This window comes from Benincasa hispida, chromosome 2 (genome assembly GCF_027475165.1).
Source record: "Benincasa hispida cultivar pf3 chromosome 2, pf3_genome.v1.1, whole genome shotgun sequence".
NCBI lineage: Eukaryota > Viridiplantae > Streptophyta > Magnoliopsida > Cucurbitales > Cucurbitaceae > Benincasa > Benincasa hispida.
Genome location: NC_143479.1, coordinates 62417128 through 62489216, shown reverse-complemented (window position 1 = coordinate 62489216; position 72089 = coordinate 62417128). Strand labels below are relative to the sequence as shown.

General features: G+C 33.8%; 2 protein-coding genes and 1 long non-coding RNA gene across 3 annotated transcripts; 1 reads left to right on the top strand and 2 right to left on the bottom strand.

Annotated features, from left to right (window-relative positions):
• Positions 1 to 28930: 28930 nt before the first annotated feature.
• Positions 28931 to 31788, bottom strand: LOC120070804 (uncharacterized). Its single transcript, XR_005480025.2, has 2 exons — positions 31291 to 31788; positions 28931 to 29280 (listed from the first exon to the last, which is right to left on the bottom strand). It is a non-coding gene; the product is annotated as an uncharacterized LOC120070804 (long non-coding RNA).
• On the top strand, positions 29370 to 33039 carry LOC120070803 (transcription factor bHLH96-like). Its single transcript, XM_039022687.2, has 3 exons — positions 29370 to 30374; positions 31788 to 32264; positions 32714 to 33039. Exons 1-3 carry the CDS (start codon positions 29964 to 29966, stop codon positions 32807 to 32809), a joined length of 984 nt encoding a protein of 327 aa, XP_038878615.1. The 5' UTR covers positions 29370 to 29963; the 3' UTR covers positions 32810 to 33039.
• Positions 33040 to 69576: 36537 nt separating this feature from the next.
• On the bottom strand, positions 69577 to 70794 carry LOC120072153 (uncharacterized). The gene is made up of 3 exons (XM_039024566.1): positions 70654 to 70794; positions 70099 to 70542; positions 69577 to 69654 (listed from the first exon to the last, which is right to left on the bottom strand). The coding sequence occupies exons 1-3, from the start codon at positions 70792 to 70794 to the stop codon at positions 69577 to 69579; spliced, it is 663 nt and encodes a 220-aa protein (XP_038880494.1).
• Between the last annotated feature and the right edge of the window lie 1295 nt (positions 70795 to 72089).

Below are 72089 nucleotides of genomic sequence, written 5' to 3'. Positions count from 1 at the left end.
TCCAATATTGATTTTTCTTTTCCAAAATCCAATGGTCCAAATTAATTATGGTTTCTAAAAATTTTTCCATCTCTATATAAACCATCTTCCTCTCCAAATTTTAAACCAACAAATTTTACATTTCATAATCCTCCAAAACTCAAAAGTTCCATTGTTGCTCTCTCTAAGTTCCCAATTTTTTTCTTTTTATCTTATTCTTGAGAGTGTTATTGTATTGTGAGGATAAACTTGTTGAGTACTTAAACTTGTAAATCCACTCTAGTGAGAGTTGTATTGTGTTCTTCAAAAATTCCAACATTTGTAATGGTTTGATCCTAAACCGTGGAAAGGATCGGGTTTGCTCTTGAATCCATAAAATGAGTAGTAGTATAACGGTTGGGCTCTAATCCATGGAAAGAATCGGAAATATTTTATTCAAATTCCCAAGAGGCGCTTGGGGAGTGAAGTAGGTTGAGTTTGACCGAACCACTATATAAATTACGGTGTCTTCTTTTCTGACTCTTTCCTTTTTATTTTTGCAATTAATTTAAGCAATTTATTGTATGTTTTAGTTTATTCTTATTTATTTGCTAAAATTTGATAGAATTAAATTATCACATTTTTTGTCATCTTATTTGTTGCATAATTTGAATTTTTCTTATTATTTATAAAAAGTGTATTAATTAGTTTAATTTGGTTAATTTAGAAAAAAAGTTTAATGAAACCCTATTTACCCCCCTCTAGGGTTGCCGTATCGATCCAACAATTGGTATTAGAATCGGTTGCTCTTCTTGAAATATTTATTTCTTGATAAACTTAATTGTTTTTTAGCTATGACAACTTTAGGTTTTATCCCTTTTACCAATAGTCAATCTATTACAAAGCCTCCTTTCTTTAATGGTACTAATTATAGTTATTAGAAAAATAGAATGAGATTTTTCTTGCTTTCTATTGATCATGATTTATGGGATATTGTTGAGGAAGGTTTTAAAATTCCAACAAAAGATGTTGATGGTGTTAGTACTATAAAACCTAAGGAAGAATGATCAATAAACGAAAAGAAAGCATGCTCTTTAAATGCCAAAGCTATTAATGCTTATTTTGTGCTTTGAATGAAGTTGAGTATAATAGAATGTCTATTTGCAAAACCGCTAAAGAGATATGGGATAAATTAGAAATTACTCATGAAGGAATTAGTCAAGTAAAAGAAACAAAGATTGACATGTTAGTTCATCAATATGAAAATGTTTAAAATTGATGAAAATGAAGTTATTTCCCATATGTTTATTAGATTTACTAACATTGTCAATGCTTTAGAAGGACTTTGGAAAAAGTACTCAAATCTTGAGAAGATAAAAAAGCTATTGTGGCTTTACCTAAACAATGGGAGCCTAAAGTCACCGCCATTCAAGAGGCAAAGGATCTCGAATCTCTCTCCATTGATGAACTCATGGGCTCGTTGTTGACGCATGAGATAAAGATCAAGAAAAATATGGAGGATAAGAAGAAAAAGAAAGAAAAGAGTATAGCTTTAAAGACCATCTCTTTAGAAGTTGACTCCTAAGATGAAGATGACCTTGATGAAGATGATATTGCCTATCTTTCACGTAAGTATAAGAACTTCATCAAGAGAAAGAAGCAATTCAAGAAGCATCTCTCCAACCAAAAAGAGTCAAAAGATGAAAAGAGCAAAAATGATGAGGTAATATGCTATGAATGCAAGAAGCCAGGTCATATTAGAACTGATTGTTCTTTTCTCAAATCATCCAAGAAATCCAAGAAGAAAGCAATGAAAGCTACTTGGGATGATAGCGATGAAAGCGAAAGTGGGAATGATATGAGGAAGTGGCCAATTTTTGCTTCATGGGTCATAGTGACAAAGAGGATGAACAAAATGATGAGGTAACTCTAGAACCTTTTTCTTATAATGAATTGTTCGAAGCTTTTGAAAATATGCAAAATGATTTAGAAAAACTTAGTTCTAAGTATGTTGTGCTTAAAAAGAAATACAATGTTTTATCTTGTAAAAATAAGTCTTTACTTGAAGAAATTGCTTGTTTAAAAGAGAATGAGCATAATGCTATGCATATTGATGAAATGAATATCTCTTGTGGCAAGCATGCTTTTGATTGTAATGAGAAAAATGCCTTGCTTGACAAAGTTAAATTTCTTGAGCATGATAGTTGTGAAAAAGATAATTTGATTAAATTACTCAAAGAAAAGGAATTTAGTACTTTGCAAGAACTTGATAAAGCTAAAGAATCTATTAAAAAGTTGACAATAGGTGCTCAAAGATTAGACAAGATAATTGAAGTAGGCAAGCCTTTTGGTGATAAAAGAGGTTTAGGCTATATTGATGAATGTTCTACTCCTTCAAGTTCTAAAACTATCTTTGTTAAAGCATCTCATAATATGCCCAAGCTTAATATGCCTAATGTTGTGTCTAAGCATGTTAAATCTAACTTTATGCCTATATGTCATTATTGTGGTGTTGAAGGCCATATTAGACCTAAGTGTTTTAAATTGAAATATGCTCATACTACTTCTCCAAGAAGAAATTTTTCTCAAATGGCAAAGTTTCACAATGCTCCAAGGAATAATTTCTCCAAGAAAAGTAGAGTGCATAAATTTGTTGTAAGAGATAAATCTTTGCATAATGTTATTTGTTTCTCATGTAGCAAGTTTGGACATACAACTTATTCTTGTTACTTGTCTAAATCCAATGCCTTAAATGTCTATACAAAAATGAAATGGATTCCCAAGTTTTTCAATGCTAACCATTTAGGACCCAAACAAGTGTGGGTACCAAAGAATCAAACTTGAACATTTGTGTTTGTAGGTTTGTTTGAAAGCCTCTAAGAAAAACAAGTGGTACTTGGATAGTGGTTGCTCGAGGCACATGACGGGAGACCCATTGAAGTTTGTCTCTCTCTCCAAAAAGGATGGAGGTCTTGTAACCTTTGGTGACAACAAGAAAGGTAAAATAATTGGTAAAGGTAGTATAGGTAATGAATCTTTTATTTTAATGGAAAATGTACTTTTGGTTGATGGTTTGAAGCATGATTTACTTAGTATTAGTCAATTGTGTGATAAAGGCTTTAGAGTTGTGTTTGATAAAAAGAATTGCATCATTGAAAATGCTAGTGATAGAAAAGTTATATTTGTTGGAAATAGAGATGAAAATGTTTATACTATTGATTTGAATGATTGTCCTATTAATGATAAATGTTTATCGACTTTGCATAATGATTCTTGGTTATGGCATAGAAGACTAGGGCATGCTAGCATGCACTTAATTTCAAATATTTCCAAGAATTCTTTGGTTAGAGGTCTTCCCAAATTTAAATTTGAAAAAGACAAAGTTTGTGATGCTTGTCAAATGGGTAAGCAAACTAAGTCTTCTTTCAAATCTAAAAATGTAATCTCTACAACTAGACCCCTTCAACTATTACACATGGACTTATTTGGCCCTTCTAGAATTGCTAGTTTTGGAGGGAACTATTATGCCTTTGTGATAGTTGATGATTTTTCAAGATTTACTTGAGTTTTGATGCTAAAACATAATGATGATGCTTTGAAAAGCTTTTCTAGTTTTGCAAAAAGAGTTCAAAATGAAAAAGGTTTTTTGATTTCTAAAATTAGGAGTGATCATGGAGAAGAATTTGATAGCAATGCTTTTGAAACTTTTTGTGAAGAAAATGGTTTTTCTCATAATTTCTCCGCTCCAAGAACTCCTCAACAAAATGGTGTAGTTGAAAGGAAAAATCGTACTTTGCAAGAATTTGCTAGATCAATGTTGCATGAGTATGGTTTACCTACATACTTTTAGGCTAAGCCGTTAACACCGCTTGTTATGTTTTAAATAGAGTTCTAATTAGACCTTCTTTGGATAAAACTCCTTATGAACTTTGGCATAATAAAATTACAAATATTGGGTATTTCAAAGTTTTTGGTTGCAAATGTTTTATTTTGAATAACAAAGAACAACTTAGAAAATTTGATTCTAAGACGGATGTTGGTATTTTCCTTGGCTATTCCTCTATAGTAAAGCTTATAGAGTTTTCAATAAAAAAACTTTAGTAATTGAGGAATCTATGCATGTAGTATTTGATGAGTCTTGCAATGTTATTTCTAATGAGCCTATTTATAGTGATGTTTTAAAAGGAAATTTTGGAGATTTACTTGTTAGTGACAAAGACAAGGAAATTGTTTCAAGTAAGCAAGAGGTGAGCTTAATCGAAAAGAACGAAGTTGGTTCTTCATCCATGCCTAAAGAGTGGAGGTATGCTCCTTCCCATCCCAAAGAATTAATTCTTGGTGATCCCGAACAAGGTGTGAAAACTTGTTCCTCTCTTAATATGTTTAATAATCTTGCTTTTGTTTCTCAAATTGAACCAAAAATTTTAAAGATGCCGAAAATGATGAATTTTGGATTTTAGCTATGCAAGAAGAATTAAATCAATTTGAAAGGAATAAAGTTTGGGAGTTAGTCCCTAGGCCCTCTCATGCTTCTATAATTGGAACTAAATGGGTCTTTAGAAATAAAATGGATGAAAATGGAAATATCATTAGAAATAAAGCTAGACTTGTAGCTCAAGGTTATTGTCAAGAGGAAGAAATAGATTATGAAGAAACTTTTGCACCTGTTGCTAGATTAGAAGCTATTAGAATGTTGCTTGCTTTTGCTTCTTATAAGAATTTCATTTTGTATCAAATGGATGTGAAAAGTGCATTTTTAAATGGTTATATCATGGAGGAAGTTTATGTAGAACAACCTCCGGGGTTTGAAAGTTTTGATTTTCCTAATCATGTCTATAAGTTGAAAAAGGCTCTTTATGGCTTAAAACAAGCTCCAAGAACTTGGTATGATAGACTTAGTAATTTCTTGCTTGAGAATGGATTTAAAATGTGTAAAATTGATACTACTTTTTTTATTAAGACTATAGAAAATGATATGCTTTTAGTACAAATATATGTGGATAATATTATTTTTGGTTCTACTAATCCATCTTTGTGTGAAGAATTTTCTAAGTGTATGCATAGTGAATTTGAGATGAGTATGATGGGAGAACTTAGCTTCTTCCTTGGACTCCAAATCAAACAACTCAAGGATGGTATTTTCATAAGTCAAGAAAAATACACAAGGGATTTGCTCAAAAGGTTCAAATTCAATGAAAGTAAAATTGCAAAAACTCCTATGAGCACATCCACTAAGCTCGACAAGGATGAAAAAGGTAAGTGTGTGGATATAAAAACTTATAGAGGTATGATTGGATCTTTACTTTATTTAACCGTTAGTAGACCCGATATTATGTTTAGTGTATGTCTTTGTGCTAGATTTCAATCTTGTCCTAAGGAATCACATTTACATGTCGTTAAAAGAATTTTTAAATATTTGCTTGGTACTATTGATTTAGGCTTATGGTATCCTAGAAATGTTGAATTTAATTTGGTAGGATATTCCGATGCGGATTGTGCGGGTAGTTTACTTGACTGTAAGAGTACTAGTGAGACTTGTCAATTTCTTGGTAGTTCCATAGTTTCTTGGTTTAGTAAAAAACAAAATTCGGTTGCCTTATCCACTACCGAAGCGGAATATATTGTCGTTACTAGTTGTTGTGCTCAAATTCTTTTGATGAAACAAACACATCATTCTAGGACTAAGCATATTGATATTAGGCATCACTTTATTGGAGAGTATGTGCAAAATGATAATATTACTCTTGAATTTGTAGGCTCTAATAATCAATTAGCGGATATTTTTACCAAGCCTTTAAATGAAGAAAACTTTTGTAAAAATAGGCTAGAACTCTGTATTATTCGTTGTGATGTCTCTTGATTTTATAATTTTACTTGTTAAATCTTTTAGAAGGCATTTTGATAGGGGGAGATATGGAAAACATGTGTTAATATTCTTAGGGGGAGTTGTGCTAAATTTATGTTCATGTTTTTAAGGGAAACATTTATGTAGTTTTAAATTTTTCTTAATTATTCTTTTTTATGATTCCAAAGGGGGAGAAGTTTAAGGAAAATATGTTATAAATTTGTTATGATTTTGATTGTATTAATTAGGGGGAGAATTTATTTTTTTGAGTGAATTTCAAGAATGATATTTATGGTGATATGTTGAATTTTATTATGTGCTACATATGGTTTACATGTATTTCAAGCAATTTTTCTTGAATGGTTTGTCATCATAAAAAAGGGGAGATTGTTGGTTTTTTGGCCCTTAATCTCAAATTAATTAATTATAATTAATTAATTAATCAATGTTTTGATGATAACAAACTCAATTTTTAATTACTGAAAATCTTGGTGTTTTAATATGTCCATAGCATAGAGCTCGATACAACGATTCCAACACCCCTTGAATCACTCAAATCGGAGCTAAAACGAAAACGATATGACCGAAACAAGTCTATAAGAGAAAATACCGTGGATGACGTGGCATAACCAGACCATTTGCATGTAGACATGTGGCAGCATATTGGTTGAATGGTGGATCATTAAGAGATTAACATATGATGGACTTTTTATTTTTGGATTGATTTAAAATTAAAAAAATGAAATTTAAAAGAAATTTAAAAGGAAAATAAATTTAATATTTTTTTATGTTTGTGTCTAACGGCTAGTTTTTTACGCATGATATGTTTTTATTTTTGGATTGACTTTAAAGAGAATGAATTTAAAAAGAAAATGAATTAAAAGGAAAATGAATTTAATATTATTTTATGTTTATGTTTGACACATGGTATGTTTTTTTATTTTTTGGATTAATTTTAAAAAAAAATGAATTTCAGTTTGTTATTATTTATTTGCTAAAATTTGATAGAATTAAATTATCACATTTTTTATCATCTTATTTGTTTCATAATTTGAATTTTTCTTATTATTTCTAAAAAGTGTATAAATTAGTTTAATTGAGTTAATTTAGAAAAATGTTTAATTAAACCCTATTCACCCCTCTAGAGTTGCCATATCGATCTAAAAGTATTGACACACTTTGTTGACAAATTGAGTGATTGATATTTGGTCCAAATAGGGTCAAATATTGTAGTGATTTGTCAATGGTTCTATATGAGAAATCAACGGGATCTTTATCACATGTGAATTCAATTTCTGATATTTTATATTATAAGAGAATAGTGTAGGTTTCTTTAACTCCATGATTTCAAATACATCTCCAAATTGGTTGATCAAGTGTTGTGAAGTCTTGGAGTCATTCCCTAATAAGATAATGTCATCGCTTGAAAATAAAAATCCACAAATATGACTAGAAGAATTGAACATCGCTTGAAAATAAAAATCCACAAATATGATCTACAATAAACTAAACCTTGATGGATGGGATTTTTGAAGAACCTTTCAAACTACACTATTGGGACTTGTTTGAGTCCATTCAAGGAGTACTACTAATTCAGTTTGCACACATGGTGAAGAAAGTTGACCTCTTGGAATTCAAGTGGTTTTCCATCTAAAAAATTTCTTTTGATGTGCCATGAAGAAATGCATCCGTCACATCTAATTGTCTAACAGTCCAATTTGAAGTTATAGTAATGACTTAAGATAATCTGTATTATCGAAACTTTCACTACTAAACTAAAAATTGCTTTCATAGTCTAGCTCATCCACTTTGCGAGTGAATCTTAAGCTACAAGGTGTGCCTTATATCTATATATGGTCCCATCTTATTTTTTTGTCTTGAATATCAGCTTTTATTCTAGGATATATGTTGGTGTTTCTTGGTTTATAGACCAAGTCCTACACATGATTTTGAATAAGGCTTGCATTATTTTCATCTTCCATATTTAACTTCGAATGAGGTTATTATCTTCTTAATAGGTGGATTATAAAATATCTCACGCTGTCTTTGTAGAAGTAGCTGTTGAAATTCTCTCAGAAATAAATTCATCAATAGCTTGATAAATGAAAAATGAAGCTTTTTTGTCTTTCTTACAATTTTCTCTCAACTCAGAAAGTTGTTCATTTGTTAGCCCATTATGATTCTCAACTTCAATATATCATCTTTCAACAATATCCCATAATTCTTGTGTGTCATATAACACTCTCATTTGAATATTTCATTGATTAAAATTTTTCCCACTAAATCTAGGAAGTTAGGGTTGCAACCTGTTACCATTTGAAGTCATCTCTAATCTTAACTCTGACACCACTTCTTGGAAATATAGTAGTCCCTCAGAATAAAAATCAAGAGACAAGAGAAGAATATTATTCTCTTACTCATACAATTTAGGAGAAATAAAAACTTGAATATTTCTTAACTTGCTTTTCTTGCTTATAAATGAGAAATCTTACACATATTTATACTAGTAGAAAAGTACATCGAAAGACGTCAACATTAAATACCAATACATGTTGTAGAAAACAAGATCTAAATGGATGATTTTCTGTATGTCTCTATTGATCAATTGTACAGGTATAAATAGCTTGGTACAATACTAAAATTAGCTAACAAGGATCCCCTAACAAAGCTCAACTATTTAACGAGAGGAGACTTGACTTTGCAACCTGAAAGTTCTAACAAAAGTAGTTTACAATTTAATATCTCCCGTCAAACTCAAGGTGGGAGGGTAGAAACCAACTTGAGTTTGCACAGTAACTGAAGAAAGCGTCGAGAGAGAAAGGCTTTGGTGAAGATGTCGGTCGATTGCTCAGTTGTAGGTATGGATTGAAGGCGCGGAGTATAGTTTTGAAGATGATGGCGGACAAAATGGTAGTCAGTCTCTATGTACTTTGTCCATTCATGAAAAACATCATTATGTGCCATCTGAATGGCACTATGATTGCACAGTGAAGAATAGTGGCAGACTTTTAAGGAGCCCTCATGTCAGCCAAGAGTCAATGCAACCCTAAGACCTTTGAGGTTACATCAGCAAGTGCACGATACTCTAATTCAGTGCTGGATTGAGAAACAACTATTTGTTTCTTACTCCACCAAGAGATGAGAGAATCACCCAAATAAAAATTGTAACTTGTAGTAGACCGTCTATCCGTAGGATCACCCACCCAATAGCATCAGAATATCCATACAGAACCAAATAAGATTTAGAGGAGAATTAAAGTCCATGTCCTAGCGTACCTTTAACATAACGCAGAACATGAAGAGCAGCTGTGAAGTGGATAATGTAAGGATTGGACATGAACTGACTGATAATATGAACTGCATAAGCTATGTTTGGATAAGTTACTGTTAAAAATACAAGGCTACTAACCATTTTTCTATACAGTGTTGGATCCTGGAGGGGAACACCATTAAAATAGGTCAGACGAACATTGGAATCCAACAGTGTCGGTGTTGTGGCAGAATCAATGATACCTGAACGAGCTAACAGATCTGATGCATACTTCACTTGAGATAGGTAGTATCCATCAGAGCATAATGAAACCTGAAGACCAAGGAAATAACTAAGCAATCCCAGATATTTCATCTCAAAATATACTCCTAGATAGCGTTAGAGATCCGAAGTTGTCTGAGGATCATCACCAGTAATGATCGTGTCATCCACATATAATAGAAGAAGAACAAGTCCACAAGAAGTTTTTCGGGTAAACAGAGTAGAGTCATATGCACTGGAGGAAAATCCAAGCTAAGTAACTATAGAGCTGAAGGTTGCAAACCAGGCACGGGGAGCTTGGTTGAGCCCATATAATGCACGGTGAAGAAAATAGACCTTGTTTGGTGGAGAAGGTACACCTGGTGGTGGCTGCATATACACTTCCTCAGACAGTGTTCCATTAAGGAAGGCATTCTTAATATCCATTTGAAGAAAGGGTCATTGCCTAGCAGCTGCTATGGCTAATAGACTCTGGATAGATGTCATTCGTGCAACTGGAATGAATGTTTCCTCATAGTCAATACCATATTCCTGTAAATACCATTTGGCCACCAGACGAGCCTTAGAGCATAACAGATCCATCAGAGTGAGTCTTGATTTTATAGATCCACTTACATCCAATAGGTTTCTTGCTAGGCGGTAAATCAACATACTCCCAAGTGTGAGTCTTGTCTAATGCCTGAAGTTCCTTATCCATAGTTTGCTACCAAAGAGGGTTAGTACAAGCCTCATGATAGGACTGCGGTTCAACTAAGGACATAGTAATGGAAAAACAATGATAGTCTTATAGATACTGTGGAGTTTTTCTTACCTAAGCAGACCGACTAACAGGTGTAAGATCATGATAAGCATTAGAGACAGATGGTAGGTCCGGGAGTGCAGCAGACGGAGAAGACTGATCGAGCTCTAGGACGGGTGGGATGGAAGACGCAAGTTCTATGATGGGTGGAACGGAAGACTCATGCTCTAGAATTGGTGGAGTGGGAGAATCAAAAGAAGATTCACAGGTGGGAAATAGATCTGTGGTAGAACTAGTGAAGAATGATTGGGTACCAAGAAGGGAGGCATGGAAGGAAAAAATACTTAAAAACATACGATGTTCCTAGAAGGTGACATGGTGAGAAATACATAACTGATTGGATATGAGGTCCCAACATCAAAATTCCTTGTGTTCAATTCCATAACAAGAAAGCAACACAAACGAGCCCGAGGTTCAAGTTTAGAATGTTCATGGGGATAAAGTAAAACAAAGCAGGAATAGATAAAAACTTTGAAAAGATAATAAGAGGATGGAGTGTCATATAATCGTTCAAAAGGAGACATATTATGGAGAACAGTAGAGGGAAGGCGGTTGATAATATAGACAGATGAAGAAAATAATCTCAAGTGAAGCCAACTGCTAGTTTCTTTAACAGTTTTATAACAGAGGTGTATTCAAATATAAATAGTAGATACTTTTACATACTATGTTGTTCTTTACATTTTTCTAAAATACAAAACTTGTAAAAGAAACTTATCTCTATAAATCATCAGTAATAAACTTCATCCCTTCCCGTGGATGTAGGCCCTGAGTTAGGTCGAACCACGTACATGATCGCGTTCCTCTTCTCTTCTTCTTTCTGCTCATTAAATTGCATGTTTCATTTTCTTCTTTGATCACTGTAAATCGCAAAAAAAAAAAAAAAAAAAAAAAAAACTGAAGGCAAAGGGTTTCGAGATAGCCTTTTTCTTTTGATCAGAAAGAAAAGAAAGATTGGAAAATTACCAAAGAAGATTTGGGTCAGCTTCCTTCTCTCCCACTGAATCGAGATAGTGGAGGTATCCACGTGTTGCACAGCCAGCTGAGAGGTGTGCTACATTGTATGCCTTTCGTTTCACCTACCAAGTTGAATTGGGCTGATCATCCTCCTCCTCATGGGCCTGAAGTCGTTTTTAACCCAATAACAGATGTGAGTACAACTTCTCTCCAAAACTTTTAAGGACAAGATGCAAAGAGAAGTTGTGCATGGACAAAGTCGAGAATATGGCGATGCTTTCTTTCAGCTCGACAATTTTGTTGAGAGGTATAAGGACATGAGCATTGGGCAAGAGTACCCTATTGAGTTAAGAAGGAAAATAGGTGAAAGTCCTTATGGTCCATGGCATTGTCAGTTCAAAAATTTTGATGGCTTGAGAAAACTGAGTTTGAATCATTTCAGCAAATTCAATGTAAATTTGGGGTAAATATAAACGACGTTTAAAATATATCCAAGTAAAATGGGAGCAGTCATCAATGAATAAAACAAAATACAATAACCATTTTATTGTAGGGGTGGGAACCGGGCTCCAAACGTCGAAGTGAATAAGGCCAAATGGTTTATTACAGTGGCAGACACAAATGGCAGAACATGAGGCTGAAGAGACGTGAGCTCAAATAATCTTCCCACATTGTGACCCGTGCCAACCATCTGACCCGTCCGTAGATCCTGAACCTGACAACCATGAGAGAAAAAGAGAACAGTTAGTCCAAGGTCACACAGTTGTCCAACAGAGACAAGATTGAAAGTCAAGTGCGAGACATGATAAATAGTGGATAGACTAATACTCGGTGTACTGAAAGTCCCAACATGTGAAATACGAATGTGGTTACCATCAGTAGAATATACCGGAGGCAAGGATTGTATAGGGATAGAGAAAGACAGTAAGGCCATATTCGAGGTCATATGATTGCAATAGGCTGAATCGAGAAGCCAAGATGTACCTGGTGTGACGGCAAGGGCAGGAGAGTTTGGAGAGAGCACCTGTTTTAGCAAGTCCTGAATATTGCTAATCTGGATACTTGGAGGATTGGGGGGTACCACATCCGAGGTAGTGGCAGCTGCCACGACAGAGAAAGAACCATGCTTGGAGGAATTCTTGGATTTATTGATGTATCCTAGAGGCCGAGGTGGTTTGGTAGGATAATTGTCCAGGATATGACCCCTACTGTGGTAGTATCTGCATTCAATTGTGGGGCAACTAGAAAACCTGTGACCATTCTATTTGTAGTTCTTGCAAAAAAAATCGACTCATTTGGAAACTGTGAATAGGTTGCGAGAGCAACGTTTATGCTGCCACCCTTAAAGAGAATTTCCTAAATCACTGCATCAAGAGATGGTAGTGGACGGCGGTGTAACAAGGCAGCACGAACAGACTCATACTCAGGACGAAACCCCATAAGAACCTTGATAAGTCGTAGATGAATTGGACTAATCTTAGCTTGGTCTAATTAAGTCCAAATAGGTTGAAGAATAGCGAGATATTCATTCATGGATTGCCCGATCTCCTGACTTGTGCCAACTAGAGTGGTATAAAGTTAATAATAGTAGGCAAGACCCACGGTTTGGAATCGTCCAAACAGAAAATCCCAAAGTTCTTTAGTTGTGCCGAAAGCATCAAACTGAGTGTGAATGGCTATGATAGACGTATTACCCAATCAGGTGATTATCTGATGGTTCTTATTGTCCCAGTCTTCTATTCTGTCCACAAATTTACTGTCTTCGAGGCTCCTTTGACAAGCTTAACGACATCACCTGTTACCACTCGCCACCATTTACGATCAATCAGGAAACTTTTCACTTAATAGGCGCAGGTAATATAGTTAATGCCATCAAAGATTGTGTTGATAGGACGAAAGATGTCATTTTTCTCCATTTAAAATGAGAAAAAAATATAGCATTATGAGGCAAAGAAATAAAACCAAAATCATCTGGCAACAAGTTCGGCTCAATAAAACAAAAGGATCAGCTCCGATTCGACTCAAAACAGAAGGATCAGCTCAAATTCAGCTTAAAATAATAGGATCGGCTTAGATTCATCTTAGCTCCCTCCTCGGCTCGACGACACGGCCTGATCACGGCTCAGCGTGCAATTCTTCACGAGCTCGGGTGTGGGCCAAAACTCGAGACGAGTTCTTCACGCGCTTCGGATGTGAGACATGGAGCCGGAGGGGATCGGGAATTGGGGATTGAGGGTAAAGTTTTTATAGTAGCTTTGAATGTGTCGGACAGAGGATCTGGATCGGGGGGGTGTTGTTTTCACTAACATGGGCCGGTTCTTCTTCACGCCCGACAGGGGATCTCAGTGGTTCTTCTTCACACCAGATAGGGGATCTAGGCGGACGGCACTAGTATGATGGCTAGACGGCAGTGACTGACAGGGATTTGGGTTTCGATTTGGGTTGCTTTCGTTAGTCCGTTCTTTGGCAGTAATGAACGGACGGACAGCGCGAGGAGGAGATCTGGGTTGACAACAACAATGATGGAGAACAAGAGGAAGAAGAAACCAGCTAGCAAGGCTCTAATACCCTGTTAAAAACAAGATCTGAATGGATGAGTTTCTATGTGTCTCTATTAATCAATTGTACAGGTATAAATAGCTTGGTACAACACTAAAATTAGCTAACAAGAAACCCTTAACAAAGTTCAACTATCTAAGAAAATGAGACTTGACTTTGAAACCTAAAATTCCTAACAAAAGTAGTTTACAATTTAACACATGTGACTCTTCACCAATACATGAACATTCATCAATGTATAACTTTTCCTTGTATCTCAACTACTCATCTATGTAATAGTAATTCATAGATTAATTCAAAAAATCATTACATAGTAAAAATATAGAGCAACAGGAAGAAGAAGAAAAATAAGAAGATGATAATGAAATTCATGGAGAAAAATTAGGAATTAAAAGTTTTGATTTCTCTTTGGTTTCTTATTTTATTTAATCATATTTCTACAAGAAATGTAATGGGTTAATTGTTGTTCATTGCCCAATAAAGAAAGAAAAAAAAAAGAAAGAAAGAAAAGTTTTAACAATTAAAAAAAAATTGCAATCCATAATTTATTCAGACAAAGATGGGTAGAATTACTGAATTAAAAAGTTACAAAAGAAAAGTAGGAAAATCATATTATTTAGAGTTCAAAAAACTGCATTAGATATCTCAAACATATGAACTCAACCCTACACTCCAAACACAAACATATGAACTCAGGCCAAATAACACTGCACCCTAAACCCAAACATATGAACTTCATAGATTTATGAACTTCACAGACATATGAACTCCATACATCCTATCTCAACTCAACGCCCCAAACAGCCCCTTAGCTCTTTTTTCTCTCTAATGACGATAGAATGATGTAGAAAGAAATTGAAGAAGATGAAGGTTTGGAAATGGCGATTCAAGCATGCAAAGATGAGATGGAAAGAAGTAGAACACGAGATTTTTACGTAGTTCAGCAACTAGGCTTACATCAATGAGAGGAGCTTTTTAATTTTAGATTCTTGAAGGATTTATTGGGCAAATTGAACAAATAAGTTCATTACTTCTAGTTTCTCTCTTAGATCCATTTTATATTAGATTTTTACAAATTAGTTGAGAAAATAATTGTGAAATAAATGTTTGATTTCACCGAAGTAGTTATTTCTTTACACTATTACATACACTGAATAGTCAATTGTACAAGATTAATGAAAAAAATGTTGTTGAACACTTTTGTTATTTTCATTATTGTTGGAGATGTATGAGACACACTTGATATTTGTCATATTATTTGTTATTGGAGATATATCAAACATACCTAATGGTTTATTAGAATTTGTTTGTTGCGAGATGCTTTTCCAAAACATTTTCAATATAGAGACAAGATAAAGAATCTTTTGAAATAAGATATACACATTATAATTGAATTATTCAAGTAATATATACATGAATTACAAATCTCAATACATCAAAGTATTATTCCATAATTGGAAGGCCAATTGTAAAACCCAAACAAAAAAAAAGGAAAAAAAATTCTCATCCATAATCAAAACATAATTGGAAGTTGTACACATTCTAATCGAATTCTTTAGATAATATATATATATATATATATTACAAATCTCAATGGAATTCTTCGAAGCATAATAAAACTTAATGTTGTTACTTCACATTGTAGATGGGGTTGTTTCTTGGCATCATGGATATTATAAAACTTAAACAAAAAAAAAATATACATACATACATACAATTGAATTAGAAAATAAATAAATATAGAATGTAATATGGACTGGTCAGACATCAAATTATCAATTAAATTTTATTTAATAATTTTGATATAACATTAGTATTTCTCAATTTTATACTTTTTAGAACATTTATGTAGGGGTAATTTTGACATTTTTACTATGATGCATTAGGGATTTATTAAGAGGTTATTTAAAGTTTTGCTATTAGGTTGTTTAATCAGAGTTCTTGGATTTGAATTTGAAATGATAATTTTCTTATGTGGATGGAGATTCATCACCAACTTTTGCAATTCTTGATCTAGGGTTGCATGATTGAGCATTTAGGTAAGTCTGATCTTGTTTGTGGAGTGTTCAAACCTTAAATAGAGGATTAGCTCTCCTTATCTCTTAGTCTTCGATGAAAAGGTAGTTCAATTCTAGTTTTTCCCTTTAAATTGACATCTATTCACTTTGGGGTTTTAGAATTTAATAGAATTCAATATTAGGGGTTCAACAATTGGATTCCTAATTTTCAATTCCTAGGGTTTTCATATCACAATGACAAATGTTACCAAGAAAAAAAAATACATAAAGAATATCTAAAATATGTTCAAATTCATTTTAAATCACAAACACATAAAAAAATAATTTGAAGTTGGGCTTTTCAAGTTGAGAGTTAGAAAGTTGTCACAAAATATTGTAAGATGTGGCGAGATAAATAAGTAACTGAAATAATTGTCTAAAATGTGTCCAACCCCACCCATGGGTGGTTTAATTTACACCGTTTTAGGGAGTTTTTTAGGTAGTTTTTTTTTTTTAATCTCACACTCATTTCGCAACTTCTAAACTTAAAATGTCTAACCAAAATCAATTTTACATTTTGCACCTATCTCGTAACTTCCAAACATGAAATGGCTAACCCCAAATAAATTTTATACTTGTTTTAGGTGATTTTGAAAGGTTCTAGACATGCATGTTTAAGAAGTTTTTAGGTATTGTTTCTTTTTTTAATCTCACACCCATCTCACAACTTTCAAACTTGAAATGTCTAACTCCAAATCAATTTTATTTATATTTTAGGTGATTTTGGTTTTACGCTTGTTTTAAGAAGTTTGTATCTCGCAACCATCTCGCACAAATCGCGCAACTTCTAAACATGAAATAGCAAATCCCAAATTGCCTAAAACAAGTTTAGAAGTTGATTTGGGGTTAGGCATTTAAAGTTTAGAAGTTGCAAGATTTTGTGAGATAAAAAACAGTAGCTTAAAAACTCACATATATAAAATTTCCCTAAATTACCTAAAGCAAGTATAGAATTCGATGGGGTTGGGCATTTAAAGATAGGAAGTCCCGAGATATTTGCGAGATAAAAAAAATAGCTAAAAGAATCCATAAAACATGTGTAAAACCTCCCTAAATCACCTAAAATAAGTATATAACTTATTTGGATTGGGCATTTAAAGATAGGAAGTCGCGAGATGTTTGCGAGATAAAAAAAAAAAAAAAAAAAGCTAAAAAACTCTATAAAACATGTGTAAAACTTCCCTAAATCACCTAAAATAAGTATATAGCTGATTTGGGATTGGGCATTTGAAGTTTGGAAGTTGCAAGATGTTTGTGAGATAAAAAAAAATAAAAAAACATTAGCTAAAAAAATCAATAAAACATGTGTGCCACCATAAATCACCTAGAACAAGTATATAACTCATTTGGAATTCGACATTTAAAGTTTGGGAATTACAAGATGTTGCGAGATATAAAAACAATAGGAAAAAAACTCCATAAAACATGTGTAAAATACCTTAAATCACCTAAAACAAGTATATAATTGATTTGAGATTCGTCATTTGAAGTTTGGGAGTTGCAAGATGTTTGAGAGATATTGCAAGATAAAAATCAGTAGCTAAAAAAACTCCCTAAATCATGTGTAAAACCACCTTAAATCATCTAAGAAAAGGTATATAATTGATTTTGGATTGGCCATTTAAAGTTTGGGAGTTGTGAGATGTTGCAAGATGCTGCGAGATAAAAAAATAGAAACTAAAAAGACTTTCTTAACATGTGTAAAATCATCTTAAATCACCTAACATAAGTATTTAATTTATTTAGGATTGAATATTTGAAGTTTGGGAGTTGCGAGATGTTTGTCAGATGTTGCGTGATAAACAACCGTAGCTAAAAAACTCCCTAATACATGTGTAAAACCACCCTAAATTACCTAAAATAAGTATATAATTGATTAGAGATTGGGCATTTGAAGTTTGGGAGTTGCCAGAAGTTTAAAAATGTTGCGAGATAAAATGCAGTAGCTAAAAAAATCAAAACGTAGTAGCTAAAAAAGTCCCTAAACATGTGTAAAAGTTCACCTAAAACAAGTATGTAATTGATTTGGGATTGGACATTTGAAGTTTAAGAGTTGCAAGATGTTTGTAAGATAAAAAATGGTAGCAAAACAAAACTCCCTAAAATATGTGTAAAACCACCCTAAATAACCTAAAATAAGTATATAGTTGACTTAGGATTGGGCATTTGAAGTTTGAGAGTTTCGAGATGCTTGGGAGATGTTGTGAGATAAAAAACAGTAGTAAAAAAAAGTTCTTAAAACATGTGTAAAACCACCCTAAATCACTTAAAATAAATATATAATTGATTTGAGATTGGGCTTTTGAAGTTGGAAGTTGCCATATGTTTGCGAGTAAATTGTGGGACAAAAAATTGTAGCTAATAGACTCCATAAAATATGTGTAAATCCACCCTAAATCACCTAAAACAAGTATATAATTGATTTGGGATTGGGCATTTGAAGTTTGGGAGTTGTGAGATGTTTGCGAGATGTTGCGAGTTAAAAAAATAATAGCGAAAAAAACTCCATAAAACATGTGTAAAACCACCCTAAATCACCTAAAACAAATATGTAATTGATTTGGGGATTGGGCATTTGAAGTTTGGTAGTTGCGAGATGTTTGTTAGATGTTGCCAAATAAAAAAAAACATAACAAAAATAACTCCAACGGCCCTAAATCACCTAAAACAAGTATATAATTGATCTGGGGATTGAGCATTTAAAGATTGGTAGTTGCGAGATGTTTCTTAGATGTTGCTAGATAAAAAAAACATAACAAAAATAACTCCCTAAAACATGTGTAAAACAACCATAAATCGCCTAAAACAAGTATATAATTGATCTGGGTATTGGGTATTTGAAGTTTGGTAGTTGCCAGATGTTTGCTAGATGTTGCCAAATAAAAAAAAACATAACAAAAATAACTCCCTAAAACATGTGTAAAACAACCCTAAATCACCTAAAACAAGTGTATAATTTATTTTGGATTGAGCATTTGAAGTTTGGGAGTTGCAGGATATTTGTGGGATGTAGCGAGATGTTGCGAGATAAAAAATAGTAACTAAAAAACTCCCTAAAATATGTGCTACTCTAAATTACCCGACAAAAGTATAGAATTGATTTGGGATTGGACATTTAAAGTTTAGGAGTTGCGAGATAAAAAGAAACAGTAACTAAAAAAACTCCCTAAAACATGAGTAAAACCACCCGAAACCACCTAAAACAAGTATATAATTGATTTGGGATTGTGTATTTGAAGTTCGGAAAATGTGAGATGTTGCAAGATGAAAAAAAAAAAGTAACTAAAAAACTTACTAAAGTATACGTAGAACTACCCTAAATCACTTAAAACAAGTATAAAATTAATTTGGGATTATACATTTCAAGATTGGAAGTTGCACCAAGATTAAAAAAATAATAATAATAATAAAAAGAAAAAGAAAAAGAAAAACCAAAACTCAACCCAATATTAACACAAAAATACAAGTAAAGGACCAAAAAATCTATAATATAAAAAAGAAATTATAAAAGCTTATCACAAATATCAATTTGAGAGAATATGCAAGAGTGCCTAAAAGTTCTAGGACATGGCAAGGGAGCTTGGGGAAGAGAAGTTAGAGAAAAATTAGAAAAAAATAAAATGAGAGAAAAAGTAAAAGAAGAAGATTAAAGTAACTTAATTTAGGGGGAACTCAGGATAAAACGAGTTTTTTTTTTTCATTTAAGGATAAGATGGTCAATTCACATCTAATTTGTCTCAAAACTCATCTTTTAAAAAAGTGATACAAAAGTCTTTATTCTCCTAAAAAAAAAAAAGTCCAATTTTTGGCAATTCTCTCTTTGAGGAGTGGAAATGGCACTTTTTAAAATTCAATTAACTTCTCTGATAGTAAAAACCATAAATAATAAGTTAATTTTAAACCTTAACTTTTATTTTATTTTTTTATGGAAAATAATATATTTGCTAAAATTAAAAGTACTTTTGTTAAGTCCCTTCTTGGTAGTACTAAAAAATTATTATCCTCGGGGTGACATTGTGCATTTATCGCATTATTAAAATTACTTCATCTGTACACTTGCGGCAAACAATTTTCATTTCACCACATGGAAAAAATATAGAAAGTTTCTATTATTCGATGTGTCGACTTTTTATGATGGATGGGTTGATATCATGGTGTGATTAGACATAAAATTGATAATGACTTAGGTTAATGTCAAAATTTGGACAGAAAAAATACATATGACCTTCACGTGACATCATCAATGAATTTATTTGAAGAGGAAAATAACATGACATGTAAAAGAGAAAATTTATACAACGGCATGGTACTTGCGAAATACACTCTGATGTTTAAGTCAGAGAGCTAAAGAGTGCAAAAGTTAAAAAGTTTGAGGATAGAATTCAATTTACCTCATATGAAGCTATAATGATGTGTTTATAGAGGTGTTTGACCTAGGTTATTCCATAAGGGTTCTAAAGTCACTTTAGAATATCTAACTTACCGGATAAAGGGACATGTCTGATTTCATGTTTGGTTAAGATCGGCCTCGGCCTTGGCCAAGACTGAGGCCGAGGCTGAGCATCTTCCCTTAGCCCATTTTAGTCCTTAGGGTGATACTTTGCACTAGGGCATGAATGGAACATGCTAAGGTCGGCCGACCAAGTACATAAATTTGGGCTTTGGCACGAATTAACCTTCTTTCCTAGGCTCATTTTAGGCATAGGATGTTGTTTTTTGCTCAAACCTTATTATTTTCTTGACTTTGTTGTTTCTATTCTTGTTTTATGTCGATTATACTTTTATATCTAAAATCAACCATAACAACTTAGATGTTATAACATATACACGTAAAGGGAGAAAAATTGAACATAGAGCTTTACATATGTTGGAGTGCGAACAAAATCCCACGTTGATTAGAGAAGAGAATGATCATAGGTATATAAGTAAGGGTAGTTATCTACATTATGATGAGGACTTTTGGGTGATTCCAAAAGTAAAGCCATGAGAGTTTATACCCAAAGTAGACAATATTATACCATTGATTGTTGAGATATGTAGAGGTCTATTGTTCTTATCAAATAGTATTAGAGTCTTGGTCTAAGCCTAGTTGTGTAGAAGTCCGCAAATTATGAACAAACAAATTTAATGAGTCTTGTTCGTGCTCTATCTGGGTAGTCTTATGGTTTCCCCTATGTTGATAAGAGCGAGTGTGATCCATGCTCGTACTCGTGTGCTTTATTTGGAGTTGACCCAAGATGAACGGGATATGCCTCAGGATAGAAGTGCAAGTTGACTCAAGATGAACTGGTGTGTCTCGAGATGAAGAGTAAGTGACCCAAGATGAATGGGAGGTGCCTTGGGATTTAGAGCAAACTTTCATGGCTAGGAGTGAACAGATTTGTTCGATGGGAGACTCAAAATGGTAATTTGTTCGAAGGAAGGATTGTTAGGAGTGCGAACAAAATCTCACATTGGTTAAAGAAGGGAATGATCATGGGTATATAAATAATGACAATTATCTCCATTAAGATAAAGCCTTTTAGGTCGTTCCAAAAGCAAAGTCATGAGAGTTTATATCCAAAGTGAACAATATCATACCCTTGTAGAGTTCTTTGTCTTTATCATTGACATAAGCTTTTTTTTCTTTTTCTATTTAATATGATTAAAGAGAACTATCTTTAAAAAGCAATTTAATTTAATCATATCCAACAGTTGAGGAATGATGAGTAACCTTTCTTGATAGGCTTCTTTGAGTTCTACCTCACAATTATGATGCATTTAAAAAGGCAAAAATTCACGTCTTTTTAAAAAGGCCTTGATGAATAAGTCAATAAAAAAAGCAAGAATGATTTTTTTTTTCGCCAAAGCGAGCATACAATAATTGGCATACATATGTATTAAAGATCCTGGTTTGAATCTTCCTACTCGATTGTACTTAAAAAATGATTTTTAATCTAAATATTGTATACTGTCATATCTTCATAGTAAACTTGAATATTTTTTACAAATATTTATTCACATGAGTAGATCGTTTAGGTTTCGAGCTCATAAACAAAGCTCTTTTAGAGTTGCAAATGCATCTTAGATCAACCTACAAGAGAACTCATATCGGTGTAGTGTCCAACTGAACATGCTCTAATACCTAAGTTAATATAGAAAACATTTAATTCAACTAAACACTCATAATATTATTCTGCAAGAGAATTAGTATTGATGTAGTACCCAACTGAACATGTTCTAATGCCTAAGTTAATATAGGAAGCATTAATTCAGCTAAGCACTCAGAATATTATTTACCCTTTGAGATGAAGAAATGATACTATTTATAAAGTCTACCATCTGACATCCAATTGGGATACGTGCAATATCGATGGTGTTAGTATATTGTTAATACCCTTTTGTAATATGGATCGAGCTCGAGATGGTTAACCCAATGAGTTTTGATTTTTTGTTTGCGGGCACGCTCACTCGTAGGCATAATCCTAGGATGCCCTTGGGGTTGAGCTTGCCCTTGGGCCTAGGTCTCGCCTTTAACAACCTTTAATAATGTTGTTATTTAACTTAATATATATAAATAATAAATTTCAAACTTATTATTGAAATATTGTAGTTTTTAATAATTAACTTCCATAAACATCAGGAAGAATAAACTATATTAAAAATTTTGAAGTATTCAAGGATGGAAAGACGACGATGCATTAAAATATATTAATATGGAGCCTCCAAATAAAAAAAAGGTCAATTTTTTTAATATGTCCAGTATCCCATTCTCCAAATTTTTATTTTTTTACATACATTTTAATCAGAAGGCAACGATCTTTAAAATGTTATATCTTATCTTTGAAAATATGTAGATATTTCAAACTACAATATTTTAATGAAAAGTTAAGAAATTTTCAAAAATAGAAAATAAGAAAAATTACTTACACAAAATAGTAAAAATTTAATCTTTTTTATAGAGATTGATATAGGTTGATTGAAGTCTATCAATATCTATCAGTGATAAAAACTGATAGAAGTGTATCATTGACACTATGTGTTGGACGTTGATAGAAGTCTATCAATCAAAATTTTCCTAAAAAGTTTGAAATCTATTATAACTTTGTAACAAATTTTAAAGAAAATAGTATTAATAAAAAGAAAACCTAAAACAAGAGTAATAAAGAACTCAAACAAAACTCGTACAAGTAATTTTTATTTATATGTTTTTTTAGTTCAACAACTTGTGAAATTGGGAATTCAAAATATTTGATATTTTAATTAATGATTATATTATAATCAGTTGAATTCTCCTCTAATAGGTACTTTTACTTTATATAAATCCATCCACATTATTTGTAGTTCATTCAAACTTTAATTAAATCTGTAGTTATCTTTAATTTCCTATGAGTTGAACATGAAAAGTTATTTAAACATTATTTTGTTTTACTAACATTTGAATCTGACAATAATGTAACTTATTACACATGATATACAACCATTTCAAGGACATATAGTAAAACATGGATAAAAATACTAAAAGGTGGGATACAAGATTTGGTAACCTAGTTCGGTGCAATACGATCTATGTCTGAGGGGCAGTGTGTGTCCAGAAAAGATAATTTGACTAATGTAAATTCAAACGATTATAACCTTTTACTTATCTATAAATGAATGATCAATTACAGTGAGATATGAATAGCCTAATTTAGTGTACGATCACTTAGCTCCCCCTAAATGTGAAATTTTCTCTAAATAAAACTTAAGTTCTCTGTAAGTGTGAGACTCTCTCTCAACACGAACTTCTATCTTTCCACCTTTAAAGGAAGATCCCAATTTCTTCTCAAATTATAGTAGAATGTTTCAATATGGTCTACAGACCACCTCAAAATCATACACTAATGGAAGCTTCACAATCACAAAGATTGATACACTTGGGGAAACACAGAAAACAATCGACACAATAATTCTTCAAAGAGTAAACCCTAAAACAAGTACAACAATCTCTTAAATATGCATTTATTGGAGAACTATTAGACTCATACCATAATATGCTAGAGTCAAAGAAGGAAAACAAATTCTCAAGAATAAACTGCCAGAATTTTCTCAATAAGGAAAGGATTTCAAAACAGAATCAGCAATGTGCGGAACAAATTGTAAAGCAACTCAAAGGACAAACAATAGAGCATCTCAAAAGATAAGATGAAGAACAAGATTACCAACAACCATACTTAAAAAAAAATATAGCCAACCCTAAAGTTCTAACATTGAATGAAATACTATTTTAAGAAAATGAATGGTCTCAAAGTTATCTTTTTTGAAAAAAAAAAAACAATTTAAATATAAATGATTTCAATTTCCTTAATTAAATTTTGAGTTCAAATTATTCATATTTAAATAATATGCTTGTAGTTTTTTTTCAATTTAATCTCTATTTTAAAACTTTTCAATTAGTCAATGTTTTTTTAAATTTTGGTTCAATTTTGTCTCTTTTGACCTTAATTTTCATTTTCTCTAATTTATTTTATAATTTTTATCAAATTTTGTCAAATGAGGACGAAGATGGTCACTTTCTTAAAAAGTATTGGAATTAAAATGAAAATTTTAAAATTAGAGTGGTCAAAATTGAATCCAATTTAGAAGTACGATAGTTAAATTGAACATTTTGAGAACAGAAGTTTTATTTAAATTATTAGCAAGATTGTTGGAATGTCTTAATATGTTATCTAGCGCTTTGAACAATCTAAGTTGAATTCGTATTTGACATATATAATTATTTATGGTTTATTTACGATCATAACCTTAGGATTTTGAGAAGCGTACTTAATCTTCGAGGCACCATCATTTTGTATTCTGTAATATTCTCTCTAATAAAAGAAAAAAAAATTGTTCTCCCTCTACTTCATGGACATAGCTAACAACACCGTTGAGTGAACCAAGTAAATTATATGTCGATTCTTTACTATTCTACATTCTCTGCATTCTCTGTTTAGTGATTTTGTAACAAAGACTAATGTTGACCTTCAAAGCTCTTGGTTGCTAGTGTATATTTGATTAAATTATAAATTTACTTTCTAAATATTAAAATTTTTGTCGAATTTTTTAGATGATATATAATTAAATTTTTCTTCATCCACTAGCTTAAGTGTTTTGGTCAATTGGAGATTTAAGATGGTATCAGAACATGTTGGTTCAGGATGCCCAGTGTTTAAGTCCTTGCATTGTTATTTTCTCTCTAATTAATACTGATTTCTACTTGTTTGACTCTTCTACATATTTCAAGCCCACAAATGACGGACAATATTAGATGATATATAATTAAATTTGTCTTCACCCACTAGTTTAAACTGTTGGATTAATTGGTGATTTAAGATAATTAGTCCTTAAAACAATACCTAATAAATTCTTAAACTTTTAATTTAGTATCTAATAAGACACTAACACATTTATTTTTTTAAAAAAAAAAATCAATTGCTTCGTATAAATTTAATTTTTATGTATGATAAAAATTTTGTTCTTTTATTTTTTTGTCGAGTAGATATGTGAATCATAAGAAAAAATCAAATGTAAAAAATAAAATTTTAAATTTTAAAAATTAAGGTCTCATTTGGTAATCATTTGATTTTTGGTTTTTTGTTTTTGAACATTAAGCCTATCCACTACTTCCAACTTCAAATTCCATCCTTTTGTTATCTACTTTTTATAAATTTTTTTTAAAAAAACCAAGCCAAAATTTGAAAACTGAAAAAAAAAAAAAAAAAAAAAAAAAAAGTAGCTTTTAAAAACTTGCTTTTGTTTTTAGAATTTGGCTAAAAATTCAACATATTTAATCATTATAAAAAAATAAATAAAATGGAAAAGAAATATGCTTAATTTTCAAAAACAAAAAACAATAAACGAAATTTGTTACCAAACAGGACCTTAGAAATCAAATAGACAAATTCTAAGTTCTAACATGTTTTTAAGAGAAATTTTCACATATAGAAAAAATGTCGAACTATTTATAAAAATAGCAAAAAAAAAAAAAAACATAGATTTCTATCAACCTATATTAATGATAGACTTGTATATGTTTCTATCATTGATTATGTAAATGATAAACTTCAATCAGTTTCTATTACTGATAGATTTTGATCAGCATCTATAAATGATAGACTTCTATCAGTTTCTGTCACTGATAAACACGGATAGACTTCTATTAACATTTATCTGCGATAGACTTGTATCAGTTTTTATCACTGATAGATGCTGATGTACTTCTCTTAACGTCTATCTATCGGCATCTATTTGTTATAGATATTGATAATAATGTCTATTGCAACTGTAATTAAATTTTACTATTTGTGTAAATATTTTTCTTTATTATTTTTTTTTTTTTGAAAATTCTTTATTTTTCATTTAATCTATATGTTTTAACCTAGTGAGTTATGAGGTTGGCAATTTTAAATCATCTTAATAAGCTTTTAATGGCATTAATTTATAATATTTTCATACACCAGATTAGGTTGCCAGTTGGGTCTATGGTATTTCTTTAATAGGTTTTAGATTTTGTATTTCTATCCAGAAAAATGGTTTGGCATACTGCAATTGTTTTTGTTTTTATTGTACATACATATCTTCAAGGGTTTGACCAAAAGATTACCCAATTCTTTTTTATGTACATTCATTTTGCAAAATATTCCAAGATTTTGAATTATTATTGTAATATGTGATTTATTTCAACATATATTTTAATTTTAAGGCTTCCTTAATGACAATTCAAGGTTGTCTTTTTCTTTCTTTCTTGTTCTTTTCTTTTTTCTCTTCTTTCCTCTTTTATATAGTAAATTCAAAGTTATCTTAAAAGTTAGTTTTCAAAAAATCTTCCATTTTTTAAAGTAATGGATTGCGAAAAAAAAAAAAAAAAAAAAAAAAAAAAAAAAAAAGCCCCTTCACAACATGAGGCAAAGGCATTTGAACAGATACGACCACAAGTGTTATCACACAAACAAATACATATGGCATGTTTTTTATTTTGGGTTTCATCCCATAACGTCTCATACAAATAGAGATAGTTGTCATCACTTACATATCCATGATCATCCTTTTATCTAACCAATGTGGGACTTCGATCTCATTCCTAACAAAACGGACACACGACGAAGGATGAGACTTAAGCACAACAGTGATGGTCCTCGTTCTTCACTTAGTGATGATTGCGACAATGAGAAAGACACCGCAATAACGATTGGAGGTTTCTCAGAGGAGGGTTAAAGATGTTAGACAACAAGGAAAGATGAGAACATTATTAAAGAAATAATATTAAACTTTTTTTAAAAAAAATGCCAAATCGGTTAGCTAACTCATCATTTGACAACCCACATCATTTACCATTAGTAACTAATGAGTAGTCTTGGAGACCATTATTTAGAATTATTTCTCAAATTTTAGAGATTATAGTATTCGTTTGAAAACTTCAAGGGGACCAAATAAACATTAGTTTTAAACTTTAGGGATTAAAACTACATTATTTATCCCAAACTGAGGTTAAAAGTACATAGTGATAAATGCAAATTGGTATTCTTTTTCTTCTTTACTTTTCCTTTGATGTATATAAGGACCAATTATATATCATTATTGGGTTCCACACACAATTTTAATTAGTTTATAAATGGAAGTAATGATAAGTATCTTTTTACATATATATGTTGAACATAATCTTTAAACATAATTTGCATATTTAATGCATTATAAAATTCACATGAGATGTATCAAGAAAAAGTGCAATGCCCTTGTCTCTTTCTTTTCATATACATTAAAAAGAATAGAAAGTTAAAGTAAAATAATAATAATAAACTCTCTCAACCTATGGTTTGTGAGAGAATATTATCATCTAAATAAATAAATTTATTTAGAAAATTAATAGAAAAATCCAACAAAAAATTAATAGAAAAATCGGACACAACATTATTTTCATAAATTTTACTTTTTTTCTTTCTTTTTTTTTTTTTCCTTGCTAAGAGTGTGTTTCAAAATCTAATGTTCAAATATATATATATTAGTCAAAAAAAAATGTTTGGATTATTTTTCAATCGACCAACCAATTTTGTAGAGTTTCATTGAAAGAAAAATGATCGAGTCGAGCTCACCACTAACACTCTACAACATTGAGAGCCACAAATGTATTCTAATATTGTCGGCATTGCACATGCCATAAACGAGAATCAAATGATGAACCTTATAATTAGTCCCACATACTAAAGCCTCAAAGGGTAAGTAATTCTATATGTGCTTTGTCGAGCTAGATACTCCCTCTACTAAATTAGACATCAAAATATACTCAGCTCGACACCTCACTGGTGCGAGTACTTTTGCAAGTCAACTCCAACTTCAGTGACGGGTCTAGACCAAAGGAGTGGGTCGAAGGAGTAAGGAGGACTCAGAATGAGATACTCGTGTTTGACAACTAATTTATTTTTTAAAACAATATTTGAATTGGGACTTCGAAAGGGAAAAAATCAAAATTTGGAAAAATGAAAATGTAGTATGAAATTTTTTTTTCCTAAAACTTTTTCACAGATCAATTTAAAGAGATGATTTTCAAATCCTATGATTTCAAAATTCTATTTGTATTTAGAACCATATTCATTTGAAATCAAATAAACTAAAATTACTGTTCAGATGTTCACAAGGAATGATAAGAAAACATAAGATTAAGGATATATTTAGATGCCAAAAATAAATGTATTGTAAATGCATGTTTTTAGACATTTTGTTTTTTTTATAACAAAATGGTTTATAATTAAAACACTCCAATATTTGGTTGTATTTTCTCAATAATTGTTTGGTTTGCTCTATACTAAAAAAAACTTCTACTAATTTTAAATTATTATAAAGATGATCATTAAACATTATGAAATAATAACTTCAAATTTGAGTGGTTGTTAAAATTCTTTGTCGAACGTAGTCGTGGTCACAAATTATTGGTTATGGTCGTCTACATCGGTCATTGATCACCAATCCTGGTAGTTGATTGTCAGAGATCTAGACTCATGACCATTCACAAGCCACTAATTATTGTTGACATTGACCATTGTCAAGGTGGTCGTTGGTCGTTGGTCCCAATCACCAACGATTGGTGGTAGCCAACAGTTGTCGTCGATTGGTGGTGGCCATAGATCAACATTCTTCAATCCCCAGTCTCAATCCTAACCTTCATGTATATCTCTAACTTTAAATTGTAGATTTAGGGGGAAGATGATATCATTTGCAAAAGAAGAAGATATGCACACTAGTGTGTTGTTTATAACAATTTTTAAATCAGAGAGTAGAATAAACAGGCTACTAGTTTGGAGAGTGAAAATGAACTTACTCCACATAGCTAGAGTCATAAGGATGTATTTATATGACAAGTTAACATAAGACATCTAAACCAAAGTTTATGAGTCGAATCCAACTAACCCTCTATCCATTAGGTCGGACATGAATTTGGCAAGATTTGACCTCGACGTAGTCGAGTCTGAACGTGTGGGGTGGACTTCCCTCCCTTCCCAATCCCATTTAGGTCATGGGAGAATATATACAACTTTTGATTGCTTTCGAACTTATCCAATCTCTATTATATTTTTTTAGTCTATAAAAAAAAAAAAGAAGAAAACGATGAAATTGAGCAAAAAATAATTCAACAAACTTCAAATCACACATGATTATAAATCACTTGCATTTTTTCTTTTTCTTTTTTTTTCATCCAACACAAATGATTTCAAGTCATGATGAATTTGAAATTCCAAATCCAAGAGTTCCAACATATATCTAACTCCAATCTTTTCATCACTAAGCTAATGATATACCCTAATATTTTCATTATAATTATTATTATGATGATGATTTTAAAAATAAATATAATTATTCAAACAAAAGAAGAGAAAATCTAAATGTGAGATCTCAATGTTTCCCTCCTACCATTAAAAAAAAAAATAATAAAAATAAAAATGCCTTGATGAATAATGTTGTAGCTTCACGTGCAGTCTAATCTGTAGATTTGGAAATTCCCTATTTTTCCATGTACAAAACCAACTTTAAAAGGCCCATTTTTTCCATCTCTCAAAGAGAAAACTCAAAGAAAGAACCAACCATTTTAGTTTCCCCCTATTTTTTTGGGTCCTCCTCTTTCCCATTTCTCTCTTTTTTTACCTAATTACATTTTCATTTCAATCCCTCAACTTTTCTTTCTTTTTATTTCCCACTCCCTTATAGAGCCAAAAAAAAAAGGCAAAAATCAACAAAAGAAAACACAGAATTTTTACCATTATAGTTATGGCTCTAGAGGCAGTTGTTTTCCCTCAAGACCCATTTGTGTATAAAGATTTGTTCAATTTGGTGAATTCTTCTTCAAGACTCAACTTCATCCATGATCAAGATGAAGACTTTTATAATCTTGCCAACCAATCACAAAATTCTCCACCATTATTGGACCAATATGATTATAATTTTAACGACGAATCACGACGGGTTGAATTATCAGCGGTGGAGACGGTGGTGGTGGCGGGTGAGATGCAGGGTGGTGGAGGGAGCGGGCGGCGGCGGAGGGGAAGAACACAAAAGAACAAGGAGGAAATTGAGAATCAAAGGATGACACACATTACAGTTGAGAGAAATAGAAGAAAGCAAATGAATGAGTATCTCTCTGTTCTTAGATCATTAATGCCTCACTCCTATGTCCAAAGGGTACCCTCTCTTACTTTCTCTCTCCTCTTTTGCATTCTCTCTCTCTCTTATTTCAAACACATAAAAGAAAAGAAAGCTCACTTTTTTTTTCCTTTTTTTCTCTGTGTTACCTTACCTACAACTACAATGTAAAAAGAAAATGGCCCATTTCTCTCTTTATATGTTTGAAATAGAGAGGGGAAAAAAGCTCTATACTCTTATTGGTGGAGCTATAATTGTTTTTTCATAGGGTAAAATAAAAAAGAAAGTGGGAGAAATTAGAGAACATAATTATATTAAAAAAAAATGAACTTTTTTTATAATAGGTTTTGCTATTTTAAGATCTAAAGTTTTTGGAATGACAGAATTATTTTATAATGGAAGATAAATGTAAAGGGCATTACAATGTAAAGGGTATTACTCTTTGGACAATGATAAGGTGTAATTTAGATTTTTTTTACCACATGGTAATTTTTAATTGAGCAATTGGTAGGCTGCATACATATAGGTACGATGTAGTCTAGTCAGCATCTAAGTATTTTTCGTGTATAAAAAATAGATGCATCTTAGATTACACCGATCTTTGTGCAATCTTCTTAGTTGTCAAAAAAAAAATTACATGGCAAACAAATTTTTTTAAAAAAAAAAATTGAACTTCTATTTTTCTATCATGTAAAAATGAAAGTTACGTGTGTTGTACCTAATCATTGTCCAAATGAAAGCATATCTCAACTAACGTAAAATTTGAAGTGAAAGGTTCAACTTTTCCACTCATTAATTGGCGAAAAAGAAGCTCTTACTTTCAGATGTGGTGGACTTTGATTAGTTGATGAATCTTAGGAAGGGGCCCACTTATTCAACAAATATAATAGAGAGATACCTATAAAAATACATTAAAAAAAAAGTAACTAAAGGAAAATTAGGAAGTTCTACTCACTGATGATGGGAGGTAAATACCAATCTTTCTTTTTGATTCTGTCAATCATCTCTTATTCTTCTTTCTTTCTTCGCTTTGTCTCTGAATCTTTCGGTAGTTGAATAAAGAAAGAGAAAGCTCCCCGATGAAAGAGAGAAAACTTCTCTTTCTCATTACAACACGGAGAGTGGAGGAACGAGAGAAAAGAGAAGAAAAGAAAAGCGATAACATTTTGAAAAAAAAGTTATCCCTTTCTTTCTGTTTTGAGCCTCTCTTCTCCCACCCCACAGCCACCCTTCAATTATAGCAAAAAGAAAAAGAAAAAAAAAAAAAAAAAAACAGTGGGCTAAAAATGATACCAACCAAGACCACGCGCAACAACCCATGGTTTTTGAATTGTAATCATATAATTGACAGAAAAAGAAAGAAGAAAAAAAAAACATTGATCTGATGAGTAAAAAAGAAAGTTGAAAATAATGAAATGTAATGAAATTTTTTCTTCTTTTTGATTACCGCAGGGTGACCAAGCCTCAATCATAGGTGGTGCTATCAACTTTGTTAAGGAGCTTGAGCAACAAGTACATTTGCTTAGTGCTCAAACAAATGTAATAAACCACCCTTTTCCTTCTCATGTTCCACCAAATAATAACATTATTTCTTCCTCTCCTTTCTCTCAATCTCATTTCTTTACCTTCCCGTCTTCATCTTCGCCCTCGTCCTCCTCTTCGTTTTCTCTCGACGACTCCTCCTCCACCGACATTATGGCGTTCAACAACTCAAACAATCTGAACAACCTGAACGGCCTAATTCAGCCTTCCATTGGCGATATCGAAGTCTCTTTGGTTGACTCCCATGCAAACCTTAAGATAAGATGTAAAAAGCTCCCTAAGCAACTTCTTAAGATTGTTTCTGGCTTGCATTCTTTGCATCTCACTGTTCTTCATCTCAATGTCTCCACTTCCCATCAATTTGTCCTCTATTCTTTTAGTCTCAAGGTAATTTTTTTATATTATATTTCCTTTCTTTTTGGTTTATAAATGTGAATGCGAGAAATCGAACCTAGATTAAATTTTTATTTTATAACGTGCGTGAGTGTTATCATTAATTTTTTTTAAATATAATTCCAACATCTAAAGAGAAAAGTCATGTTAATTACTGTTGAGCTCAACTCGCTTTAACTAATAAGTTATTTTATTACTCCCACTCTTTCCATTTTTTAATCTCATTTATAGTTAGTTTTGACTCGTTAATTAATTAAATAAAAGTAGGTTTTGGAAAGTTATTTTTCGATTTTGGAAATTAGGTTTATTAATGTTCGCAAAGGAAATTTTAGATTCAAATGGGTTTGTTAGATAACTAAAAACGAAATTCTTATCGAGTGGAAGAATGGAATGGAGTCATTTATTTATGTATTTTTGTGTTGAGATGATTTTTTTTTCTCTAGGTTGAGGAAGATTGTGGGCTTTCTTCAGGGGATGAAATTGCAAATGGTGTGTATCAATTGCTATGCAGAATTCAAGAAGAGGCATTCTCCATCTGATTTTGAGGAAAATAAAAGAAAAGGAAAAAAAAATTAGCATTTTAATTAATCATCTTTTTTTTTTAATTTTCTTTTTTTTTTTGAGATTGTACTTGTTCTGTTCTTCTTCTTATTCTCTCTAAATTTTTGGTCTATTCAACAAGTTCTTTGTCTTTAAATGATTACTATTAATTAGGCTTTATGTTAACTTCTCATTTGTTGCAATTAATCTCAGTTTCAAGTTAATTGCCTCTTTCTCTCTTTTTTGTCTAAAGAAAAACATTTAAAATTACTATGACATTGTGGCAAACAAACATCTTTAGTGGGTAGAGGAAAAGTTGGTTTTTAATGACCTAAGTCAGGATTACAAGTTACATAAGAATGATAGAAAGTTTGTAATGATTCTTTCAACTATTATATTTGTTTAGTCTAAGTTAAAAAGGAGAAGAGAACAAATACTTCACTGCTCAAGGTGTTGATGTAATCAAGTGTGTATATATATAGATATAGATATATATTAATTTATCTTTTTTAGATATTTGGGGCAAGGAGTGGAATTAGCGGAAGCTTAAGAGCTGTGAAGTTGTGAAGCCCATAGTGTAATGAAGTTAATAAAGCATAAAATATTTTTAGTGGTAGGATTCATGAACTTCTTGGACCAAATAAGGTGTGAAGTTCACGCATCTCCACTCCTCCAAACTCCAACTCTTTGGCCAAACACCCATTCCTATTAGGTGGACTAACCACAGTAATGAAGTTGCTCTAGTGGAGTATAGCAGTGGTTCCAATAGAGATTCTAAGAATCAAATCACAGGGTGCAGAAAATGTGGACAAAGTGGGTACATAAAAAAAAAGTCCTGATAGAGTAGGTTCGTCAAAGGGCTCTTAGTCAGATGCTGACATTGTCTCTTTCATTAGGGGAGATGATGACTTCCTCTGAAGAAGATGAAATTCATCCTTATGGTATGTCCGCTTTACAATGATAGAAGATGTGATGTTAGCGGTTCCACAAGTTTTCTCATGGATATTGACTTGATAGTTATGCACAATATGCGTGGTTGAGCCAAGTAGGTGAAAGCTTTACCTTAGGAACTCCCGACGGTCCATTATATCATCGGGAGAGACCCTATTTCCCAACGACCGATTTAGGCATCAGGGGAGCTCCTTTTTCTTGTAGTGATTGACATGCGAGACGAAAAAGAAAAATCTTTAAAGGTGATATTTCAAGTGGTTTACTTTTAATGGTAGTTATAATTCTCTGAGTTGAGAATTATGATGGTTGGTGAAGACAATGGATGCATCAAAAGTTTTGGATTCTTCAAATATTTTGTCAATGTAGAATTTTTGCATTTTGATAAAATATTAAAAGAGCAATAGTCGCACATCAAACAGGTTCAAGAAAGTGATAGGCCTCAAAGCACTATAAAAGAAGTCTATATCTTTGATTTCAAATCATCCCGATTAGAAACACATTTTAAGTTTAAGTGTGTTAATTCTAATTAAATATTATTTTTATATTCTTTAGTTTGAGAGTGAGGAAAAATGGTGTAAATGGTACAAAAATTTTGAAAGAGTGCTCTTGTAACTGAGATCGGAGAGAAAATTCTATGTGACTGTAACAATTTTTCACATAGTAGATTTTTTTTCTGTGGGTCGTAATTTTTCTTCAATTTTGAAGTTCTTTACGTAAATACTTGTATTTCCTTTTTTTTTTTTTTTTTTTTTTTTGGTAAAAGTAGGAGGTTTTTTTTAACACTTGTACCATTGGTGTTGAAACTCGACATCACCATAATAAGTCATTATATCTTATATTAATTATAATCCATGAAGAAAAATAAAACCATTTAATTAAATAGCTAATTATCGTAATTATATGTTATATTTAATATTGTAATTAATTATGTTATGGTAAACATAAATTACTTTTGTAATTAGATCACAAGAGAAATAGAATATCGTACGATTGAGCAAAGGTGGAATCCCAATGCAATCGGTAAAAGCTGATTTTGGTTGTGGGGTTTTGAATCCCTTTAACAGAACATAATAAAAAAGTTGACAAATAATGGAAAAAAGTTATGGCCATAAAAGAATGGACAGACATTTTATAATAATGTAATGAATAATATGTCACATTTATAGTAACTCGTTTTTAATTAATAAAAAATGCATATGAATATCACTTTCAAAACACAATAGTGGTTTAATTTGAACAATTGTCACAAACCAATCATATTACTTAGAGGCAAATCTTTTATAAAAAAATCATGTGTGTTTTCTTATTTAGAAACCTTACCTAAAAATTGTTATAAAAATAATATATGCATCTTTTCCCAAAAAATAAATAAATATAAGCACCATTTGTTTTTTGTATAACATTCTTATAGGTTTTTTTATAGTGCAACAAATGTGGAGGAGAGAACTTTGCAATCAATGTGAAGTAGAGAATTTGAACTTCTATAAAAGGTAGGTGGATTGCAAAGTAGTTATAATGTTATTGACAATTGTAAAGATAAGAGTAAACACAATAAGTAAGAGAAAGAGATAGACATATTGGATTTTGGTAAAATATTAGAAGTGCAGTTTGTCCTACATCGGTTAATTGAAAAATGAGAATGGGCTCGAAGCCTATTAAAGAAATACATGCTCTTGGTTTTTAGTGGTCCAAGTTAGAAACACTTTAAACTTGAGTGTGCTAACTCTAATTAAATTCCCTTTATATATTATCTAGTTTGAGAGTGTGAAAATGGTGCGAGTAGTATAAAAGATTTGAAGGAGTGCTTTTGTAATTCGGATCGGAGAGAGAATGTTCTCTATGATTGTCACATTTTTCACATGGTGGATTTCTTTCTAGTGGTCGTGGTTTTTTCTCCAAGTTAGGAGTTTTTCACGTAAATTCTTGTGTTTCTAGTTTTATTGCTTTCTTTTAATCTTTTTGTTATTTTTCTGTTTATTCCTGTGATAGAAGTGGAAGGTTTTTTTATTTTTTCCAACAAGTGGTATCAGAGCTCAAGTTCGTTGTTTCTTGAATATCTACATATATATGTCAAGCTTTATGAGTCTAATAAGGTAGAGAAATTTGATGGAAGGATCAATTTTGGCTTGTGACAAGTGCAAGTCAAGGATATGTTGATCAAATATGGGTTACCAAGTGCAAGGTAAGCGATGATGGTGGTTCAATGCAGTTCAAGAGTGATTCCAACAAAGGTTTCAAGAAAAGAATCTTCGAGCATAAGATAGGTTATTGAGAATGCAGACAATTTGGACACATGAAAAACAGAGCAGGTTCGCCAAATGGTTCTAGATCGGATGTTGATGGTATCTTTCACGTCAGAAGAGACGGTGACTTCCTCTGAAGAAGACGAAAATTGTCCTTGTGGTATGTTCGCTCGGATGCTGACGGTATCTTTCACGTTAGAGGAGATGGTGACTTCCTCTGAAGAAGACGAAAATTGTCCTTGTGGTATGTTCGCTTTACTATGATAGAGAATGTGATGTTAACGGTTCCACAAATTTGTACACAGGCATTGACTTGGCAGTTATACAAGGTGCATGGTGGAAGTTATGTCGATGACTGAAAGACTTCCAGGTGAGCTAAGTAGGTAGAAGTTGCACTATAAATATATGCAAGGTTTATTGACATGTGAGGAAAAAGGAAAATCTTGGAAGGTGGTATTCCAAATGGTCTACTTTTCAGGTGGAGTAGGTTATAGTTCTCTAACTTGAGAATTATGATTGTCTATGAAGACAAGGGATGTTGCAAAAGCTGTGAATTCTTCATATATCTTGCCAAGGTGGAATTTGTTGGGTTTTGCAAAATATTAGAAGTACAGTTTGTCCCACATCGATTAAATTGAAGAATGGCGATGTGCTCTAAGCCTATAAAATGAGTTCTTGCCCTTGGTTTTCAATTGTCCTAGTTAGAAACACTTTAAGCTTCAGTATGCTAGCTCTAGTTAAATTCTCTAGTTTGAGAGTGGGAAAAGGGTGTGAGTAGTATAATAAAAGTTTTGAGAGAGTGCTTTTGTAATTGGAATCGAAGAGAGAATATTCTATACGATTGTAACAATTTTTCACATAGTAGATTTTTTTCTGGTAGGTCATGGTTTTTCTTCGAGTTAAGTTGCTTTTTCTTAATTTCTCTGTTATTTTTCTACTTATTCCTATAGTAGAAGTGGAGGTTTTTTCTCAATAAGACACACAAAGTTGATAACCCAATTTGGTGTGGATGCTTTATGCCCAAGTGAAAAAAGATTCACTATAATGAAAATTGTTCACAAAGTACAAATCAATTATGTTTCAACACTATCAATTTTACACATAATTGAATATTAGTGAGCAAGTTAGCTAGGCTCCCCTAACTTTGATGTTGCAATAGATGAGTCCACAGATTTACGCTTCCCTTTAATCTAATACTTCTAGCAATGACTTCACCTCCCTTTTCACCAACTAATTGAAAGCTCACTCATCCAGTTTCTTCATCATCACAGAATGAATCAATGGCTTGTACAAACCAAGCTTCACCCGTTCAAATCTTCCTTTTTATTTTCCTTGATCACCACGACAATAACACAATATGTTCTCTTTCACAGTCAGTTCAACAATTCAAACCAACAACATAGCATAATTCATGAGCAAATATACAACTAAAAAGGAACCAAAAAAGATAGAAATTACAGCATGTTATACAAAAGATCAAGGACAAGAATCAACACACTTTTGTAGACTCATCTTTGAGTTCCTTGATCACGAATTCTTGATCATAGCAACACAGCAACACACGAATGCTCGTCCAACATGATCGTTCCACTGCACGAACACCGCGCACTCAAACTAAGTTATCGCCAAGGTCACGAACACCCCGGACACCACAAACAACCTCCACAGAACCTCGACGGTGTCGAGTTGAATAAGACACCACCAAGAAGGTTACCTTGGTATTAACGGTGTGAGAATCCAGAGGGTGGGCTCTATGTGGACTTGGTTTGAGGCAGAAAAACGGAGAAATCACAATCACGTAAACGATTGAGCAAGCGGGAGATGGAAGAACCTATCGTATAAGTCGATGTCCAATCATTTAGAAAAAGCTATGCGATCGTCTAGCAAAAGCTATGCGATCATTTAGCTCATCGTTTAGCTGAGTGTCTATTGCCTAAGAACAATCCACGACCATTTAGCTAACTCCAAGCTGTCACTTAGTAAATCTAATTTACTTGACAACTATCCGTGAGTATTTTCCAAGATTGGTCAAAACAACTTCTTGGCAAATCTTTTTCTTTATAAAATTAGGAAAACGTTTTTTCTTTTTATCTCATGGTTACTATGAAACCACCAATAACCTCCTACTTAATTGGTTTTAGAGAAAAAGAGATAATTATCCAATAATTAATATTATTATAAATATAAATGACAACAAACTTATCATAATATATTTATAATCTAAAGTTTTAATATTTCGTCTCATGAAACATATAAACCATAGCTCTTTTTTCCTATTCCATGGCACTTAATGTAAATCTCATTTACATTAATCCTCCACTAGATGTATCTCATACATCATACCGATATATAATCGAATTACCTCTTGTCAATTCGAACATTTCAAATCAACACCAAGAACTGATTCTCAACTTGAATCCATTGAGCGACCAAGGGGACCTTATGGACCTATAGCTCGAAGCTCCAATGGTACGTGAATAACTGACTAAACTCTTTAGTCACGGGATCCACCATCCGTTAACTGTCAGGCATTCCACTAAAGACCGACAGCTGAACTCTTCTTACCACAGATATATTATGTGTTCATCTTAACCAATCAACAGTGCGACAACCCTTCACATATCACTCGTAAGTACAACTCGGCCAATAACTGTTATGCCCCTGTAGTTACATCTAACTCCTTAAGTACCACTGATTCCTCTAATGAACATAAGTCATAGTCCTACTATGACTGAATCCTTTCTTCTAAAGAGAAGCTGTGGCCACTATGTTCAAGCTTCGGAATCAGCCTTTAAGGGAGCAATCTATCTATTTACCCCTACTTCAGGGAAGGAGTGAATTTCATCTTGTGTAAGTGAGTTCCCAGCTCCCAGATCAGACTCAGACAAGTCCCCAAAAAGGTAGGCATGTTGAGTTGGCAATCTGGCCATTCTCATCCATACTAATCAAAGGATCGCCCTCAAAGGTAGGAGTTCCCAAAACACTCAAGATTGAGGTCATCTCACCTATGGTCGTTTAAGTGAGATGTAAGTCTCCAGTATCAACGGCATTATATACAGAACCTAGTCATCTCGTGGTCCGGTCTTATACAAACTCTTTGTATAGGATACCCCCGCTCGTATGTCTCCACATGAATTTTCAGGATCTACCATCTGTAGTAGTTTACAACACTTGCAAACTTCTACAAAGCAGGTCGTATCCATAGTGTCACAAGGATCAGGTATCCCACCTTAATCCTTATACTACAGACCTATTTAGGTTATCACTTAAGGCATGATCTACTTGTACATGCTTAAGCTTACATAAGATAACCATGGAGCTTTGTTTATTGGACATCAGTAAATGCTAAGATGAAATAATAGCTATTTTATTCATAAAACAATGTGTATAATTACAAACAACAAGACTCCAGGAGAATTAAGACACCAATCCCAATAATCTCACACTTGTTCTAATGCCTCGGGAGACTAATGTACAATACAATATAAACATGTACAATATACAATAAACTAGGGAATACCCCAGTATCATCTCCCACTTTCCCTAGACAAGATGTTGCATATCCCGCAAACCCAAACTCTCTAGGTCACCCTCGAACACTGTAGCTGTGAGAGCCTTTGTAAAAAGATCAGCAATGTTGTGCTCTGACGCGATCTTCATGACTCTCACATCACCGTAATGCACAATCTCCCTGATCAAGTGGTATTTCCGCTCTATATGCTTACCCTGATGATGACTCCGAGGCCCCTTTGAATTCGCCACAGCCCTGCTGTTATCACAATAAAGAGTGATAGGCAAATTCATATTTGGAACAACTTCCAAATTTAAAAGGAATTTCCCCAGTCAAATAGCTTCCTTAGCTGCTTCACAAGCAGCTACGTATTCGGCTTCCATAGTGGAGTCTGTGATGCATCCTTGCTTGATGCTTCGCCACACTATAGCCCCTCCATTCAGAATGAAAACTAACCCCAATATCGATTTGCGAGAATCTCTATCGGTCTAAAAGTCAGAGTCTGTGTATCCTATGAGGATCAGATCCTTATCTCCATACGATGTAGTCCCTCGTTCTCCGAAGATACTTAAGGATCGTCTTGACCGCCGTCCAATGATCAAATCCTAGATTGGACTAATACCGACTGACAATCCCTACTCCATAGTAAATGTCGGGTCTAGTACACAACATTACATACATTAAGCTTCCTACAGCTAAAGCATAGGGAATCTGTCTCATCTCTTCAATCTCTTGAGGTGTCTTAGGACATTGATCCTTAGACAAAACGATTCCATGTCTGAAGGGTAACAGATCCGTCTTAGAATCCTGCATCCTATATCTGATCAACACTTGATCGATGTATGATACCTGAGATAGGGCTAACAATTTGTTCTTACGATTCTGAATGATCTGGATCCCTATAACATATTGTGCCTCACCCAAATCTTTCATTTGGAACTGGGCAGCTAGCCATTTCTTAATGTCAGTCAGATACCCTACATCATTCCCAATGAGTAGAATATCATCCACATACAGTACCAGAAAAGCTATTGAGTTGTTGATGATTTTCTTGTAAACACAAGGCTTATCAACGTTCTGATCAAAGCCAAATGACTTTACCGTAATGGCAAATCTGATGTTCCATAATCTAAATGCTTGTTTTAGCCCAGAAATGGACCTATTAAGCTTGCAACTTTTTTCTCTTGATCCTCGAACTATGAATCCCAATGGTTGAGTCATATAGATGGTCTCCTCAAAATTACCATTAAGAAAGACAGTCTTGACGTCCATTTTTCATATTTCATAATTATAAAATGTAGCTATGGATAGGAGTATCCGGACAGACTTGAGCATGACAACAAATGAGAAAGTTTCCTCATAGTCAACTCCCTCGACTTGGGTATAACCCTTTGCCACGAGTCTAACCTTAAAGGTTTGCACCTTTCCATCTATACCTCTCTTTCGCTTATAGATCCACTTACACCCAATAGGTCTTACCCCATCAGGTGGATCAACAAGCTTCCGACGTTAATGAAGTACATAGAATCCATTTCCTGGTTCTTGGCCTTAACCCATTCATCCTTGTCAACATCCTTCATTGCTTTCTTAAAAGACAACGGATCCTCGACCTCATCATTTGAAATGATGTTGGGCTTCAGTCAAACCCATGTAGCGATCTGGTGGGTTCCTAACCCTCCTACTACGTCGAGGCAGTCTCAACCTTTAAGCTGGTTGACTAGATGTTCCGACCTTAAAAACTCTTGTTGATCTGTTATCCTGTTCAAAAACTCTTGTTGAACCCTCAACAGTCTCAGTCTCACTAGAAATCTCATGTAAAATGAGCTTACTCTGTGGCTTATGATCCCTCATGTAGTTTTCTTCCAAGAAGATAGCATTTGTAGAAACAAACACTTTGTTCTCACTCGAATCATAGAAGTATCCACCTCTCATTTCCTTGAGGTAGCCTACAAAGAGACAAACCTTCAAACGCGGTTCCAGCTTCTTTGGGTTAATCATGAGCACATGTGTCGGACAGCCCCAAATTCTGAAGTGGCGTAAACTACCTTTACGGCCTCTCCATAACCCAAAAGGTGCTTAGAAACACTTTTCGAGGGAACGTTGTTTAGGATATAGCATGCAGTTTCCACTGCAAAACCCCAGAACAAGTCTGCAAGATGAGTATAAGTCATCATAGACCGAACCATATCCAACAAGGTTCTGTTTCTTCTTTCTGATACACCATTCTGCTAAGGTGTATCGGGGGCCAAGAGTTGGGACGTAATCCCATGTTTTATCATTAGTTCTAGAATTGGAGGTCCATATACTCTTCACCACGATCAGATCGTAGTGTTTTTATCTTCTTACCTAACAAGTTTTCAACTTCATCCTTATACTCCTTGAACATGTTAAGGGCTTCAGACTTATGTTGCATTAGGTAGAGATACCCGTACCTTGAATAATCATCTATGAAAAAGATGAAATATTCATACCCACCCCAAGCTCTAACATTCATCGGACCATAGAGGTCTGAATCTACAAGCTCTAAGGCATCCTTGGCTCTGTAACCTTTTCCAGTAAAAGGTCATTTGGTCATCTTGCCTTCGAGGCATGATTCACATACTGGCAAAGATTTTTCTTCTAAACTCTTTAGAAGTCCACTTTTCACCAACTTCTCAATCCAATTGAGGTTGATGTGACCTAACCTTAAATGCCAAAGATGGGTGTTTTCTTTAGGAGAAACCTTTGGTCTTTTAGTTGTTGTTGCCATACTGAACATTTTAGTGTTAAACAAGGCTTTTATGACTAACGGCCTTAGTACATATAAGTTACTTTCCATTGAACCATAACCAATCTTCGTTCCATTCTTGAAAATAAACACTTTATTCTCAGAAAATGAGACAGTATACCCTTGTTCAATGAGACAAGAAACCGAGATCTAGTTCCTCAATGAGGAACTACAAAAACATTATCTAGTAATAGATAACATTTTTGTCAACAAATAACTTCAAACTGCCTACAGCAACAGCTGAAACAACCTCACCAGTACCAACATGTAGAGTCATCTCTCCTTGCAGCAACGTTTGTCAGGAACTGAATCCTTGGTAAGAGGAACTGACATGATTGGTAGCACCTGAATTAAGGATCCAAGCAGAATCATCATTCTCTACCAAACACGTATCCAAGACCAATAAATCAGATTTACTATTTTTCTTCCTATTTTGGTGAGTAGTGGGATCAGTGTTAGAACAACAGACACTACTGATTTCATCGTCCATCCCTTTGTGCTCGAAAAGTAAGAACTGACGTTCAAACATATCGTGAGTCCATGATCTCGTGTGCAATGACCATGTTCTCAACCCTTTTGGCCAAAACATAAGGTATGTCAGCCAAAATGTGAAGTCGGGCCAATAAATTAGCCTTCATCCACACCTCATATGCATTGCGAACACTTTGCGGTGCATCAAGGGTCGAGACTTGAGGACACTCCTCAACCATGACAAATTCGAGGTTGTTTACCACGAAATACGTTTTACACGATTCTTTCCACTGTATGTAATCGGTCATATTAAAAGCACTAAATGGAAATACTAATGAGTTGCTGAAAAGAAAAACACATTGACCTATGTTAGGTTTTAAGCAAATACCCGTTGTAAAATAAACAACATCCAATAAGGATTTAACAATACTAATATGAACCTTGTGTAACATCTAGTTTCGCAATGACGCTTCAAAGGTTTAAGACAAAAGCCGCTGAAGGAAGGTCAATTATCCCTCCTCTGAATTGAGAAGTTCTCAACCAGTCATTAATACCAGAACAACTCTTGCTTCTATAACGACTATGTTGGGAATGTCCTAGAACTCGCAGTTCGTGTTTTTTATCAATAATAATGACTTGTTGATTTTGCATCTTATTATGAAAATCCAATAAATGCATTCTTGGCTATTGTCTGAATGTTGTAACTTTATGTAGTGACATAAACAGGATCAAGTTGACAGTATATAGCCTAAATGTTCTAATAAGTATATGGATGAAATTGGGTATCTCATCCTGGTAACACTATTAGATGCGGCTCACTCTGTAGTTGTTACAAGAGGTTGTAAGGTACTACAAACGATGTGATCCACAAATCGTTCATGTTGAGACATGTGAGTGGGGGCATCCTATGCAATGAGTTTGCATATAAACTGGACCACGAAAATAGCCACTTTTCTTTATAACGACCGTTCTGTTAAAACTGACTATTTCATTTATTATATAACCTAGTTTAACTCAATTTTAATCCTGAGCCAGCTATGAACTCTTGTTTATTCAGAAATATCCTTTGATCTGCAAACGGTGAGTGTAGTCCAACGGCACTGCTTAATAAGCTTACCATTTTGGGGGTAAGATCGGATGAATAGTTGGGGACATGGCCTTGCATCATGGAATTCACTCCTACCCAATTTAGGGTTAGCAGATAGGTTGTTCTCTTAAGTACTGATTCCAAGTTTTGAACAATCAGGACCTCACCTTCTCTTGATAAAGAAATGATTTGATTTATAGAGATTATGAATCAGAATTGTTCATTAGAGAATCAATAGGAACTTTAAGGAACAAGATGTATTCACAGGGGTAAAACGATATTTTTGACCTAGTTGTGATTACGAACAACCTGTGAAGGATCGACCTACTAATTATCGTTATTAAGTGAACATAATATATCTACAGTGAGGGGAGTTCAACTATGAGCTATAATGGAGTGTCCCATTAGTTAACAAATGGGGGTTAGATCGGACTAATGAGTTTAGCCGATTAATCTCGAACCGTTGGAGCCCATGATCTGTAGGTTCGCAAAGTCCCCCTACTAGCTCGTAAATGGATAAGCTTTAGAGTAGCTTGAGAAATTAGTTTGAAACATTCAAATTAAACGGAATAGGAGAATATATATTTAAATATTATTTAAATATATGAAGATGATTATTGTGCAAAAATTAATTTAATATTTGATCTTAAATTAATTTATGAAATTAATTTTAGAAAATCTTTTTTCAATTTTATTAATCACAATTAATCTGGAAATTAAATTTTGATTTTAAAAAAGGAAATTGGAAATCATTTTTTGCATGATATACAAAATGGAGAATATAGATTTTCTATTATCTTCACTTTCCTTCTCACACAAAGGCCATTAACTTCTCTTCATTAATTCTCCAAGCATGAGCTGCAAGCCATACAATTCACTTCTTTGCATATTCATCTGCAATAAATAAAGAAGTTTTGAGTCATTTGAGAAGAACTAATGCAGAAATTTTGAGAGAAAATCTCTGTGAGAAGAAAGAGTTCTTCCATTCGGCTGTTGCCAAAATTAGTGAATTTGAATACTTATGGATCCTTGATACTTCTGTTGCATGTTATTTAACTCTTTCAAACTAACCATCACTGATTTGACCAAGAGATCATTAACTTACTTAACAATCTCCCGTAAGTGTGACCCGCCATTTTAGGCTCTAGAGATCCACTCCAAGTAGCCAATCCGAAGGAAAAAATCTGATTGGGGCAAAACTTAAAGCGACTCTATCCATTTCTAGAGTTCACCTTGATTTGACCAACTACACAAAACCCATTCAGAGGGGCACGCTCCCAGGGCGCCACGAGGAAGTACAAAATGATCTCACAGTGTGAACCAATGACAGAGACCATAGGATGTGTTGACACACACCTTTCACCCACTTACTATAAACACTCTCTCTGTCCACCTTGATATTGACTCATGCAAATACCATATGAAAGGGGATGCTCCCAGGGCACCACGAGGCCAAGCATGAATCTCATGGTGTGAACATTCAGGGAGAAACGTGAGTGGAATCATAGACATATCAGATACATCTCTTCCTCCCACTAAGTATTTTATAACCTAGGGTTTAGTTTACTTAGAGAAAACAAGGCTAAGGATTTTAACTAAGTGATTTTTAGGTTTGCCCAAGAGTAACTTTTACTTTGAATAGTTAAACAACTTTTGATCATCATCCATTAAACTCTTTAACGGAGTCTTTGACCAAATTGTCGCATGCTTGTAGAAAATCTATCTAATTCACCTTTCCAAGTAGGTTTCCAGGTAGGAGTGTTCCATTTTCGTCAGCTTAAGAACCTCAGCCTAGACAAAAGCCACCTTAGATAAAAGGTCCCTTATAGATAGATTTAAAAAAAATTAATCTTTTATGCCAATCAATTTAATTATATTAAACCGATTTTAAAAGATTAATCTAGGTTACTAAACTCTTTAGAACCATTTGAACTTAGGTCTATCTCAATCCAATTTTAAAACACTTTTAAAATCTTGAGTTCACCCTAAGTCTGCATGCAACTCTTTCTTATTGATTTTAGTTCTAATTTTCTTTATAACACTTATAAACGGAAACAACCAAAACCACAATGCTAAGCTAACACATGCAAGATACTCATAACGATTATAAACAGCCTAAGTGTCATGCTCAATGCATTGTTCATTCATTGCTACTTCTTTTAATATAACGCTTATACAAAACAACAATGAAACAAGCATAATATGCTTCTATTCACCCTTAGACTATAACACTTATAATAAAAGAATGATGCATGATTATGCTCACTGCATGTAAAATATAACTCTTATATATCCTGATGCATGCGCATGCTTTCATGTAATTTCTTCATGCTAGATTATAACATTTATAATGCATGATGCATGAATAATTGCACAACCTAAGGTGGGTTTGTAAACTATATGTCAAACACTTTGGCATATAAACACCATACATCACATGTATAAAAAATAAATGTTGATGAACCAGGTAGAATTGCCTCAAATCCACAAAAAATAAAGTTAACTATTACAAAACCAAGGAGTCTCCGGTTAAAAATAAGCGAACCGGGTCTTCAACCATCCAGACGAAGCAATGCATCTCCAACGATCGTGTACCAAACTTCTTGCAATCGTCTACACGAAAGAACAAATACTTCACTCTATCATTTACCAACGCTCCCAGAGCTAAACGATCGTTTAGTAACAATCGTATATCTTTTACTAAGCGATGAAGGTATGTGATCGTCTAGCACGCTCCGCACAACGCCAGCCTTATGCGATCGTCTAAACAACTACGATGCGGCAAAGCACCATTACCTAGACGATCGTTTAGCGAGCGCCTTCATATTGTATACCGCGCGATCGTGTAGGTAGTAACTAAGCGATGAAGCAAGCTAACTACACGATCGTCTAGCGCACGTCTTTTACTAAACGAATAGCATCAAATGCTCTCACTACGATTGTCTACCTTCAACACCTACATGATCGGGAAACCAATGCTACTTCCTAGAGTAAATGATTTACCCCATCGTTTAGCATTAGCTAAACGTTCGTTTAGCAAATACTACACGATTGTATAGAAAAATCTACAGATCGCTTAGATAAATCCCAATGATTGTTTACCTTAGGTTACACGATACGACCAACTCTTGGTCCTCTTCCTCGTTGAGAATCGCATCTTCATGCTTCGAAACTTCATCATGAACGACTTGACTAACTCAAACTCTTTGAATTACAGATGTGATTGCAAATTAATTACGCCCAAAAGCACAGGGGCCCTTACAAATTAACACTTTGTAATTGAAGAAAGCTTTAACCAAAGGCAATTAAACTCGAAAACATTCATCAACACCATCCACAAAAGCATTTAACAATTAAACACAAATGTAGAAAACCCACCACGACTGTAAAAAAAAGTTCAAAACAAAATTGAAATTTGGAATATTAGAACAACCTGGCTCTAATACCAATGGAAGGAAATTGAATATGAGGATTTCCATGAGCAACGGAAGAATCATTCCAAATTTCATTCATATGAATATTACAATTACAATCACAATCGGAAACATATAGTTATGCGAAATACAAATATTACAACATGCTATACAAAAGATCAAGGACAAGAATCAACACACTTTTGTAGACTCATCTTTGAGTTCCTTGATCACGAACGCTCGATCACAGCAACACAGCAACACACAAACGCTTGTCCAACATGACTGCTACATTGCACAAACACCACATACTCGAACTAAGCAATCGCCATCACCAAGGTCACAAACACCGCGAACAGCCTCCACAGAACCTCAACGATGTCGAGTTGAGTATGACACCACCAAGAAGGTTACCTTGGTATTCTCGGTGTGAGAATCCAGAGGATGGGCTCTGTGTGGACTTGGTTTGAGGTAGAAAAACGAAGCAATCAAAATCGTGTAAGCGATTGAGCAAGTGGAAGATGGAAGAACCTATCGCATAGGTCGATGCCCAATCATTTAGGAAAAGTTATACGATCATCTAGCAAAAGCTATGCGATTGTTTAGCTCATCGCTAGCCGAGTGTCTATCGCCTAAGAACACTCCACGATCATTTAGCTTACTCCAAGTTGTCGTTTAGTAAATCTAATTTACTTGACAACTATCCGTGAGTGTTTTTCGAGATTGGAAATCTCAAAACAACTTCTTTACAAATCTTTTTCTTTTTAAAATTAGGAAAACATTTTTTCTTTTTATCTCACAGTTACCATGAAAACACCAATAACTTCCCACTCAATTGGTTATTAGAGAAAAAGAGATAATTATCCAATAATTAATATTATTATAAATATAAATGATAACTAACCTATCATAATATATTTATAACCTATAGTTTTAATATTTCATCTCATGAAACATATAAACCATAGTTTTTTTCCTATTCCATGGCACTTAATGTAAAATTAATTAATTTGAGATTAAGAGTAAAAAAGTCAACAATCTCCCCCCTTTTTATGGAAATTGAAATTATGATATATGGAAAAAAAGAATGAAAAATAATTGATTCGTTGAGTGCTAAATTTGTAAATCCACTCTTTTAAAGAGTTTATCGACTGTGTTATTTATTTTTTTAAACTATTGTAAGGGTTGCTCTTGATCCCGAAAAAAGAGTCGTTGTAATGGTTTGATCCTCAACATGGAAAGGATTGTGTTTGTTCTTGCACCCGAAAAAAGACCGTTGTAGCTGTTCAACTCTAAGTCGTGGAAAGAGTCAAGTTCGTATAAACATACCCAAGAGGAGCTTGAGAAGTGGATGTAAGTCGGTTGTGCCGAATCACTATAAAGTCATGGTGTCAATTTCTCTATCCCTCTTCTATGGAATTTTGTAATTAATTCAATTATTATTTTTTATTTGCATAAATTAATTGCTACAATTTATCCTTGAAATTAATTGCTCACATTTGTCTATTTAGGTTGGTTGAATTTATCTTTGCATTTTTATATTACCATTCTTATTACAAAAATTATATTGGATACTTGAAGTTTATTTGTATGAATTAATTGTTTAAATTACTTGTTAGCAAAAAGTTTGTTAATTTGTTTAATTGGGCCCACATTAGGAAAAAGTTTTAATTAGTTTGATTAAACCCTATTCACCCCTTTAAGGTTGCCATACCAATCCTACATTTGATATCAGAGTGAGAAGAATGTAGTTGTTGGTCTTTAGTAGAATGTGTGGCAGTTAACGGGTGGTGGATCTCGTGGCTAAAGAGTTTAGTCAGCTATTCACATACTATTGGAGCTTCAGCCATAGGTCCATAAGGTCCCCTTGATAACTCAATGGATTCAAGTTGAGAATCAGTTTTTTGGTCAGCTTGAAGTGTTCAAATTGAAAAGAGGGAGTTCAATTATATATGATATGATTGAACAGGTCAATTATATATGATATAGTTGACATGATGTATGAGATATATTAATTGGAGGAAAATGATATAAATATGATTTATATCTAGTGGAGGAGAAAAGACTATGGTCCATGTGTTGCATTTGATGTGATATTAAACCATAGATTAATAAATATAATATGATTATATTTATTATTTAATATACAATTATGGGATAATTGTTGCCCGGTTTTTTCTCCATAACCGAATGAGATAGTGGGAGGTTACATTCCATTTTCATAATTGAAGGATAAAATGAAAATTGTTTTCATTTTGCAAAGGATCAGAGATTCGCTCACCGAGTAGTGTATACTGCATGTCGCATAGCAAACCAAGAGCATACACGACAGCTCAACGTTTCTAAACGATCGTATACATACGCGCGGTTTACTAAACGATGGCATAGGATTTGCTAAACGATCATCTAACTCTTTCTAAACGATCGCGTGCCCGAGCATCTTACTAAACGAGCGTCTATACAATCGCGCTCCTTTTACTAAACAATCGTGTACCTCTACCTAAACGATCAAGCATTGTCTATACGATAGACACCTGATATCTCTCACTTACTTGGTCGTGATAAACGGTCATCTCTTCCTCCTTCCCTCTACCAAATCCAAAAAAGTCCACACCTCTTGGATTCTCACACCAAGAATATCGAGGGTTCCAAATGGTTGTGTCTTCCCTGTTGCCGTGTTCGTGAGAAGTCTGTTCGTGGGTAGACAATTTGGTGAACGATTGCTTGGACGACCTCAGCGAGAGCGAAAGGTGTAGTCCATTTGACGAGAGCGAGATTACAATGAGGAAGGATTTTTCAACTGGTATGTATCTTCTCTCTTTGTTATTTAAAGTTCAAAACATGCCTGTAATATTAATGCATATCTACTCTGTTTGATTGAGAATACGGTAATTCTGTCACAATGAGTTTGGAATGATCTTGCTTCTGCTCAAAGATACTCTTTGATAAGAGTTCCTTCAGGAATAACAATAGATTGCTCGAGAGCAAGGGTCATACCAGTGAGGTGTCCTTCAAGCTTGTAACTCTTTAGAATGGGGAGCACAATGTTCTGCTATAGTGGAAAGTTTCCTCTATCGAGCTTAATCGAGGTGACGATTCAATAAGTTTGTGAAGCTTGGGTTTCCAACAGGGCAAGTACTAGAACAAACCTGGTAGCGCACACTTTCATCGGCAATATTTTTATTTGGTTCAGCCTTGTTGGTAGTTTTGAAGGAATCGGGTTTTCTCTTGGTGAGTTAGGTGGAAAAGAAGAGTGGTCAGAATAGGAATTGGTGTAAACATCTGATACCAAATTTAATTTTGGGAATATTTCTTCAAGAGAGAGATTTTGAAAATAGATGGAAGTTGCTTGATGAAGTAAAAGTTCTCCCCCCTTTAAATAGAGAGGAGTCCAATGGGTACAACCTAAACACAATGATGGTAGTCTACAAAATGTATCTTCCAAGATCACATAAAAAGAGAAAAGTAGTTGGAAGAGTAAGAGTCAAGAAATAACTCTTAACCTAATTTAAGATCTTGACAAGAAAGATCATACCTAAAGTAACTAAACCTTTGACTGACTACAAAAGATAGTTAACAAGTAATTAAAGAGTATGGAGGTCATTTTGGCGGCAAAAGAATTAATTAGCTTCCACCATGAGTCAAAATTAAATCTTTCCAAGGGTATTAAGTCTTGATCTTTCCCTAGCTTCGTGATATTAAATGTTGTTAGAGACAACACATCGATTGAGCTCCATTGCTCAATTAGAATTCAATAAACTTTCAGATTTTGCAATATAATATAGTAAGGACACCTATTAGCATCATTATGAGGTTCTTGGAGATCTCTTGCCTTGGCCTCGGTGAATTCAAGGCTCGAGGTAATATCAGCTCCATAATCATGATTAAGCAAAAGACTAGATAATAATGGTGTAGCAAGATTTAGGATTTTGAGAATGAGTAAGAAGTTACCTTAAAAGAAGTTTCAATAAGGTAATTGTATAAAGATTACCTAGAGTTTCCAATTTTCCTCTTGCATAAGGCTAAAAGAGGTTAAATCGAGGTCGAGGTATGAATCGGTTCATAGGCCAAAATTCCTCCTTCCTTAGGACCTTATTAAGTTTTGGATTATGTTTCAAAGCCTAAGTTTCAATTTTTCTTAAAGTCTAATTCATATTGGTTCCATTTTGCCTCAATTTTATGAATAATTGCAACGAGTAACACTTTAAAGCTACCAATTAAGAGAAAATACAAATCTTAGACAGAGGGCAATATCAATGGGCCAAAGATCTTTTTGGAAGACTTAAGGCTGCGGTTATATATAAAATATGTTGAGATCGTAGTTGCATATGGTCAAGACTTGAAGTCTCGACCTAATTTAGTTGAGTTTTCAACTCTTAATCCAACCATTAAATCATTGAGAGTCCAAGACTCGACCTTCTATACTTACCAAACTACCACATTTTTCTAAATATTTTCGAAACCATGTTATTTTTCTAATTATTTTGTCAAACTACAATATTTAAATAAAGGCTCGGTAAAAAAGTGTAGGGGTTTCTAATTATATAAAATGGGTAGATACTAAAGTGAAGCTGTAATGCTTTTAGGAGTTGAGTCTTGTAAATGGACACCCACCAACAAAAGATCTCCCTTGATCAATCTACATGACTATGTTGTTTTTAAATATAATAAAATGAACTAAAATATTTATAAACATAATAAAATAATATTGATAAATTATGACATTTTACTATATTTAAAAATATTTTCAACAATTTTTCTATTTAAAACAATTTTTTTTTACTTTTAAGCATGTTTGTAACATTACATTTTTATATTTGTTTTCTTCTAATTTATGATCATTTTTATTTTTGAAAATAAATACTTGAAAGATTAGTCAAATTCTAAAAAAGGAAAAGAAAATTGAAAACTATATTTTTCAGATTTGACTTGATTTTTAAAAACATTAGTGCAAAGTGGATAACAAAATAAATAAACTTATCGATGGAAGTAGTATATGGTTGATAAGCTTAATTTTCAAATATTAGGAACTAAGAATTAATCAAGGTCCAATTGCTTAATCATTTAAGCTTTATTTGGTAATCATTTGTGCCATGTTAGGTAACTATTTAGTTTTTTTTATTTTTAATTTTTAAAAATTAAGCTTATAAACACTCATTTAACCTCTTAGTTTTTTTTTTTTTTATCTATTTTCTATCGATGTTTTAAAAACCCAAGTTAAATTTTGAAAACTAATTAAAAGAAATAGTTTTTAAAAACTTATTTTTGTTTTTCAAATTTGACTAAAAATTCAATTTTTTTTACTTAAGAAAAAAATGTGAACTATGATAAAAAAAATAAAAAAAAATGGAGAGGATATAGAATTAATTTTCAAAAACAAATGAGATTAAGTTTTTAAAAATTAAACTTATTGTTTCTCAATTTTTTCCGTGGTATTCATCTTCCTTTTAAGTATAAGCGTCTAATTATTGGTGCTTCTATCAAATAATTTTGGTTAAGAATTGGATCCTTACAACAACACGTGATAAGCATCTTTTAATCAAGAATTTGATTTCAACGACAAACGTTTAATGGTAGCTTGACATTCTTCCGATTAGTGACAAACGAGATTGTTATATTTTACTTTCTTTTAATTTTAGGAAATTTTCAAAAATAAAAAAATAAGAAAAATTATTTATATAAAATAGTAAAATTTCAGTTTTTTTATAGAGATCGATATAAGTCTATCAATGTCTATGTGATAGACGCTGATACAAGTCTGTCAATATTTATCAATATTCTTTTTCTTTTTTTTGTTATTTCTATAAATAGTTTGACATTTTTCTATTTGTGAAATTCTTTCTTAATCTTTACGTAATTTTACTTTTAATTTCTTTTAGATGAATTTTAATTTTAATCTTGTCCAAATCAATTCCCTCAATTTAAATTGAGCTTACACAAATTAATTTGTCCATTATTAAAGCACTACAAATATTTAGTTGGATCAATATTTTATTTGATCAGACTTTGAATAGCTCAAGCTACATGCCGAGTGAAAAACTGATTAAAAAAAATACAAGGCTTGGTGCTTGGATCAAACGTGAGCAATCATATATTAAAAGGGTATTTATATCTAGCATATATAAGGCTCTTAAAAGGGCCTAAGTATCAAAAAAAATGCACTAAATCAAATACATGTTTATTAGAAACAAATGACAAATGAAGTTGTTTGGTTAAGGGACAAATATGACATGCAGAATCCTCAAATGAATTTGGCAAAGGCAAACATCTTTTAGTAAACATTGAGACAGGAACAAGAAGTGTGACCATTGAACTAAGTTGTTGATTCAAGCAAATAAACCATACTTTGATAATCAATCCTATCAATCATCATCAAAAGCAACCTTTGCTAGAAATTTTAAAGAGTTGTTTTGTGCGTTGAGTTGAGATAATTCTATAGTTCATATGTCTGTGTAGTTCATATATTTGTGGATTTTATATATATGTGCTTGGATTGCAGAGTTATTTAGTCTAAGTTCATATGTTTGTGTTTGTGGTGTAGAGTTAAATTCATATATTTAAGATATCTAGTGTAGATTTTTTTTTAACTCTAAATAATATGCTTTTATGATTATTATTTTTGTTTTGAAACTTTTCTATTCAATAATTGTACCCATCTATGTGTGAATATAAAAATGGATTGAATTTTTTTCCTTTAATTTTTAAAGCTTTCTTTCCGTCTTTCTTTCTTTGTTTTTTTTTTCAATGAATAACAATTGACCCACTATGTTTATTGCAGAAATATGGTTAAACAAAATGAGAAATCAAAGAGAAATTAATACTTTTGACTCCTAATTTTTCTCTATGAATTTCATCATCATCTTCTTCTTTCTATTCTTCTTCCTATTGTTCCTCTGTATTTTTACTCTATCATGATTTTTTTATAGAATTTCCCCATCGTCTTAACAACCAATGGAATGCCACCATATTTCTTCAATAATTTCACTTTCAGTTCCTCCAAATTTTGAGGATCATTAGAGAACAAATCTTCATTTTTCACTAATTCTTACTATAAAATATTTTAGCAAAAAAAATCTCCATTTTATGATTTTTTTTTTTTTTTAGTTATATGTTACACATTTTTCAATTACATACATACTTTTCAAATATTCTTAACACTCATTTGATATATGAATTCAACTAAATAAAAATATATTTTACAAATTTCTACATATAAATATTGTACTTAATATAGACAAAATATTATTATTTACATAATCAAAAACCCTACAATATAATTTAATAATCATCAGTCTTATAATAGTCGGAAGTGGTTGTCAAAGTTGATTATCGAATATAATTTTCACTAGAGTTTATAGTTGGAGACTACCGTCAGATCCTGAAGTTGGTCGCATGAAGGTAGTATTGGAGTTGGTTGCTAAAGTTTGTCATCAGAGGTGAGTTGGTCGTCAAAGTTGCTTGCTCGAAGATGGTCATCAAATTTGATCATCGAAGGTGATTTTCATCAGAGTTTTGTTGTCGGAGGTGATTGTCGGAACTGGTCATCGGAGTTTGTTGTCAAAGGTGGTTGTCAGAGCCTAAAATTGATCGGCAAAGTTGGTCACGTGAAGGTGGTTATCGAAGTTGGATCACCGGAGTTGTCATCAAAGGTGGTTGCGGGAGCCTGGAATTCATCGTCGGAGTTGGTTGCCAGAGTTGTCATCAGAGGTGGTTATCAGAGCCCAGGATTGGTTGTCAAAGTTATCATCGGAGGTGTTTGACGAAGCCCAGGGTTGGTCAACGGAGTTGTCATCAAAGGTGGTTGTTGGAGTCCGGATTTGGCCCCGGAGTGTGACAGTGATAGTCACTATAAATCGCCATAGGTGGAGCCCAAAAACATTGGAAAAGGGAAGAGTTGGGATAAGTTGGCAAAATATATCAACTCAACTCCACCAACATTTAAAGTTGATGAACTAAACATTGAATTGATATATTATACCAACTCAATTCAACTCATGTTGGTGAGTCAAACACTCCTTAAGTGTGTTGTTTTCTAAGTAAAGCATACATCCCTTACAAATGTAGCCAAGTTTTAGAATTAAAAAATAAATAATTAAATAAATAAATCATAAATTTTTTAAAAAAATAAATCATAAATGCAAATAAATTGAGTTTAATAAAGAAATCTCTAAATGCAAATAATTTGGCTTCTAATTTCAAGAAATCTTAACAATTGGATCTGAATTTCTATAATATATATATAAAGAAATCTTAACAATTGGATCTGAATTTCTATAATATATATATATAGTTGTATCATCTGAGAAACATATATTCTTTTATTGAGAGTGTGCCTTTTGCCAAAAAAAAAATGGAGAATGGGAATTTCTATGGGATTGAAGTGAGAGAGTATGGATCAAAAGGTTAAAAATGTTGAAAAATATATATATAACTTAAATTTAGATATGAAAATTTTCTAAATCTTAAAACATTAAGGCGTTTGGGGTGCGAATTTGGAATCAAATGCCTTGATGGCTTATTTGAAGAGTTTTTGAAGTCTGAGAATCATAAATGCCTTTGTTTAGGGTGCAAAGTTTGGAAGCCTGAATTTTTGAAGCTTGTGTTTGGGGTGCAGACATGAATTTAGATAATCTGATTGTCTTTTCCTATTTTTTAATAGTTGTTTTGTGACTATATAACATCTAGCATATTTTGGATCAATTTTTATGATAATTTTGAAAGAAAAATTCAATCATCCATTTTAAAATGAAATTTATATTAGCTTTGTCTTTTGTAATCCTAAACTAATTCATTTGGTCTATTAATTTCTATGACATTAATTTTCGACTATCCATGACTAGCATAATCGACTTCAAGCTTCAGCAAGGAAGATCCTAAAATAAGTTAGATTTTTATTTTTTAATTTTTGTAAAAATAAAAAAGGAGAAAAGAATGAGAAATCCAAGGGATAATGGATGAAGAAAGAGAAATGGAAGAGGAAAAAGGTTGACAACAGTCAACGGTCACAGGCAACCTGCGACAATAATTACTGACTATCACTGGCAATCTTGCATCAATTGAAGATAGTCATAACTATCAATAGCCGAAGGCACGACGATTGATCCATTGTCAACGATGAAGACAGTCAATCGAATGCCGATGGTCGATCACGAAAGTCAGTCAATGATTGTTATCGACGACTATTGATAAAAGGTAGAAGATGAAGGAAAATTTTTCTCAAACTTATGACATTCATTAAAAAAAAAAAAAAAAAAAAACATATTCCAAACATATGAGTTTGAATTCTTATTCCGAGAATTTTATTCCATTGTCCAAACATAAGTTTGGCTTCAAATATCAAACCCTCTAATTTCAAATTCATCCACCAAATTGCTAGATTCAGGAAGCAGGCAGCGGAAGTAAAATAGGATCATTAAGCATTCTAATTCATTAATTTTGAGTTTAAACTAAGCATATTCATAAACTAGAGTTTCAACACTAACCTTTGAAGTACCTTTGATTCAAGATCTTCAGTTGCAATCTTCTTGATTTCTGCTCAAGAACCACCACAAGGACTTCCCTGCTATCCTCTTGGTGCCTTGGATTGAGTTGTGGGACTCAAAATAAGCTTGAATTAATGGAATAAGGAGAGAAGGTTTCTGGTTTTTCACAATGTGAAGAACACTTCTTCAGCACAAATTCTCAGCTTCAGCAAGTTATTGCAGTCTCTCTTTTCCACTCAAAATTCCAGCCTTATATTGCATGACTTTCATGCAATTAACTGCCTTTCATGAATCACAGCTTATGCTTGAATTAATTGAGCTAAAGAAGAATGGAAAGTGAGTGAGCTGCTGAAAGTGGAAAAATCCATTTTTCCATTTCCAATTTTCTTGTTTAATTTGATTTCCCAAAATAAAATAACATTTCAATTAAAACATGAGATTTAATTAATTTTACAAAATTAATTAAATAATTAATTTTCTAATAAAATTAAATATATTAAATTAATTTGTCACCAATTCCATTACCATGAATCTCTATTCATGAATTTAATATTTAAATCATATTTAAATATTAATCGATTCTCCAATTCCGTTTAATTCTAATATTAAACATGTAATTCTATCACATATAATTACTAATTCCCTTAATTCTAATTTGAATGTTTCAAATCAACTTATCACGCTACTCTAAGGCTAATCTGTTTGTGAGCTAGTAGAGGAACCTAGTGAACCTACAGATCATGGGCTCCAACGATCCGAGATTAATTAACTAAACTCTTTACACTGAATTAACCTCCATTCGTTAACTACTGGGTCACTCCACTAAAGCCCGTAGTTGCACTCTCCTCACTGTAGATATATTGTGTCCATTCGATTTAATCATGATTAGTAAGTTGTTAACTCTTCACAGATTATTCGTAATAACGGCTGGGTCAAAAGGTTATTTTACTCCCGAAATTACCTCTTGTTCTTTAAGTCCCACTGATCCTCTAATGAACAATTGATTTGTGATCCGATCATCAAACCGAGTCCCTCTCAAACTAATGAAAGGGTGGGGTTCTTTGTTCAAGACCCCGAGTCAATACTTAAGGAAATAACCTCTCTACTATCCCTAAAAGTGGGTAGAAGTGAATTCCATCTTGCACCCTATGTCCTCAGCTATCTACCCGGTCTTACCCCTGAAATGGAAGGCTCATTGAGTTACCGTTATTGAGCCAACCCACACCTATGCAAATCTAAGGATGATCCCAAATAAATAGGAGTTCATAGTTAGCTCAGGATTAAGGGTAAATTATCTAGGTCATTGTTGTGAAATAGTTAGTCGTAAACAGTAAACAACGTTATAAAGTAAGAGTGACTTATTTCATGGCCCGATCTTGTGCATACTCATTATATAGGATGCCCTCACTCCTCATGTCATGACATGTACGAATCAGGATCACTTCGTCTGTAAAGGAACTCTAAATATAGAGGACCAGTGAGCGGAAGCGGATCGGTCCAAACTCCATTGTGAAAGAACACATACATTTACAATCATTCCAAACGGATTATGCATTAAAGACTAAATTACAGCATACTTCGAAAATAAATACAAAGGATCAAGTAAATAATACCTTTGAAGAACCATTTATCCACGTATTTCCCTCGATCGCTTAGCAACGCAGCAATCAACTCGAACGTAACGAGCAACTGGAACTTCCTCGATCACTAGCGAGTAAAACTCGATCTTCGATCCTCGATCCTCGAACAGAACTCGACACCACCATAAGATTACCTCGGTATTCTCGGTGTGAGAATCTAAGAGTTGTGGGCTCTGTATGATTTTGGATAAAGGGGAGGAGGAAATGAAGGAGTAAACAATCGAGTATTGGACAGAATGATCGTGTAGCAAATAGAAGTCTATCGCATAGACTTGATGCTCGATCGTATAGTAAAAGGTACTATCGTATAGTGAACTCGATGCTCTATCGTTTAGTCTCTCGATTGTGAAAACAATAACTTGTTTCGTGTGTTCATGGAATGAATTTGAAAACTATTTTTCATTTTATCCACTTTGCCATAATAACTATGTAACCACCCACTAAGACGATTATTGGAGAAAAAGAAAATTAATTATCTCATAATTAATAATTTATAAATAAATACGATAACTAACTTATCATATTATATTTATAACCTATAGTTTTAATATTACATCATATGCAACATACAAACCATAGTTCTTTTTCTCTTTTATGGCATTTAATATAAATCATATTTATATTAATTCCTCCAATCAAGTAATAATGTATCAAATACATTAAATCAATTATTATCATATATAATAAAATTCCCTCTTATTAATTTGAACATTTCAAACTAACCTAAAAACTATTCTCAACTTGAATCCATTGAGCTACCAAGGGGACTTTATGGACCTATAGCTTGAAGCTCCAACGGTACGTGAATAACTAACTAAACTCTTTAATCACGATATCCACCACCCATTAACTGTCGGACACTCCACTAAAGACCGACAACTATATTCCTCACACTACAGATATATTTCTGTGTCCATTGGATATAACCAATCAACAATACGATGACCCTTCACAAATTGCTCATAAGTACAGCTGGGCCAATTTACCGTTTTTGCCCCTGTAGTTACATTTAACTCCTTAAGTACCACTAATTCCTCTAATGAACAATAGATCATAGTCCTACTATGACTAAACCCTTCTCGGGCCAAGAGAAGGCATGGCACCACATTGTTCAAGCCCCAGCCCTTAAGAGAGCAATTTATCTATTTACCCCTACATCAGAGAATGAGTGAATTCCATCTTGTGTAGTTGAGTTCCCATCTCCCCAATCAGACGAATCCCTAAAGTGGTAGGTTTGAGTCGATGATCTGCCACTCTCACTCATGAAAATCAAATGACCGTCCTCATAGGCAGGAAGAAGTTCACAACTCACTCAGGATTATGGTCATATTACCTATGGTCATCCTAGTGAAATGAAAGTCTCAATTATGAACAACGTTATATAAAGAGACTAAACATTTCATGGTCCGGTCTTATACAAACTTCTTTGTATAGAGTATCCCTGCTCACATGTCTAATACACGAATGATCAGGATCAAATCATTTGTAGCACTTTAAAAAATGTGTAACACCTACAAAGCAGGCCACACTCGTAGTATCGCCAGGATAAGGTATCCCTCCTTTGTCCATATATTACAGACCATTTAGGTTATCACTTAAAGTACGATTCACTTGTATGTCTCCACATACATGCTTAAGTTACGACGATAACTAGGGATCTTAGTTTATTGGTTTGTGGTTAATGCAGCTAAAATGTCTCATGTTTTATAAACTGAAGTGAATAAAATATTAAATATTATAAATCACAAAAAGTTTGTACATACAAGTGTCTACAAACTGCAGGACCATACGAGATTTAGGGCATCAACCCCAACAGTCTGTAACACTTTACAACTCTTTGTAACAACTACAGAGCAGGCCGCATCCAATAGTGTTACCAGAATAAGGCACACAATCTTATTCATATACTATAGATCCTTTTGATTATTTTACTCGAGCCTGATCTACTTTTATGTTTCCACATAAAGTTCAAGTACTCATATAATAGTTATGGATCTTTTAGTTTATTGGATTTATTTCTAAAACGAAATAAGCAATTCATATATTCAATAACATCTTATTGAATTTTCAGAATAATTTTGATGTTTACAAACCATGAGTTTTAGGTCATAAAACTCAACATAAATATCCTTTATAAAATATCTGTGGTGGATTAGGCTAATAGGCTAAATTTTTTTATTTTAATTATGGTTAAATTATTAAAAAAAAATGCACCTAAACTTTACACTTTGGGTAAAAAATGCCCCTAAAGTTTCAAAAGTTTCAAAAGTGCCCTTAAATTTTCTAAAAAAAATTCAAAAATTACCCTTGTCGTTAGTTTTGAATGGAATCCATTAAAGTTTTATTTTAAAAATACTTCTGAACTTTCAAAACATTTAAAAAAATACCCTTAACTTAATAAAAGGTCAAAAATACCTCCATCGTTAGAATTTGAATAAAAACTGTTAATTCCTTGTGATAAAAATGACTTTAAAAATTCAAAAAAAAAAAAGCTCCTACTAATCAATTTGTTTGAACTTTTTTTTAAGTTCGAAAAACCCAAATTTAAAATAAATTATATAGATATTCTCATTTTTATCATCTAGGTACTCTCATATTTCTTTTAATTTTTCAATTCTTAGCTTATACCAATTTTCTCAACAACCAAAATAAAAAACAAAATTTTAAGATAAAACATAAAATACCACAAAATTTCAAAATCAAAATTTCCTCTTGAAACATACCAAAATGATAAATAGTTAAATATAAAAAATATCATCCTAAATCGTGTTAGTTCTTAGGAATTTAATGTTTATTTTAATTCTTAGATAGGTTATTGAGCAAAAGAAGCCTTCGAGATGATCTGGATGCAATTTGAGCTTAAATGGAACAATTAGCAAGCAACGGGAGACAGAACGATGAAATCAAGCAAGGAAAGGCTCGACGTTACACAAGCGCTACGACACTTATGCCCGTGCTATTCATAGAGATAGTTTGCTAGGCAAGCATTGTAATGCTTCCTTGCGGCACTGCGGTGTTTCCATTTGATATGCGCGCATGAAGAGGCATTTGCTCTAATTTGCTCTCCAAGGCACTTTGTGAGGGGCCTTCAACGTCGCAACGTTTTGGTATGTTTTGATTGTTGAGATAACTAGTGTATGTTAGCATAAATACTTTAAATCTATATTGAATAGATAAACCCTAGGATCATTCATGCAAAATTTTCAAGAATAATAACATACTGGATTCAATTGAGAAACTACTGATAACTTCAAGATGATGATAGATGACTATGGTCTTCCTCAACCAAAACTCCGAATGTCCTTACTGGGATCTCTCTCTAGATGGGATTCAAGAAAGATTGAGTGCTTATTGTTTTGGTATATTGGAGACCATAGCCCTAAGGTCTCTTTATATACTAGTTCAATTAGGGTTCTCATTAAACCTTAATTAACCAGGAATGGGCTTCTATCCATTAAGTCCATACTCAATTAGGAATCTAGGGCCTTAATTAATTAGATCACATAATAGCGCCCAGTCTAATAAAATAACCCAATGTAATAAATTATTAATCCACATACATAGCTTATACTTTAATTAAACGTATTATTATTTAAATATGTCTAACAATCTTCCACTTAGGCTATGTCTGTGTACTTGATATAATTAAATCACATAAATCTTAAGCGTGTATAAACAGATTATTTCAATAATAGAATTCCTCCTTAGTTCAATTTGGTCCATCTCCTGTATTAGTACGGAATCAAGGTGGCTTTCGTCACTACCCTTGTAACTAAACCTTCCTTGATCACCAATTCCAATACATTCAATGACATAGATCAAGTATAGATGGATAGCATAGAAACTATATACAAAGTGATCTAGATCATATCTGTTTCCAATTGGTCCAAATTCCTTAATGAGATCATTCTTAAAAACTTTATGTTAAATTGCATGCATGATAAACGAGTTCAGATAATAAAACATAAACCATCAACTTTATTCTATATAGAAAATAAACAAACTAAGGTCAAAGAACATCCTTAAAAACAAACTTCCACTAAATCATGGAATCAGAAAAGTGACTAACACCCATGTGAGTAACATGCTCATGAAAAACTTTAGGTGGTAAACTTTTAGTCAATGAATCTGCCACCATAGAGTTTGTTCCTATGTGTTCTATCGAAATTTAACCATTCTGAACTCTTTCTTTAACAACCAGAAACTTCACGTCTACATGCTTTAACTTCTATTGCTTCTATTATTGTTGGAATACATCACTATCGACTTATTGTCACAAAATAATTTTAGTGGTCTTTCTATGCCAACCATTGTCTGCAACCCAGTGACAAATTTCGTAACTATATTCCATGATCGGATGCCTCATAACATGCTATAAACTCTGCAGCCATGGTAGAAGAAGCCATAAGTATTTATTTAACACTTTTCCAGGATATAGCTCCTCCAGCCAACATGAAGATATAGCCTGAAGTGGATCGCAAAGTTTCTTGACATCCAGCATAATCAGAATCAGAATACCCAATGATCTTTAAAACTTCTGATCTTCGATAAGTGAGCATATAATCTTTTGCTTTCTATAAATACCTCATAACCCATTTGGCTATTTTCCAATGATCCATCCCCGGGTTACTCAAATATCTGCCTAACACTTCAACTATGAACACAATATCTGGACGCGTACATACTTGAGCATACATTAGACTTCCAATGGCCGATGCATAGGGAACCTTCTGCATCTCTTTAGTCTCGAGTGTGGTTTTGGGGCATTGACCTAAATGAAAATTATCACCTTTAGCGATCGGGGTATCTTCTAATATCTTGAGAACGATCTCGTAGTATTCGAATTCCTAATACAAAAGAAGCATCACCAAGATCCTTCATCTCAAAATTCCTGATGAAAAATAGAGTATAGAAAAGAAAATAGCACACCAATGATTTCCGTGGAAAACTCTAATTAGGGAGAAAAACCACGGGATAAAGGGATTCTTATTAGAAAACTGATACAAAGAAATACAACAGACCAACAGCTTAAATAGGGAACAGGGAAACCTAGGGTACAATGAAAAAGACAAAATTGCCCCTATAGTGCAAAAACCCTAATTTCAACACTCCCCCTCAAGTTGGGGCGTAGATGTCAATAAGACCCAACTTGCTCACACATGCGTCAAACAGCTGTCTTTTGTTAAGACATCTGCAATTTGTTGATTGGAAGGAATATAAGGAACACAAATGTTGCCACTATCAAGTCTTTCCTTGATAAAATGTCGGTCAATCTCCACATGCTTTGTTCTATCATATTGAACAGGATTATTTGCTATGTTTATGGCTGCTTTATTATCACAGTAGAGTTTCATTGGACTGGTGTGCTCTTGATCAAGGTCTTCCAAAACTTTTTCAAGTTAGATCTCTTCACAGATTCCCGGACTCATGGCCTTGTATTCTGCCTCAGCTCTACTTCTGGCAACCACACCTTACTTTTTGATTCTCCATGTAACAAGGTTGCCCCACACAAAGGTACAATACCCTGATGTTGATTTTCTTTCTACTTCAGATCCTGCCCAATCAGCATCGTGTAAGCTTCAATGCATCGTTTTTCAGTTTTCCTGAACATCAAGCCTTTCTCTGGAGAGGTTTTCAGATATCTCAAAATGCGCTCTACTGCCCTCATGTGTCCTCCGTATGAAGACTACATGAACTGACTTACAATATTCACTGCATAAGAGATATCAGGTCTAGTATGAGATAGATATATTAATTTCCCAACAAGTCGCTGATATCTTTCTTTGCTCACTGGAACACTTTTACTCATATTACTTAACTTTGCATTTGCTTCTATAAGGCTATCAACTGGTTTGCACCCCGTTATACCTGTTTCCCTAAGCAAGTCCAGGGTATACTTCCATTGGGAAACTGAAATTCCTTCTCTTGATCGAGCTACTTCCATTCCAAGGAAGTATCTTAGTTTCCAAGGTCCTTGATCTCGAATTCCTCAGCCATCTTTGCCTTCAATCGGTTAATCTCTGAGGTATCATCGCCTGAAATAACAATGTCATCAACATAGACAATCAAAACTGTAATTTTCCTGGATACAAACCTTTTAGTAAACAGAGTATGAACAGAATGATCCTGTTTATATCCTTGCAACTTTACATAGTAAATCTACCAAACCAAGCCCTTGGTGACTGTTTTAGCCCATATAAAGACTTTCTCAATCTACACACTCGGTGATTAAACTGTTTCTCGAATCCTGAAGGAGGATTCATATAGACTTCTTCCTCCAGTTCTCCATTGAGGAAGGCATTCTTCACATCAAGCTGGTGAAAGGGTCAATCCTTATTAACTGCAACAGAAAGGAGGACCTGAACTGTGTTTAGCTTTGCAACTAGCGAAAAAGTCTCGGAATAATCAACCCCAAAAGTTTGAGTAAAACCCCTAGCAACTAATCTGGCTTTGTATCTATCAACAGTTCCATCGGGCCTATACTTCATTGTGAACACCCATTTACATTCGACTGCTTTATGACCATTTGGAAGATTGATTTGATCCCACGTATGATTTTTCTCAAGAGCTCTCATTTCTTCCATAACTGCGACTTTCCATTCAGGACTTTCCACTGCTGTGTGTATACTGTTTGGTATCACCACTGTGTCTAGATTTGTAGTGAGGGCCTTGAACTCAGGAGAAAAATTACTATAGAACAGGTAACTCTACAACGGATATTTAGAACATGATCTCATACCTTTCCTTAGGGCAATCGGAAGACCAAGGGATACATCTCTATCTTTACTTTCTTTTGACATACTGCATTATCCCTCCATTTCTGTTATTTTCCCACTCTCAACATTTTTTTCAACGGGAATAAGATATGCTTCTTTTCCAGGTTCTACCATGTCCTCAAGAGTCACACAACCATTTGTCTCCGCACCATCATCGACCTCAATCACATCCTTGCTATCGTTATCTTCCCTACTTTTACTCTCAACATTTTCAACACAAGCATCAGTTTTGTCACATTTATTATCATGATCAGGAAAAGGACTACTAGTACCTGGAACTGATCTCTGTTCAAACTCATGAACTAGAGCCGGAGAGATAACAGGCGGCGTTATTTCCTTCTTGAGATTCTTTCTATAGTATGTGATCCAAGGGACTTTTTTGGTTGGGAGGATAGGTACGTTAGTACTCACATCAAGGATGGGTTTAGGTTCAGGTAAGGGAGAAAAGCTGGGACCCCAATTGATTTCTTTACTGGAATGCTCCCCCTGAAGAGAACCATTGGGAAAGAATGGATGATCTTCAAAGAATGTCACATCCATAGAGACAAAGTATTTTCTAGAAGGAGGGTGATAACACTTGTACCCACACTGATATAGAGGGTACCCTACAAAAAACATTTTTGTGCCCAAGGGGTAAACTTGGTAAGGTTAGGTTCGTGTGTATGAACGAACACCACACAGCCAAAGACACGAAGAGGTACATCAGAAAGAAGTCTGGAATTTGGGTAAGACTCTTTGAAGAAATCAAAAGGGGTTTGGAATTTTAGGACCCGAGATGGCATGTGGTATATTAGATGGGCTGCTATCAAGATAGCATCATTCCACAAATAAGAGGGAAGGGAAGTTAACAACATAAGAGAACGGACAACTTCTACGAGGTGACGATTTTTCCGTTCGACCACTCCATTTTGTTGAGCAGTGTAAGCACGAGAACGATGGACAAGACTTTTGGAGACAAGGAATTCGCATAAGGCGTTACTAAGGTATTCTCGACCATTATCACTCCTGAGAATAGCGATTTTAGCGTTGAACTGGGTTTCTATAGAATTGTAAAATTGTTGGAAAACTGAAGTGAATTTTGATTTATCTGTCAAAAGGAAAACTGTAACACCCCGCCCCCAGACCACCCTCTTAGCCTAAGAGAGGGATGCGACTGCAGTAGTTATCAACCCTTGAGCTGACACTTACTGCCTAATGATTCTTGTGGAAACTCTGATACCATACTATAACTTATACACGACGGAATGATTAAGTCAAGGAGATAAACTATAACGGATTAAGTAAGCCCATCTTTTATTACGATAGTGAAATAACGTTTATACAACTTAAGAACTTAACAACAAAGTTTACAACGACAATCGTAAAAAACCTCCGAAAGTGTAATTGGGGCACGTGGCAGACCTTGACCTTAGTAGCATCCTGGAACTCCTCATCTTCTTCTACCTGGGGGGGATTAAGAAAATATTTTGAAGAGTGTGAGCCACTAAGCCCAGTGAGTGGTTCTTTTAAAGATGAAAATCATTTTGAAAATCATCATTTTTGGGAAATAATCACATGCCAACACTCGCATTATAACTCATGCACAGTCAAAGATAGTCTCATGCAACCAGTAATCTTTATCCCAAAAGCTACACGTAGTATGCATATCATATCATCAATCAATACAATCATCTATGGAAACCTTCCTATGACCCCAATTCCCCCAATGTGTACATCGACTATTTTATTTATCCCGCTAGTCATGCATAGGTACTTGACCATATTTCCGGCCGGTTGTCACCGACTATTATTTTTCGCCGACCGAAGCCGACCAATTTTCCCGCCGACTGAAGCCGACCATTATTTCCCGTCAAGCACCTTTTGTTACACATGATAACCACATCCCGGGCATAATCGCAGTTTCCATAGTCACACACAAGCAATATCATGGAAATCATCATATTATCAAAGCATATAGCTTGTATCCACTCATGTATGTAACCCTATGTAAACGTGTAGGGTTAACAAATTATTCGCAACACACGTATAGTTAACAAGGACTGTACATATTCACAAGACATACCATTTATCACGGTGGTCCCAACATCACAGTACCTATTTATTCAGCTAAAATTGTTCTATTTAAGTTGTGTGATAAGCATCAAGGTGATATATATTAACTAAGTTACATAACACAGTACTGAGCATGGCTTCATAGTGTTTACGATGCACTTCTCTTTTAACTTAAGTGAGTATTCACAATGGACTCTACTGTAACGCTTGCGAGGGATGACAGCAACCCTATAATTCATACGATAGTAAAATCTAACACCTCAAGACTGTGATGTTCAGGTTATACAACTATAATATTCACATTACGTACTGATTTATCAAAGACACAGTGATAACAAATGATGCTCTGGAGTAACATAGCTTTTACCACGCATACCAACCTAGCAAAATTATCATGCTAACAGGGATGGTATTTTCTAATGCAACATAATACTCACAACATATGTTAACTATAAAGCTATAACACTCACAACATATGTTAACTATCAAAACTATAACACTCACCTTAATTGCTTAGAAACCTTTCTAATAGTTCCCTTTTCTACCTCGAGCTCTCTTTTTACCCCTAGAATCCAGATCCAAATTACAGCTTAGATTACTCATAGTTATATACCTTATTTTGAGATACTTCCTTCTAAATAACTACTTTAAAATGTCTCAAGAAGCTTACCATAAAATCTTAGCTCATAACTCTTCATGGTTCAGTCAGAATCATCCAAATATAAAGACTGGCCCAGCTTACCCAATAGCTCAACCCCTCTGTATTTTTCTCATTCTCCAACCCAATTCCTTAGATCTTCTTCTTCGGCAGCCTCACCATGAAAACTAGTCTCTATTATCTTTCAGATGGATTTTAAATTACACCAACGCTCGAGTAGATTGGGAGATCTTCTCGTCTCAGTTTGATACATTCTCCTCCACCCTCACTGTTCAATGCACTCTACTCTCCCCCTCTTTTTACGAATTTTATGATTTGTGATTTGAAAATGAAATCCCAACGATTCTATTTATAGGCATCCAAACCTCCTATGGTGTTGACACCACTTACTTGGCTGCATGGCCAAATGTTTAATCCTCCCTTTATCAATGTAGGCTGACTTCACCTTAGTTCAATGTGTTCTTCCTAAACGCATCAAACATAATTTCTTAGGGTTTAAGAATTTACACCTAAATTTTAATTGACGTTTGCCCTTACATCTTCAAGCTTTATTTGTATTCAATTTCGGGTTTTCAATGCATAATCTATAAGATCGTGGCCAAATTCAATGCATAAATGCCCGACCGTTCGATGCACAGGCGGTTTCCTTCGATCGCGTGGGCGTGATGTTCAAATGAGGCGTTCAGGCTGCTCTCGCTCTCTCCCACTTTCTCGCTGGTCTCGCTTTCTCTACTCTCGCTCTCTCCACTCTCGCTCTCTCTAACTTTCTCGCTCTCTCCAACTTCCTTGCTCAAACTCTCGCTCTTCTCCAATCTCGCTCTCTCTCCCATTCTCTCGCTCAAATCAATTTCGCTCTCTCCCATTCTCTCGCTCAAATCAATCTCGCTCTTTTCCCATTCTCTCGCTGGTGTCGCTCTCTCCACTCTCATTCTTTCCAATCTCGTTCTCTTCCATTTTCTCTTCAATCTCGCTTTCTCCATTTTCTTTCAAACTTTCTCTCCAATCTCGTAGCTACTGTGAATATGGTTTATCTCCGTGCAACTTCCACACAAATTTTCCCAAATAATTTTCTATATTTTCCTTAGCTCTTGAATCCTTTCTTCACTATTCAGGATTTAAGTCTTCAAGGTTTTCTCTTCTTTTTATCCTTTTACGGTCCTCTCTACTCGTACTCCAGGATCAAATATGGTTATCATACCTATAATACTGAACCATTATAGTTTACATTCACTCTTACTAATTGTTGATCCACAGAAGGTTACAATTATTACAATTATTATGACAATTATAAAATTATTAGATTATTTACATAACATAGGATTTAACTTTCTCCTAATTAACCCCTTAAACACTTACTTAAGTAGGAAAATGGAGATTCGGATTTCACAAAAACCCAGGTTAGACGAGTATGATCGTCAATAAATGTTACAAACCAACGCTACCCAGTTATGGTAGTGACTGGTGAAGGACCCCAGACATCGCTATGGAACAGAGTAAACAGTTTAGAGAGCTTATAGGGCTGAGAAGAGAAAGAAACACGAGGTTGTTTAGCCTGGACACACATATCACATTTTAATTTAGAAATATTAATGTTGCGAAAAAGATGAGGAAACAAATAATTCATATACTTGAAATTATGATGGCCAAGGCGATAATGCCATAACATATAATCAGTTTCGGAAATAGAAAAATGGGAAGAAAATAAACTAGTCCAATCACATATCCTCTTCAGTGAGAAAATAGAGTCCCCTATCATGCCGGGCAGTGCCAATCGTCATCCCCGAGTTCAGATCCTGAAAAATAACATCATGAGATGAGAAGACAACACAAAACTTCAAATCTCTTGTAAGTTTACTAATAGATAATAGATTGTAAGACACTTTTGGCACATGCAACACATCTAGAAGTATTAAGTCAGAAAAGGGGGACACTCGTCCTTTTCCAGCAACGGGAGCAAAGGACCCATCTGCAATTCTGATTCTCTCATTTCCAGCACCAGGTTATAAAATAAAAATTGATCAGAAACACCAGTTAAGTGATCTGTGGCTCTTGAGTATAATATCCAGATTTATTTCCAGTTATACTCACAAGGCCAAAGGAGTGAAAAGTACCTGTATGGGCGATTGCACTTACACCCACTATAGTAGTAGTGCTCTGAGTAGTTTCCTGATTCTGAGTTTGAGTATCTCCAGTAACAGATTCGCCTAAAAAAGCCCGACTTGGCTGCCGTTTCTTACCATTTGGCGGTCAACTGTGAAGTTTCCAGCACTGATCTTTAGTGTGCCAGGTTTTTTGCAATGTTCACACACTAGGGGCGGCTTAGTGTTCTGTTTATCTTGTACAGGGCCTGATGTTTTGAAAACAGTTGAATTTGTTGGTGTTACAAGTGTACTGTTCATGGCCTTCGACCTATCTTCCTCCAAGCGAACTTCAGAACAAACTTCCATTAGGGATGGTATAGGTCTGGTCCCCAATATACAACTGCGTACTGTATCAAATTTAGAGTTGAGTCCTGAAAGAAAGTCATACACGCGATCCGTTTCTTCAGACTGATAATGTAACACTCCTCCACACGAACAATTCCAAATCATCTCACGGCACAAATCTATCTCTTGCCACAACAGAGATAGCTTGTTAAAGTAAGAAGTAACGTCCATCGTTCCTTGTTTGTATTCATGGACCTGCTTACGTAGAGTATATAAACGTAAGGCATTCTGTCTCCTGGAGTAGAGTTTCTAAGCTGTCTCCCAAATATCACGGGCTATAGCTACATACAATAAAGGTTTTCCAACCTGAGGTTCCATACTTCCAATCAAAATCGACCTCAATAAAGAATCCTCTCCTTTCCACATTTGCTCTTGGGGATCACCGATACTTGGTTTTGGTATTTCACCTGTCAGATATCCAAATTTATGACGGCCCTCCAAGGCCATTTTAATAAATTGAGACCAAAAGAAGTAATTATCACCATTTAACTTTTCTCCTATAATAATTCCAAAAGAATTGCCTATAGTTCCAGGACATAAATTTGAGGGGTAAGTAGGGAACGAAGTTACCGAGTTTTAAGGGTATGGTTGGTTCTTGGATGTTTCAGTAGCAGCAAGCTACTAGTGAAACATCTCGCTCTGTCGATTAATCTGCAATTGCAACTGGGTAACTTGATCTTTGATTATATTTCCTTGGTCCTAGTGGTATGATGAAGACTCACCCCCTCCAAACTCATCCGTGATCGACGAAAACTGCCCCATTCGGTTGCTCATACCTGACTGAAAAATACACATACTTCTTCCATCTGTCCTTTGGTGCGGCATAGGTTGAGATGAGACACTAATCTGAGAGGAGATGGCTGACAGCAACCCCAACGGACGAAAACTTAACTAATTGGCGTTGGGCATCACAGATCTGGAATGGTCGGTGGTGGGTATAGCAGATCGAGGCTCCAAGGTGTCGATCAGCAGCGTCTGAGATTGGTCGGACAGGATTCGAGTGGCCGGCCGCTTGTCGCCCTCGTCTGCGTGCGTCCAAACCGGGTGGGTATCGACTTGTTCACTACTGTCTTCATCTGCACGCGGCTGGATCGAGTGGGTAGCGGCTGGTTCACTAGTCTTCGGTCGCTGAGTCTGGCAGCTGGTTGTTGGGTCTGCGAAGGAAATGACCGGCGGTGGGTAGGGCGGCAACAGCTGGTCTTCACGGAAGTGGGGAAGAAGGGTTTGGAAGTACCTGTCAATGGCTTTTTGGATAATACTGGTTATATCTGGGTTACTGGTTTGGGATTCTCTTGTTGGATTTTCCTCAATGGTGGCCAGGGTTTCGTCTCCATGCTCTAATACCATGATGAAAAATAGAGTAGGGAAAAGAAAATAGCACACCAATGATTTACGTGGAAAACCCTAATTAGGAAGAAAAACCATGGGATAAAGAGATTTTTATTAGAAAAATGATACAAAGAAATACAACAAACCAACAGCTTAAATAGAGAACAGGGAAACCCTAGGGTACAATGAAAAAGACAAAATGGCCCCTAGAGTGCAAAAACCCTAATTTCAACAATTCCTTTTGAGAAATCTCTTAGTGTCATGCAATAAACCTACATCATTACTAGCTATGAGTATGTCATTGACATATAACACCAGAAAGGTTGATTTACTCCCATTGAACTTGTGATATACACAATCTTCCACTATGTTCACATCAAAACCAAAGGAGGTTATCACTTCATGGAATTTGT

Coding starts and splice junctions, on each gene's coding strand:
- LOC120070803 (XM_039022687.2), top strand. CDS start 29,964: ATGGCTCTAGAGGCAGTTGTTTTCCCTCAAGACCCATTTGTGTATAAA. Junction 30,375..31,787: donor CTCACTCCTATGTCCAAAGG/GTACCCTCTCTT, acceptor TGATTACCGCAG/GGTGACCAAGCCTCAATCAT. Junction 32,265..32,713: donor TCTATTCTTTTAGTCTCAAG/GTAATTTTTTTA, acceptor TTTTTTCTCTAG/GTTGAGGAAGATTGTGGGCT.
- LOC120072153 (XM_039024566.1), bottom strand. CDS start 70,794: ATGGCCTTGGAGGGCCGTCATAAATTTGGATATCTGACAGGTGAAATA. Junction 70,543..70,653: donor TTGGAAGTATGGAACCTCAG/GTTGGAAAACCT, acceptor CTACGTAAGCAG/GTCCATGAATACAAACAAGG. Junction 69,655..70,098: donor TCACAGTTGACCGCCAAATG/GTAAGAAACGGC, acceptor GTTATTTTTCAG/GATCTGAACTCGGGGATGAC.